General features: G+C 38.7%; 1 long non-coding RNA gene across 1 annotated transcript; it reads right to left on the reverse strand.

Annotated features, from left to right (window-relative positions):
• Positions 1 to 4,369: 4,369 nt before the first annotated feature.
• LOC115978341 lies at positions 4,370 to 8,103 on the reverse strand. The gene is made up of 3 exons (XR_004088683.1): positions 8,026 to 8,103; positions 4,543 to 4,654; positions 4,370 to 4,439 (listed from the first exon to the last, which is right to left on the reverse strand). It is a non-coding gene; the product is annotated as an uncharacterized LOC115978341 (long non-coding RNA).
• Between the last annotated feature and the right edge of the window lie 63,986 nt (positions 8,104 to 72,089).

The raw sequence follows: 72,089 nt of genomic DNA on the forward strand, positions 1-72,089 counted from the left end.
TACAGGGTTACTAAATGCTGAATTACAAGCAAATTTGGCACGGAATAAAGCCAATTAGATGGTTGAATAAATTCAACCTTACAGATGTTAATGCAACTCTAAGGGCTAGACACCTTAAAGCAGCAAAAAGGCTAAAACTTCCAGAATTTCTATAATTTAATGAGAGGCTAAGAGGAAAAGGCTAATGACCAAAAAGCAGAGCATAAGAACAACTGATACCCCAACTTCTGCATGAAGAACAAATTCAAGTAATAATGATTAATTACCTGAGCCACAGAAGTTGCACCATGCCGTTTTGACAGCTTACTCCGATCAGGTGCAATAATTGGGTTCTCAAAGTTACTCACGAGTTCATCTTTTGGAGGTTCATATGGAGGCATGTTTTCAAGTTCTGCTTCAGCAGCAGCAAGATAAAGTTAGCTTTAATGATTCTTTGTTACCGAGATTCTTCTTGCAACCTCACGTGTTCCACTTCTTTATATTTCTTTCTAGTACCCCCTAAGAAAAAATATAAAGAAATGGAAGACCAGAGGAAGCAAGAAGAATCTCGGAAACATAGAATAATTAAAGCTAACTTTATCTTGCTACTGCTAAAGCAGAACTTGAAAACGTGCCTCCATATCAATCTCCAAAAGATGAACTTGTGAGTAATTTTAAGAACCCAATTATTGATTTATGCCTCAGGTCGTGGGTTATGACGTGAACCCACGACCTGAAGCTTTAAGCCCATTTTGATGAAAATACTTTTCAGTAAAAAAAGATTAGAAACCTAGAAATAAGTCATGCCATGGAAAACAACACACCCACGAACCATTTACAAATTTAATTGTATGAAGTAACCAACCTCAGTATTAATCCTTGGTTTGGATATGGCATCATCCTTGAGCAACTTCTTCAATACCTGCACAAAGTTCACTAACCATTAGCATCACAAGTTGAAAATCTCTATACACTGCCAATAACCAAAAAACCTCAAAACATAGTCACTTGCCTTAGGAAATGGAGAAACTATAAATAAATAGAAGAGCTGAGGAAACAAGAAGAATATTGTCAACAAAGAATCATTGATGCAACAAGTTTGCAGCTGCTGCTGAAACAGAACATGAAGCAAGATAGTTAGCTCTCGTTAATGCATGCACACGGAAGCGGGAATTAAACTTCTTTTCATTAAGAACAAGAGAACCATAGATAACCACAAACACATGAATATGTACCTCGAAGATAACAACAACAAGAATTGTATCATTCACAAACACATGAATATCTACCTCCAGCTAATGTCCCAACTGTACTTTTCACCTAGTTCCAATAATGTACATTAAAACCATTTTGGCCACAAAAATAATTTCATGAACTTTTCAACACCAGCTTGAAATGTCCAGTTAAAGGAATAAGGTATCGTTTGAGTTACCTTTTTTGAACCTTACACTTTCTCGTATAATGAGGAGGAGGTCTTGCATGTCCTTCATCAGATGCCTCGGGCCCAGCGTTGTGTCCATGTTTGTGCCCCCTGTCCCACAAGGAGGTGCCTTAGATATACGTTTTGGCCGACCTTCTGCCGCTGCAGCTAACCCAACAGGCTGCTCAGCCTGAACATGGGGTGGGTCGATGTCTAAAGAAGGGCCAATGGACGTACTGTGGGAAGGTGGGTCCTGTTACAAGTCAGGAGGGGTTTGATCAATACCCAGGTCAAAGGATGGAATAGGTGACAGTTTAGGAAATGACCATGGGGTGGGTGGACGAATGTCAGACCCAAGACAGGCATGTGGGGTGGGTGGAGGGATGGTGGGGCTAGAGGACTCATGTGGAGTGGATAAAGGGATGGTGGGGCTAGGGGATGGATGTGAGGTGGGTGAAGGGATGGTGGGGCTAACGGATGGATGTGGGGTGGGTGAAGGGATGGTGGGGCTAAGGGATGGATGTGGGGTGGATGGAGAGGGATCGAGGGTAGGGACAACCTAAGGGGTAGCAACAGGCGGACGAGAGCAACGTCCAGCAAGAGCTATGCTCGTGCTTGGGCTCTCAGTAGTGCTTGGCCTCTGAGTAGGCGCTGCCACAGGAGTAGCTGCCTCCTTGTTCGGGGCCTCAGGTTCCCGAGGTCGTACACGGCCAATCTCATGCACTGCCTCCAACACATTAATAATGTCCTTGTGGTCCTCCGTGCCCACTGGGTGACGGCTCAACATACGGACATATCCTTCAATCTACACATGGAAAAACCAAGTATATTAATAATGCAATATCAAAATGAAGAAAGCCAATCAATAGTAAAATAAAGGTTGGTTCCAAATTGATACGGTAACTAATAATTGCAAATTATAGGGACACCAAGTGTTACATTGGACTAAATTGAAATTAGCTTTTGTATTAAAGATGTAGTTAGCGGATATCGTGTTCTCAAAAATGCAAATTAAAAATTCAAATGAGGAAAAAAATTAAAAATAATAAAAATGGAAAGAAGAATGTATACCATAACTCTAAAGGCTGAAATAGGAGATATGACCTTAGAGCATCCCAAATTAGATTTGTATATGAACAAAGTTCTCTATAAGGTAAATCAACAAGATTGTCTATAAGCAATCTTAAGCAAACAACAATTTAAAAGGGAGGTTTGATGCTAAGCAGACATTGGACCACATAAGAAGAGTTCTCTAAATAGTGGTAAACTAAGTAACAAGTACGGTAAGACGTAGAACACATGGAGAAGTTACCATTAGAATGAATCTAGCACCGGGGATATCGATGAACCTTCGAGTTACCCTTGTGAACCAACCGAAGTACTTGTGTTGTAGAAGCATATCACCAAGCACTGCTTGACAACGCCGTTGAAGGTGATGACCCCACTCCGTGATATGCATAGCATATCTCCGCATCCAATCAACACCGACCTTCCCCCTCAAATCAATGGCATGAAGCACTGTGTCCGTGTTAACATGGCGGGGAATTTCTTGGATCATCCCAAATTGCCAAACAACACGATCCGGTGTATGTATCTCTACTAGATGGAAACATACAAGTGGCACCGTTGCCGTCCACACTGCCCTCCCTGCAACGTACCACGGCGGAAGGTTCTCGTATTCATCTTCATACGGCTGCCACACCACCTACAACAGCCCAAAAACAAATAGGCAACACATTAGGCAACTATCTTTATATTTCAAAGTTCAGCAAATGTATATCTTGTTCTTGAACATGTTGAAAAAAGCATTTTCATACCTAGCTTGGCAACATTAAAGCTATTTGCTCCCGATACCTATCCCTAAAGACCTGGGCAGGCCTATTTTTCTTGTTTGGGACCCACACCCACCTACAATCAAGAACATGGGATCAATATCTACAACTTCCCAAGTAAGATAATATTATGATTAAAACTATAATGTAATCAGATATAAATACTAAAAGAATCTTATAGAAATTTACTCAATTAATAATATCACTAGAGTAAAAAAGTCCTTATAAAAACAGAGCACATACAAGCCATATGACAATGACAAAAGTAGAGTATATTAACGTAATCATATCTATTGAAACTCTATTTAACATTTTTAAATGTTGACATAAATGATTCGTACAACCCTTTTAAATAAAAATAAAAATTTATATTTTAAGTTACATGATTGTAGGCTTAGGTAATGATCACATATTGTAAATGAAGTTACTAAGGTACAGACTTACTTTAGGGACAGTGGACCATGCACTGGAGGACCATAAGTACCCACTGGTGGGCCACGCTCAACTGCCGGGCACAAATAGGGGAACCTGGCCCACGCCCAATATTGGACCAACAATAAACACCCACCAATCTGATTGGCTTTCTTATCGCTTGCCCTGCATAACTCTCGGTACAACCATGCAAGGCAAGCACTTCCCCAACTATACCTTCCTGGGTTGTGAAGGTCTTCCAACTGCTGCACCCACATTAGATGCACCCTATCACCGGATTTGTCCACTAAGATTGTGTCCCCCAATAGCGCTAGGATGTAGCATCGTGCGTACTTATGCACTTCATCGTCTTCAGCATTAGGTGGCAATGGATCGGCAACTTGCTCCAAAAGCCGTTTGATGAGAATCCTCTGGCCAGTAAGTTGCAGATGGTCTTGATTTGTAGGTCGAAAGCCAAGGTACTCATGGCACACATTCTCCCATTATTTTTGTGTGCTCCCTGTTATAGCGTCACCATCAACAGGAAGCCCAAGAAGAACCTCCACATCCTGCAATGTGATGGTGACCTCACCATGCAGCATGTGGAATGTGTGAGTCTCGGGCCGCCATCGCTCCACTAAGGCCGTTATCAGGCCATGATCAATCTCTCTACCCGGAGTCCTGAGAAGTCCCTCCAAACCAAGTGCCTTAATGATGTCAACGAGTTGATCGTCCACCATTGGCTCTCGATTGGAGAACTCTTCACTACGGGTACGACATTTAAGGGACCCTGGATCCTGCACAAAACATAACCATGGATTAATATATGACAGCAAGTGCATGTACATTGTATGAATCAAATGCATATACATTTGTTAAATCTTTAGTGGTGTGTTTTACCTGCCCATTCCAAATAGCTTCTGATCGATGGTTGGGCTGCAACGTCAACACTGACGTGTCAATGGGGCCAGGCTGCGCATGGTTAATCTGTCCAGCATTTGCAGCAGCCATACTGCACAAAAATGATAAGCAATTAGCACATACTAGACATTATTGAAAACAAAAACAAAAACAACCTAAGAAATATTGTCAATAATAATACATAATGAAACAAGGAAAATAGATCGAATGAACTTATTACTATAACATGGATCGAATGAACTTCTAAGAGTTTCTCCTCTCCCTTTATAACACTTGGACTAGAGCCACCAAACCATTTACAATATTCTCTGTACATGAGGGTCCAACTTCTATTCTTCAATCAACAAGAATTATAACATTACGTCTTTGACAAGGAACAAACTTTCCTCCCATATCAACCAAAAAAAAAAAAAAAAACGTAATTAAATCAACCAAGTCAAAATTAGGAATTCAAGCCAATTTTCAAGAGTTCTTTTGGGTTTATTAATTCCTCTACTTTCTTTCTAACAATAGATATCATAATTTAACATTAATGTTACATCAGTAAGAGCATTCTTGTTTTTAACTTTTACTACTTGAAAGCAGCATTACCTGAAAAAATTAAACAAAAACTTAACCTCTAACATTGGTTAAGCAATTAACAGTTAAACCAACACAGAATTGTGCTACATCAACAATCATGCTCATCTGACAAGGCAATACAAATACAAATCAGCGTAATCTTTATGTCCCATATGACTAAGAACGTCTAAGTTGGTTGTACAGTAGGTCAGTGACACTAAGAATGTCAATAAACACATTCTTTTCTAAAGAATTTATTTCACTGTAACACCCATATCTATGAAGATGCTCAAAGCACTCAATTATATGAAAATGTTTTTGCTTCATTTACTTATTAACTTAAAAACTCTTCTTTTACTCAATCAAAAGAAAATCCAAATCAAAGTTATGTAACTTGATCTTAAGCAGGCCATGTCTCTTTATAATTGGAAAGATTGTATGCCAAAGGAATGAATTATGTTCAAAATCTATGAATGAACAGATTTGTCTTCTTTGCCTGTGGCAAAGTAAAACAAAACCAAAAGAGGCCAACAGGACAAAATCATTCACAATTGTATCAGAACATAAGCAGCCAAATTTTCCAGTCAGGGGCATCCCAAAAATTAAGGTAATTCCCTTCCTAGGGGAAGCATTAAAATCAGTTAATAAAGGTATCTATCTTCCTGTGCTTGGAGCCCAAAGAACAATAATGGTTCTTCCTAAAACCAAGTCACACTTTGGTTTTTAATGAATTAAAAGATTTTAGGTTATGGGATGCTCTGAATAAAAGGGAAGGATTTAGAAGATAACAGAGAGAAACATGCCTCTAGGAGACATGCATTCTGGTTTACAGGGTTTGTTTTTCCCCCTTTTTTCGGCTATCAATCTACTGAAAAATCCTTGGATACAAATTTCTTCTTAAATTGAAGACTACTTTCATGGCAAGCATAATTGGGAACTGTTAGGAGAAATATGAATTTTTGTGGCTCAAAGGAGGAAACCGCAGTGATTTGGAACTCTATCTAGATACATTAGGTATTTAGAGATGTCTATATCAATGTTTGAATGATCACCTTCACATGTTTGGACTTGGGTCAATGTGCCATTATTTATAATGGAGTGGCAAGTTAATCATGACCCACCTAGCAAGAAATTTTCCATCATTTATAATGGAGTGGTAAGTTCTATGGGCCAATGAGGCTTGGACCAAAGCTTGAGAAGCAAACCATTATAGTTCCATGCTTGACTGATGACCATATCTATTTCTAATGAGGAACATGAAGACTCAAGAGTACCCAAATTGCATAGAAAAATGAAATAACAAGCCCAATTCTTTTATCCAATGACAAATAATAACATTAGACCAACTAATCAAGATCCTTGAAAGAGTGAGTCCATGAGCTTAACCTTAAAAAAAAGGGAATAAGAAGTGGAAATTTTCCTGCATCTCTATTTTGAGATGGTAAAAGAAATATATAAAATGAAATGAGTTAAACTGGAAAGACTGGAATGAAATTCATGCTGCCTATCCCCAGAAAAATTAAGGTTTTGGACCATGTGATTTTACAATGTTGTGAGCAGTCCACTGGATTGCAACCATTTCTACTAAAACAAGACTGGCCCACAATTAGTGCACAAGGATTCTTGTTCTATAAACAGAAAGAATGTCAAGTCATTTGTGACTATAGCACATACCATATTCCATCAATCATTTCAGAAGCTCATATCTAATAACTTGAGGACTTTGTCAATTGGAAAGGTAAGATACGGAGTCCGATACATGGAATGCTCCTTCATGTCAACAATTGGCATGATAAATAGTCATGAAGGTGAAGTACTGTATATTACAGTAATATACAGTTTAGATACCTGCATGCTAGTCACCTATGCATGATATATAAGAAGCAAAATGCGATATCATGTTTTTGGTTTAGGAACTAATTACAAAGTTATAGTTTCTGACATTCTTTATAATTTTATTGTGGTATAACTAGTCATCATGAAATTACTTGTAAAAGTTTTAGTTTTTCAATACAAACAACAGAGGAATTATTACAAAGTTATTGCCGCCTTCTTAGTCTTATGTCACATAATGAAAATAATACTCAGTGCTAGACAATGTACCTAACTTTTAGGAAAAAAACTTGCACACAAACTCACTGAAACGAGTAATTCATTACCTTCACAAACATATCCTTAGCAAATTATATCCCAATCCAGATTTCAAGAGAGCTTCCAATATAGCAAAATGGGTATGTGCAAACTATTGCTTAGTTATAATCAGTTAAGAAAGACACATGGACTTTGGATGTGTAGGAATTCTATGAGATCAATAGCAGAAACAGTGACGAATCAGATGAAAAAAGAATAAAATTGCGTACAACAATCACTGATGAAAAAAGAAAATGTTGAAAATAAAATCTGATATTCCAAAATGGTTTCATAAGTAAAAATAACCACAATTCGTTGACTTCTTAAATGTTCGCAATAAATAGAAAATGGTTAAATTCAGCCAGGATTAACTACCAAACTATCAATTGCCATCAACCATTCAGCAAGAATGACAACATGCTTAAGAAAAGCATATTGTATAAGGAAATTCTAAACCAAAAAACTCCTAAAGTTTATAACACCATCCAACAGGAGGAATTCACAAGGGAGTACTCACATACTGAAGATATCATACCACAAACAACAACTTAAAATACCAATTTATAGCAAGTGGAGTACACAGTTTTTTTTTTTTTTTTTGCTGGATATGTAGTTAATTAGGTAATCAGTACAACAACCATTAAAAACTAATGGTAAAACAAGAATATTTTACCTCTATTAGAAATTTAGTACAGAAACCAAAATAGAAAAAAAAAATAAAAAAAAATAAAAATGAACTGATTACATTGCAAAATGCATAAAGGGACTCACCTTTTTTTCTTCTTTTTCTTTCAGATACCGCGTAGACTGGAGACTGAGTGACAGCAGAAGGCGAGTGAGAGAGTAGAGTGGGTGACAGGGACATGCGATAGTGGGTCGATGAGCAAGAGAGTGAGAGGGTGACTGAGACTGGGTCGGTGAGGCTGAGAGGGTGAGTGGGTTGGGGCCGGCGTCGGTGACAGTGACGCTGAGAGAGTGAGAGAAGGAGAGGGTGAGTGAGAGTGGGTCGGTGAGGCTGACACTGAGAGAGGGGTTTGAGAGAATGAGAGGTCAGACCGGTAAGGCTGAGAGGGTCAGTGGGTGAGTGGGTCGGCGTCGGCGACGGTGACGGTGACGCTGAGAGAGTGAGAGAAGGAAAGGGTGAGTGAGAGTGTCGGTGAGGCTGAGACTGAGAGAGGGGTTTGACTGATGAGGGAGAGTGAGTGGGTGACTGAGATTGGAGAGAGCGTTAAATTCAAAAAAATCCTATTAGAAATTGACTGTCATAGACTTGGTTTCTAGGTGGCTTCCACGTGGGTCCACGTCAGTCCACGTCAATGGCATGTCACACCAAAATGGAAATCGAGTCCCTGATAGTCGATTTTCAGATGGCTGCCACCTGGCAATAACGCCACATCAGATGTCACCGACCATCAAAACCGACTTTGTAAGACTCGATTTACACCCCCAAAATCGAGTCTCTTAAACTCGAGATGTTAGTAACCAAATTTCTTTCAAAACCGGACCTATTAACTAGATAGTTGGGAAATTATGCCTAATTTCCCATTTCGTATTCGTAGCCCCTAGCCTGAAGCCGCTTTAGACTTCTCTCACTCTTTTTTCTTTGGCCGAGCCTGAGCTTCACCTTCACGCTGGTCTCTCCTCTCTTCTCTCTATGACTTAAAATCTTTCAGTAAAGTCTTGAGATCGGCGACGAGTGGGATTTCTAAGTTTATTGGTTTTATGGGTTCTAGATTGTTGGGTATTTTGGCGATGACATGGTGATGGTGGGTTGTTAGGGTTGGGTTCAATGATTTGTGGCTTTAGGTTAAGATAGGGTTGTGGGTTGAGAACGAGCTGTAGTGGTGGCTAGCAATGGGTGGTTCGATCTGGTGGGTTTTGCATTCATGGGTGGTCAGATCTATGGGTTTTCGATTTTTTTGGTGGTTTTTTGGTTTTTACCGACAGTGATTGATGAAATTTGGGTGGTTTGATCTAGTTTTTTTAGGGTATATTCGTATGGGTTTGTGTTTGATATGGGATATAGGTTTGGTGGTTGTCATGGTGGTGCCATGATGGTGGTTGATTTTGGGTCATAGTTTGGTGGTTGTGGGTTAAAAAGATGGAAAATATAGCGAAATAGAGAAGAAGAGAGGGTGGTGGATTTGGTGGCTGTGGGATGGAGAAGATAGAGAGACAGAGAAGAAGAGAGAGAAAATAAAAAATAAATAGTGTTTAATTATGTGGTGAAAAATAAGAGCATTAATGTAGAGTGAATGGTGAAATAGTAAGTCAAAATAGATAATTTAGTTTTTTAGCACTATTATTGTGGATGTTCGTAGTAAAAAAAAGTGATGGGTTTATGTGAAAGTGACAGACAACCAATGACAATCTGACACAGGATAACTGTGGTAAAAGAAGTTTTTTTTTATGTGGTACTAGAATTACTCATGCATGTTCTCATTTTTTAACTTTTGTAACAAATTCATAGTTTGTTAAAAATCATATATAAATTTAAAAATTACTATTATCATTGAAATTGAATAATAAAAATAAGAACAATAGTACACCTTAAGATATATTGTAAAAACACATCACATTGAATTAAGGCCTTTTAAAGTTGCATTAAATATATTAAAATACCCTTACTTTTTTAAGAGATGAGAAAAAGAGTAGTCAATGCATGTATGTGTCATAAAATTTAAAGAATAGTGATTGCAACATGTGGATAAAGGGGGGAGAGTCGCTAGCTAGTTTTTGTAATGGTCTAGTAATTATATATATAACATCCTCTCAGGGAAGGACCTTTGATCTTACTACCAGAGCATGTGTTTGTAGTTTAGGTATGTTATTGGGAAGGTGTTAGGCACCAAAGATTGCTCAATCCTAAGGTTGGTCAAGGACCCTAACCCCAAAACACGAAATAAAAAACAAAGCACAGACAAAAAACCCTAATTTTAACTATCTAGCATGCTTAGAATACAACAAAACTATAAAACTAACCTAAGCAAACATATAAAAACCAAAACTATGCAAAGAAACATGATTAAAACTAAAAAGAAAAACAGAAAATGAAAAAGGAAGCAAGAAAGAATACCTTAAAGCAAAAGCTCCTAAGCTTGATTTTTGAACTTTTCCCTCAGCTAGATCTATCACAATTCAATAAAATAGTGATTAGAAACTTTAAACTCAAAGGATGTGGCTAGAAAAGGTCCCAATCAAATAAAAATGAATTAAGGGTGTTTTGTGAAAAACTCCATTTTGATTCACTATTTTCTAGTGAATCTTAGGTTTTCTTCGTGGGATTTCTCTGTGTTTTGAAAATGTACCATGTAAGACTTTTTATAGTTGAAAAATAGGGGTTCGGAATGACTCTTAGACGATATGGGATTCATTCCAAATTTTAGCCATTATTGCAGAAAACTTGCATTTTCCATGCTTCTGAAACCCTAGTTACGTACATAGGAGTGTGCTTGGAGATGCATGCTTTGGCCTGCATACATAGGCTACTGCCCAAGGACGTGGATCGAGGGCCACTTTGGTCATTTATTTTCAAAAATAGATTTTTGAGCATTTAAAAAGTGATATTTTCCATTTTAACACTTTTCAAGTCAATTTGGTATCGATTGGGCTCTAAACTGGCCTTGGGCCTTAGAGTTCAAGCATCACTGGGGAATGGAGGCTTGATTTGTAAATGATACAAAATACGATGTCTATAGATGCCCTTCTTTTGATTCATGAGCTTTATTAATAGAATCAAAAGAATAAGAGACAACATTTTGTTTTGACATACTGTTGGGGCCCAACCCACGCACATGACACATATCATTCATGCATGTGGCGAGGTGCAACTTCAAAGAGTTGCGTGGGATTCATTTTTCTGAAGTTCCACCTTTATTTCTTAGGAAACGAGCAACGACAGCTTCACTATCCCAGAACCTATTTTGCTACTTGCAAGCAAATGATGAGTGACTCACTATCCTAGAGTCACTTAAAAATAAAAAATAAAACAAATAAGGGTGCTTTTACGAGCTAACCCAACAAACAACAAAAGGATATAGTCTCTATGGTGTCCATCCAGGGCTTTTGCATCAAACTTCTCCAGGTGACTTGTTCCTTTTGTCTTCTTCACTTCTTTCTCTACCTTTTCTGGTAAGGCTCTTGCCTTGAGTTTACCTTGGTCTCTTTCTCTATCACTATCTCTACCCTTTCTTATCGTGCTTGCATGTTCAACTCCTAGAGGATATGTGAATAAGTAGTCTTGATTGTTGGATTCACTAGGGATGGTGAAAACTTGCTGAGGAGTAGATGTGCATGGGGAGGAATCTTCTTCTTCTCATGACTTGCTTGGGAATGAGAAACTCACTAAGAAGTAGTATGGATGGACTCGCTGAGGAGTAGTGTAGATGTGTGATCCACCAGGGAAGAATCTTCTATTTCCTTTATGGTTTGCTAAGGACTTTGAGGAATAATCTTCTACTTCCTCGTTAGGGATTTTTTTTTTTTTTTTTTTTTGGGTGTATTGGACTCACCAGGGAAGAATCTTCTGCTTTCTCACTGGAGATTGTTTAAAGGTGCTTAGGTTCATCATGGAATAATCTTCTGCCTCCTCCATGGGGATGATATTCATTAGGGAAGAATATTCTGCTTTCTTACTGGGGATGATGCTTGATGTGTTTTGATCAATTGGGGAAGAATCTTCTGCTTCCTCCATGGGGATAGTTTTCTTGATATGCTTGATCTGCTTGATCTGCTGGGAAAGAATCTTCTCCATCTTTACTGAGGATAGTGTTTTTGATCTTGTGTGATCTAATAGGGAAGAATCTTTTGCTTCCATACTGAGGACAGTGTTCTTGATATGCTTGATCCGTTGGGGGGTGGTTTTGGGATGTACATGCTTCATTAGGGGAAGAGTCTTTTACTACCTTTACTACTCACTAGGGAGTCCCTTGATTCCTAATTGGGGCAAGCCTGAGATGTCCCTCCTTCTTTGAAAGAAAGAATTTTTAATTTTTTTTTTTTTTAACTATTCAAGACTAAATTATACGTAGTTAAGTGGTGAGGCCTAAACTACCATAGTTTAGCCATCAGGTGTGTTCCTGCCTTTTCATTTTTCACAATGATTACTAACCATTTCTTTTTCTTCTTCATTCTTTTCATCTCTCTCATCTCTTCATATTCTCCATAACTCTTTTTTTTTCTTTCTCTCTCTCTACAAAAACCTCCCTCTCCTCTTTCTTTTCCTCACTTCTTAACTCTCTCATTCTTTCATTTTCTCCCATTCTCTCATCATCTTCTCCAATGGCACCTAAGGCCAAGAAGTTCTCCTATGTCCTCTCTTCTGATGCATTCCATCTCAACCGTTAGAGTGGGGCAACAAGGTTGATGGGGTCTCCACCATTGACATACTGGCCAGAGAATTACATTCCCATGGCTAAATCTATAAATTTTTAAACTTTTTCTCATTTTCAAAGTTTCTCTCTGATCTTTTTTTTTTTTTTTTTTTTTTTTAATGTGTTTTTGGCCATGTAAATGCTTGGGCTTTATTGTGTGATGGGTTTAGATGAAAACCTAACATCTTAGGAGGGGTAGGAACATGTTTAGGATTGATTTTGGATGATGTACACTTGAAAATGTTGAAGAACTACTTCCGTCTGTGTTCCTACATGTGTGGACTCGAGCCTTCATATGCATTCCATCTCAATCTCTAGAGTGGGGCAACGAGGTTGATGGGATCTCCACCATTGACATACCGGCCAGAGAATCACATTCACATGGCTGAATCTGTAAATTTTTAAACTTTTTCTCATTTTCAAAGTTTCTCTCTAATCTTTTGTTTTAATGTGTTTCTGGCCATGTAAATGCTTAAGCTTTATTGTGGGATAGGTTTAGATGAAAATCTGACATCTTAGGAGGGGTAGGAACATGTTTAGGATTGATATTGGATGACGCACGCTTGAAAATGTCAAAGAACTACGTCCGTCTGTATTCCTACGTGTGTGGACTCGAGCCTTCATACGCAGCTTGGAATCATACGTACGCAGGTCTGTTCTTGCATATGCAGGTCTATTCTTGAGGTTCTACGTTTGTGGGAGTATGTGCAACACCTGGCAGAAGCCCTAATCTACCCATTTTCACTCATTTTTCATCTGTTTCATTTCCATGTGCAATCCTAACACACCTTTTTGTCATTTTTACACCCGAATATCACTATATCGTTCTCTTTATCTTCATTCTTGCATCAAAACATCATTTTTCCTACATTTTGCTTGAATCAGGAATCTAATGTCATCTTCTTTTTTTGTAGTCATCATCCCCTTATGCTAGTTTTTTTGGGGGGGGGGGGGCACTAACAAGGTGATGGAGTGGTACAATCTTCTTGTCCCCGAAAACAGGGCCTACATCTGAGAGGCGGGCTTCGAGCATATCATTAGTCTTCTTCTAGAGAAGTCTCTGAGTGCTACCTTGGTGTAGTGCCTCATTAAGAGGTGGTGGGATGCTACCCACACTTTTCATATTGCTCAGCGAGAGATGACGGTGACTCCCTACGACTTCTACTGCATGACCGGCCTTAGCTTCGAAGGGGCCAACATTAGTTTGGATGAGGTGTTGGGCATCCAGCTAGATCTTGACATGTTGGGGAGGAAGTACACCACTAAGACCATTCGCTACTGATAGGCCACAAACTGAATGACCCCTTGTGATAGAAATTAATTAATTAATTAGTCAAGTTATTAATTAATCAATTTATCATGCAAACGCTTGGTAGTACAAAAAAATCACTAATAAACTAAATATGCAGTGGAAAATAAATAATACAGTGATTTGTTTACGAATGGGGAAAACCTAATGGCAAAAACCCCATCGGGTGATTTTCAGGTCACCACTCCCAAAACTCCATTATTATCACAACAAGCGGTTACAAGTAAAGGAATCCAAGTACCTTACCAACCTACAATTGAACCCTTACCTTAATATCTAATTGGAATTGTTCTGTAGCGACAGTTCCCCTTTCGATGCACGACTCCCAAGTATGTGACTAACCAAATGTGCGGATCCCAATACGCGACTTCAATCACCAACTAAGAAGGTTATTGGTTCCAAAGTTCTTCAGTTCATCCACATGATGAAAATCAAGAAGATGCTTGGTCACAAAACCCTACAGTGCACATACACAGCAACTTCTTTAAGAGAAAGAGATGAACTAGGGCAAGAACTTTGTCTTCGGTCACAATTTGCTTGAATAGAGGGTAAAAGTGTCAAGTAGACATCTCATCGGTAGAGCTAGCATCTTCATCAGCATCATCTGAAGCATCATCGTTATCACCATCATCATCATCCTCATCCTCAGAATCAGAAGCCACGGGAGAAGGTGGTGAAGGAGTAGCCTCAGGAGCAAAACCACCCATGGACGCCTGTCGCCGTGCAATACGACCGACATAAACGTTCACCTAATACAACTCCGTAGAGATAGTATCTAGGTGAGCATCCATGTGCTGTAGCTGCGCCATGATGTCTCCTAAAGTCACATCGCCCGAAGAAGAGGGAGGAGCGGATGTGGATGGAGCAGAACAGGAGGGAGGAGCAGTTGGATCCGACTGCCGCAACCGAAGCTGGGCCTCGCTACGTTTAATGGTAGCGTAATCTATGGCACACATGAAGGTAAAATGGTTGGAAGAGGGAAAAGGAATGGAAAAATGGCGTAAGATCCTCGTGATAGCGGAAGGAAAGAGAAGCTTATCATGGGACGCCGAATCTAGATGAACATCTGTAATAGACAAAATGAAATGAGAAGGAAAGTATGTGGTAAGATGCTCAAGAAGTGATAACAAAAATCGAGCACGAGGATCTGTGATGGAGTTATAATGAGAGAGTGGATGTAAAACAAAAGTCATCACCATGTTCATGAATCTAGAACCTTTAGCAAAAGGTCGACATGGTGTGAAAAGATGCTCACCCTAAGCAGAAGGGTGCTTACAAAAAGCAGACATGAGCTCATCCCTGGACACAGTCCTCAGATGCTCACAACTAGGATAATCAGGAATCTCTATCCTAGGGACCCGAAGCACATCCACAACAAGCTGCGGTGTGATAGGAATGCGCGTACCTCGAACGCGAGTGAAGAAAAGAAGTACTGAACGATCAATCTTGTGCATGTTGGAGTAAAACTCCTGGATAAGCACGAGAGGACAGGTGACTGGGACATCACACAGTGACTCCCATCCCCTACTGTGAATGACAGAGGGAAGGTCGGTGTCGGCAAAGTCCGACAGAACGACAGAACCAGATATGAGATAGAGTAGGATCAGACGATGAAGAAGCACCAGAATGAAGAGGGTTTCGGGCTGGAGTGGATTTATGCTTAGGTGCCATAGACACGACTAACGTAAACTAACAAAGAGGGAGAGAAAGAATGACAATCAGAAAAGTCCCAAGTAGCTTCAAATATATCAAGTATATTGAAAAGAAGTACTTATGGATGGGAAATGCATGAACATGTGACATGCAAAAGAAATTACATCATGGGCTCAGCCCAATCCAAACCTATCAGCACATAAACATATAGCACACATCTAAATGCATGACAATATCATTATAATCCTAATGTGATGCAATGTATGAGGTTTTAAACTCATTTAAGTGAAAACCCATCCCAAAATTTTAATAAAAACTCATCAATTTTGAAAAACCCCAAAATTTTTCAAAAATCCCAAAACCTAGGTTTCAAAACATGAAATGCATGAATGAGAAAGGATTAGAAGCTTACCAAGTAAAAAAAAAAAACTTGAAAAATCTTGAAGAATCCTTGAGGAACCAAGATTGGAGTGAGATTTGAATGTTTTGGGAGAGAAAATGGAGAAGTATCGAGAGAGAGATCGAAGAAAATGATTTCCAGATCGCACAGGGGACTTATATAGTGCAGCCAGTAAATCTCAACAAATGCAGGTATCGAGGTATCTGTCGAGGAGGTGTCAAGAAAATGCTCGTCGACAGTTGAGGTGTCGAGGAGGTATTAAGGAACAACACATCAGAATCAAGAACAGAAGTTCGATCGATCCACCAGGTGTCGAGAAGTTATCGAGGATACAGACCCAATCTCGATCGATCCACCAGGTACAAGGTGTAGGCGAGATTTCGATAAGAAAAATTTTAGGAAGCTCGACAGATAGCTAGCTATCGAGGAGGTGTCGAGCCAGCTTTTAAAAGCAATTTTTTGAGATGTGAAAAACACAAACATGAATGCAATCCAACATGCAACTTAACCAATGATCCAATCAACATATTAAGCTCTCAAAATCATCTCTCAAATAAAATTTAAGCACATGGATCTTCAAAAACACACACACACACACTAAACAAGTCTAACCAATTTTATATTTCAAAAACAAGTCAAGACAGTTTAGTGAGCATACATTAATACATGTAAAATCTCGTGATGACCAAATTACATTATACTTACACATGTATCAAGAATAGCAAAGAATATTGCGTGTTGTGTGTGAAAAACATCACAAGATTGCATAAGTGTATGCATGTTATGACGATTTGAGATATGAGAAAATCATTTTAACTCACACACAATCATAACTGCTTGATGGGGACTATCACTTTTGAGATATATCCTATAATTCCCACATCTCCTAGAATACACACTTGCAATCATATTTAAAACATTTTTGATCTTTTTGCTTTTGATTTTACTTTGCATATTTTTCTTTTAAACATATCATGCATGGGCATATTAGAGAGAGAAAAGAAATACCCAATGTTATTTGACATTCTAATTTTGCTATGCCTAAGCACACAAATGTCATTGACACTGCACTTTTGCTATGCTGAAGCATATGGGTGTCATTATGATTAGCGGGCAACAGTGGTGAGATGATTATTTATACCTTTCTCTCAGGATTTTTTAGTCCTTCCTGTCAAAAAAAGTGATATGAGTGTTAAGTTTAAGAGACAACTAAATCATACTCATCACAAACACGAGCCACAAAACTCACTTACTTAGTTGTGTATAGAGATGCTCATCTAAGTTACAAATGATACAAAATTTAGAAGATTTTGTTTCAATGGCCATCTAAGGTACACAAGTACCAAAGTACACAAAACACACACTGTTTTTGTTTTTTTTTTTTTTTTTTTTTTTTTTTTTTTTTTTTTTATTTTTATATAAAAAAATAAAGCAAAAACTGAAAAAAAAAAAAAAAAAAAAAAAAACATGTTAAACAACCAAAGAATAAAAACTAGACTGACTCAAAACATGAAAGAAAAACACATAAGTAATGCACACACAAAAACAAGAAGAGAGAGAGAAAAGTGACAGAATCACTTGGAGCCCTTTTCCTTTCACACCTTGGAAGAACCTTTCCGTCTAGCAAACCCTTGAACCGACGGTGAAGGGGAAGAATTAAAACCATTCAAGTTCAAAAGGAACATGAGGGCTTTGAGAAGATCTCCAAGGGGAGCAAGAGAGGATTGAGGCTGATTCTGGTTCCCAGATGCTATCAAGCCGTTGCTTTGTTGAGTGGCAAGCCACTTGTAGCAATTTGGTCGAGTATGACCGGCAACTCCACAATGATGACAAAGATGCTGCTTCTTTTGTTTAGGCTTTTGAGAGTTAGCCTTCTTAGCCCTAGGGTTTTTAACATCTTTCTTCTCAAGCTTAGGGGGTGCTCCTAAGATAGATTTACCCTTGTCTATGTTCTCACTAGCTAATTCAGTTTTAATCTCATTGTTCTTAATTTTAACATTATTAGCAGGAGGAACAAAAACAGTAGTACTAGAAGAAGCAGTATTAGAGGAAGAAAGTTCATACCCTAAACTTGTTCGATCTGAAGCAGATTTCTGAATGTTTAGCATCTCATCTAGCTTAGCGCTTGAAGTCCTTTCCAGTTGAGCTCTGACTTGACATAGCTCTACTTCAAGCTTCTCAGTCTTTTCAGCCAATAAATTGTTCTCAAACCTTAGCGCCCCAATAGTCTGATTAGCCTCATCAAACTTTGTGGAAAGCTCCTCACGATCCAGTTCCACATCACTGAACTTCTTGGTGGTTAGCCTATATAGTTTCTCATGCTTCTTAGAAAGCTTGTATAGTTTCTCATAAGCTGTATAAATGACATCTTGATTATCTATCTTCTCAAATTTGGATTCCACCAATTCCTCTTCTTCAACCACATTTTCAACAATCCCATCAGTAGGATTGACAATGGCCGTGAAGGCATTTAATATTTCGTCATCCTCATTGTCGGAATCATCCTCAGGCTCAGTGTCGCTCAAGGTAACAGCAAGTGCCTTGCTCTTCCCAATGCTCTTGAGGTATGTAGGACACTCATGCTTCATGTGACCGAAGCCTTGACACCCAAAGCACTTAGGTCCTGAGGGAACAGTGTATTGACCACCTTCCTTAGCATCCTTCTTCCCTTTGTCTTGGCCTTTAAACTGAGAAGAGCTGGATTGCCTGCGGTCCTTGTCATAACCCTTTCCGTTGGCGTTCTTCATAAACTTCTTGAACTTCCTGGTAATGTAGGACTTCATCTTGGAATCTTCATCATCAGAAGATTCGTCTGTTTAACTGCTCTTGGCCTTCAGTGCCATACTCTTGCTTTTACCCGACTTGCCTATTCTTGTCAACCCCAGCTCGTAGGTCTGTAGGTTTCCAACCAGCTCAGTTAGAGGAATCTTGTTAATATCCTTTGATTCCTCTATTGCCGTAATCTTGGCATGGAATCTCTCGAGCAAAGATCTGAGCACTTTCCTCACAATCTTGGGTTCAGGAATGATTTCCCCAAGATTGAAGGCTGAGTTCACTATATCCTCTAGCTTGGCATAGAACTCATTGAAAGACTCATCCTCCTCCATTTTTATCTCTTCAAAGCTTGTAGTGAGCATCTGAAGCTTTGAGTCCTTGACAGCCTTAGTACCCTCATAGGTTGTCTAGAGAATGGTCCAAGCCTCCTTGGTAGTTTTAGTTGAGGATATCTTCTTGAACTCCTCATTGGTGACTACACTGAACAATGCATTCAATGCTCTGTTGTTGAAGTTTGCCGCCTTAATCTTGGCATCATCCCAGTCGGCTGGCGCTTCTGTAGGCTTAGTCCAGCCTATCTCCACAGCTTGCCACACTTTCTCATCTAAAGACTGCAAGAAAGCTCTCATGCGTACTTTCTAGTATGCATAGTTAGTGCCATCAAATAAAGGAGGTATGATTAATGACTGTCCTCTATCCATAACAAACAAGGGTCAATGGATCAACACAGCAAAGATTAAACCCTAATCAGAGTGTGCCCGCTCTGATACCACTTGATAGGCCACAAACTGAATAATCCCTTGTGATAGAAATTAATTAATTAATTAGCCAAGTTATTAATTAATCAATTTATCATGCAAACGTGTGGTAGCACAAACAAATCACCAATAAACTAAATATGCAGCGGAAAATAAATAACACGGTGATTTGTTTACGAATGGGGAAAACCTAACGGCAAAAACCCCACCGGGTAATTTTCAGGTCACCACTCCCAAAACTCCACTATTATCATAACAAGTGGTTACAAGTAAAGGAATCCAAGTATCTTACCAACCTACAGTTGAACCCTTACCCCAATACTCAATTGGACTTGTTTTATAGCGACAGTTCCCCTTTTGATGCACAACTTCCAAGTACGTGACTAACCAAATGCGCGAATCCCAGTATGCGACTTCAATCACCAACTAAGAAGGTTGTTGGTTGCAAAGTTCTTCAGTTCATCCACATGATGAAGATCAAGAAGATGCTTGGTCACAAAACCCTACGGTGCACATACACAGCAACTTCTTCAAGAGAAAGAGATGAACTGGGGTAAGAACTTTGTCTCCGATCACAATTTGTTTGAACAGAGTTTGCTCAAATCTTGTGCAACTTATGAACACTTTGATGGCCTTTAAACTGATCATTTTATATGTCTAGGGTTAAGAGAAAAGAAAGCCCAAAGCACATTCACGGATCCCAAGAAAATCAGATTGAAATTCTGAAAATCTTAAACCTCGACAGATAGTAGGTGTTGAGCAAATGTCGAGCACACCGAATGTAGAACAGCTTCCCTAAGCTCGATAGATGCAGCTGTCGAGCTTTAATGATTTTGCACTCTGAACTTATTTTCTTAAACAGACTTGAAGGTTTCAATACTTGATCTTGAAACATGGTTTCTTGAAGTATTTAAACACATCCTAAATCTACCCAAATACAAGTAAAGTGCGTTTTGTCAAAGGATAAGCCAATTACATAAAATCATGACATATATTCTTAACATGTGAAACACATATGTCCTAACAGCTACTTTGACTTGGTGTCGGATTATATGTTTCTCCTACAAAGGCCTATGGAGGAGTGTGTTTGTATGGGTAGGGCTTACCTTCTTCACTTGTTAGGGGTCTACTTCTTTGCCAATGGTGGGCAAACGGTGTCTTTGAAGTGGCTGACCCTTTTTTAGGACTTTGGAGAGGCACAGAGGGCCAATTAGGGGCAGGTATGTCTTGCCTATCTTTGCTTCACTCTTGACACTCTCAACCAGGGCACCTTGCAGCAACTTGTTGGGCCTTGGAAGCTCCTTGAGGTTAGTTCACTTTCCATTTCTTGTATTTTCATTTGTAGCTTATAGTCTTGCAAACTGTATTATCTTGCAAATTGTAGCTTGTAGTTTTGCAAACTGTATTATCTTGCAAATTGTCATCTTGCAAACCGTCATCTTACATCTCCTATGGCTTATGCTTCTTTTTGCAATGGTGGGTTGTTAGGTATGGCCTCATAACCCCAGGCACCGATCTAGTTTTGAAGGAGTTTCCGTGACTGAGGACCCATCTTGCTAGTTTAATTTCGGATGAGGTAAGTTTAAGAGTTCTAATTGTTCATGCTTCTTCATGCATTTTCTTTAGAATACTCTTCTTCTAACCTTGTGCCATTATAGGTTAACTGGGCCCCATAGGCTGACTAGTCCCTTCTTGCTACTTAAGACTTGGAGCCTACCGCTCTCATCGCTTTAGAGATCACCCGACCCTTTGAAGGAGTAGGCTTGAGGGTGCTATACTTGGCAGAGAGGGTGTGATGCCAATTGGTGGGTAGGGATGACCCACATATTTTGATGGACCTTCCTAAGTTCATGCTTGCCCCAAACTCCATGACTAATTCAAAGTACAACTTGTGGGGGAGTGGCGTTTCCTATGCCAAACGGCTTCTTGAGGGGTTGGACTACGAGGAGCTCAACATCACTTGCCTCATGCCCTCCCTTACAAAGTATATGCTTAATCTCTTTTTCTTCTCTTTTTTTCCCTCTTCCTTGCTTGTCATGACTTCTAATGTAGGAAATTGTAATAGGGGGGACCTATTGTCAGTGAGACCATTGACCCTCCACATCTCCCATAAATGGTCTATGTTTATGGCCCTGATGGCTTTACTTGGGAGCGTGTTGTGCCCTGTAATCTAATGTCATGACCTATCCTTTCCCTCTCAACACTCGGGCGGTAAGTTCTTTCTCCTTTTGTCCTTCTCTTTTTGCCATTCTTCTCTTTCTATTTCAGTCACTAACCCTTCTTTCTTTGAATTGCAGCCCACTATCCAAGAGCATGAGAAGTTGGTATAGCCGACCGAGAATCTCAAGTTTGAGGTGACCAATTATTCGAGGGAGCTATATGGTCTTGGAGGAGTAGCTCACCTAGGTGGTGGTGATGATGATGATGATGATGATGGAGGATTAGGAGGTGACTCCTAGCTACTAACCAAGGAAGAGGCAGCGCCATTGATTACCTTCAGTTCAAGACATATTAGCATACAACACACAACTTTTTTTTTTTATGTTTTTATTTTTTATATATTTTTATTATTCCCCTTAGCAAATATTTGGATTTGGTTTGAGACAAAGGATTGTATTTAAGAACATCTTTTTATGCTTTTGATTGGGACTTAGCACTTAATTTACAAGATATGTGATGAATTGTATGTTTCTATACAACTTTGCTTCTTTAATGCTTGAAATCTTGTGCTCGGAATGTGTCTTGGATGAAAGATATTATGCATTATGCATAAGATCACTATCATATCATTAACATACACCTCTACCTCATTATGCATCATATCATGTAGCAAGGCTATAGCCATCCTTCGGTAGGTTGCCCTAGCATTCTTAAGGCAAAACAGCATCACCATGTAACAATAGATTCCCGCCATGTTATCCATTAAGACAGGAATGTGAGGGAGAGGAAAGTCATCCTTAGGGCATGCCTTGTTCAAGTCCCTAAAATCCACACACATCCTCACTTTCCAATCCTTCGTAGGTATGGGCACGACATTGGCTATCCATTCAACTTGGTGTACGAGTTTGATGAACCCTACTTTTAATTGCTTAGTGACTTCCTCCTTGATTTTTTAAAAGACATTCGGTCCTTATTCTTCTCAACTTTTGCTTGATGGGCACCATGTGATGTTGAGCTATCTTGGGGTCAATTCCAGGCATATCTTCATAAGACCATGCAAACACCTCTTGAAATTCCATGAGGAGTTCTTGAAGATCTTTTCTTTCTTTTTCATTTAGAGTTGAGCCAATTTTAATTAAGTGTGGATTGCCCAATTAATAGTTTCTAGATTTGGTTCCATAGGTTCAATTTTCTTTTCCAATTGTTTATTAATTTTATTTTCAAATTCATTTGAATCATTTAAGTGCAAAATTTCAATGTTATGAGACACATTAAAGTAAGCCAAATAAGAATTCATCTTATTGAAAAGTAAATTGGAACTTGCATTATAAAACTCTTTCTCCATGTTTTCAGAAAACCCAACCCAGGTCCAATTATTAATGGGCCCTACAATAGGCATGATGAACATGGAAGGATCACTTGGCTCTTCATTGGTGATGGCGAATAGGTCCCCACTTGTCTTCATCGTGGTCTTCATTGCATCAGCATCCATGTAGTTCACTTAATCGACTTCTTCTTGTATCTCTTTGATCACCATGGTAGGCTTCTCCTTAAAGGTGAGCTTTTCAAAATGCTTGTTCCTTTCATATTCCACTTTGTCCTTTCCGTCCCATTCTTTTTCTTCCTCCTCATCATCATGGATTTCCAAATGTGGAGGCTTCTTGAGCTTAGATTCCTTCAACCTGGTGAGACACCCTTCCATTCTCTTAAGGGCCTCTCCATGTTCATCCAAAGCCTTAATGATCTTTTATGCCATTGGGTCTTCCATGGAGGTAGTCATTGTTTCTTGGGGGGTCTCTTCTTCTTGGTGTGTGTCCTCAATCTTGATCAAGCATCTTTCTTTCTCTCAAATCCAAATGGGAGTGCAGACCTGTTTTCTTGACTTTGATGGTGCAATAATGCCTCAAAAGAAGCCCCGTTTTCATTAAGTCCATGTCCCAATTAAAGGTTACTTTTAAACTTTAGATGTTCTTAGAAAATTTTTAAGTTCATATTAATGAAGGCCTAATTACAATGTCGCTCCCTTCTCTCTCATGGATTTTTGCCCTTTGTTTCATTGGGCTTTGATCCATTTACAGTAAAGCTCTCATCTTACTCTCATGGGATTTCATTAGAATGCACTTAGAATTTTTCAACCCTTTGTCTCAAACATGGGCTTACAATGCTTCCATCACCTTTGGGCTTTTCATTTTTATTCATCATTTTATCATTTTTTTTTTCTTGAAATAGCCCTCTAGCTAGAATACATTGTAGCTTTCCTCTCAAAGTCAATGAAATTCTCATTATTTTGGGCCTAGGCATGTAACAAAGAGACCCAAGATTAGGGAGTTTCATTTTTGGCTTTGAAGGATGTTGGATGCTAAGTCCATACCGTATTTGTTACCTTAGGCCCAAAGTCTTCTTTTTCAAAAGGGCCTTTTCCACTTGGGCCTATGATAGCAATTAAGCTATGGCTTTAAATTTATTCAACTAATGACTAATTTATTCATCACTTATGTAATAATATTTAACAAGCTAACTAAATAAATCAAACTAGCATGTGTTTATAACATATACATTCAAATTACTTAAATTCAAAAGTGATAATATATTACAAATGACCCAAAAATAATAATTTATTTTCATCATATTCATCAAATTGCCTAATCAACCCCATCTAAGTCAACGCTATCATCGTGCTTATAATTTTGCAAATTTATTTCTTCATTAAAATTTTCTTCATTGTTTATTCATCATTAACATTTACTCTCTGTAGTTTTGACAAAATGCACTTTACTTGTAATTGGGTAGATCTAGGTTGGGTTTATGACTTCAAGAAACATGTTGTTTAAGTCAAGTGTTAAAGCCATGGAGATTTGACCAAGAAACAAGTGAAGAAGAGATGTTCATTAAAGCTTGCTAGAAACAGTATCTATCGAGATTTAAGAATAAAGCTCGATAGAAACTTGACATAAGCTGAATTTGTCGAGATCTATGAAATCAAAATTTCCAGATCTGATTTATGAGCCATGCTAAAATATTTGTATAGGGTTTCTTTTCTCACAACCCTAGATATATATAAGGATTATTTTAAAGGCCGTCACAGACTTTTTGAGTGACTGAATGCAAAAAGTGCAAAAGTTCATTATTCTCTCTGAAGAAGCTACCACATCTTTGTGCCATAGGGTTTTGTAACCAAGGAGCTTCCTGATCTTCATTGTTGATGAACTGAAGAACTTTGTAGTCAACATCTTTTTCAAGTTGCCAGTGTTAATCATGTACTTGGATCCGTGCATCATTGGTTAGTCATGTACTAGGATTTAAACGGAGAGATTGCCGCTACAATAAAGTCCAATTGGGTATTGGGGGTAAGGGTTCAACTGTGGCCAAAAGGTTTATTAAGATTCCTTATACTTGTAACCGCTTGTGATTAATAATAGTGGATTCTCAGGAGTGGTGACCTTAAATTCACTCGATGAGGTTTTGCCTTGGTTGTTTTTCCCATTCGTAAACAAATTACCTGTCTCAAATTTAATTTCTACTGTATTTAGTTTTTTGGTGATTTGTTTATGCTACTACACTATTGCATGTAATTTGACTAATTAATTAACTTGGGTAATTAATTAATTTGCAAGGTGTCAATTCATTTTAACCCAATAAGGTATCAAAGCGGGCACACTCTGATTAGATTTTAATCTTTGCTGTATGATCCATTGACCACTGTTTGTCATAGATGGAGGACAATCTCTTATTATACCTCCTTTATTTGATGACACTAACTATGCATACTGGAAAGTACGCATGGGAGCTTTCTTGCAATCTTTAGATGAGAAAGTGTGGCAAGCTATGGAGATTGGCTGGACTAATTCAAAGGAAGCGCCGATTGATTGTGATGATTCAAACATCAAAGTGGCAAACTTCAACAGTAGAGCATTGAAGGCCATATTCAGTGCAGTCACGAATGAGGAATTTAAGAAAGTATCCTCGATTGAAACTGCAAAGGAAGCATGGTCCATTCTCCAAACGACCTATGAAGGAACTAAGGCCGTTAAAGATTCCAAGCTTTAAAGGCTTACTACAAGCTTTGAGGATATCAAGATGGAGGAGGATGAGTCATTCGATGAGTTCTATGCCAAACTCAAGGACATAGTCAACTCAGCCTTTAATCTTAGGGAAACTATTCTTGAACCCAAGGTTGTGAGAAAGGTGCTAAGGTCTCTGTCTGAAAGATTCCATGCCAAGATCACTACCATTGAAGAATCAAAGGATATTGACTCTATTCCTTTGACAAAATTGATTGGAAACTTGCAAACCTATGAATTGGGTTTGGTTAGACTTAGGAAAGAAACCAGAAGTTAGAGTATGGCATCGAAGGCCAAAAGTAATGAGACTGATGAGTCTTCAAATGATGATGATTCCAAGATGAAGTCCTACATCACTGGGCAGTTTAAGAAGTTCATGAAGAATGCCAATGTGAAAATTTTTGACAAGGACTGTAAGTAATCCAGTTCTTCTCAATTCAAAAGTCAAGACAAGAACAAGGATGTTAAGGATGGCAGTTAGTATACTATTCCCTCCGAACCAAAGTGTTTCAAATGTCAAGGTTTTGGACACAGAAACAAGAATGTCCAACATATCTCAAGTTGATTGGGAAAAGCAAGGCTTTTGTTGCTACCTTGAGTGATATTGAGTCAGATGACGAGGAAATATTGAGTGCTTTCACTGCCACAGTAGATCCTACTGAGGGGATCATAGAAGCAGTGGATAAAGAAGAGTCCTTGGCGAAATCCATATTCAAGAAATGGACGGTCAAGATGACATTCATACAACCTATGCTAAGTTGTGCAAGGTTTCTGAGAAGCATGATAAACTGTATAGGCGAGCCACCAAGAAGTTGAGTGATGTGGAACTAGATCGAGAGAAGCTCTCTACCAAGGTTGATGAAGTCAATCAAATCATTGGAGCACTTCGATTTGAGAACAATTTCTTGGCTAAAAGGACCAAGAAGCTTGGAGTGAAGCTGTTTCAAGTTAGAGCTCAATTGGAGAGAACTTCCAATGGAAAGCTCGATAAGATGCTAAGTTTTCAGAAAGATGCTTCTGACAAATCCAGTTTAGGGTATTACTTCTCTTCTCCTAATATTGCCTCCTCTAGTACAACTGTGTTTGACTCACCTGCTTATATGTTAATTCTGAGAACAATGAATCTAAAACTAAAATAGCTAGTGAGAACTTAGACAATGGCAAATCTATTCTAGGAGCACCCCCAAGGTTAAAAAGAAAGATACTAGAAACCCTAGGAATAAGAAGGACAATAATAAAAAGTCTCAACAAAATAAGCCGCATTTCTGTCATCACTATTGAGCTTCGGGACACACTTGTCCAAATTGCTATAAGTGGTTAGCCACTCAACAGAGCAATAGTGTGTTATCATCTGGTTGTCAAGGTCAGATCTCACCATCTTTGGGTCCTCTTGGAGATCTTCTCAAGGCCCTCATATTTCTTTCGAACTTGAATAATTTTAATTCTTCCCCCTCACCTCTGGAACAAAGGTTCAACTCTAGGAAAGGATCTTCCTCCAAAACGAAAGCTTGGAAAGAAAAAGGTTCAAAGTGATTCAATCACTTTTTCTCTCTCTCCCTCTATGTTCTTGCATAACTTATTTGTTTTACTTTCTAGTTGTTTTTTAGTTAGTCTATTTTTATGCCTTGTTTTGTTCAACATGTTTTTGTTCATTTGTTTTCAGTTTTGTTTTATTTTGTTTTATATAAAAATGTGAAAAATGAAAAATCAGAAAAATAAAAAAACAGTGTGTGTTTGTATATATTGGTACTTGTGTACCTTGGATGACCATTGAAACAAAGTTTTCTAAACTTTGTATCTCTTGCAGCTTAGCTGAGCATCTTAATGCACAACTAAGCAAGTGAGCTCTGTGGCTCGTGTTTGTGATGAGTATGATTAAGTAATCTTTTATACTTAACACTTATATTACTCTTTTTGATGGGAAGGACTAAAAAATCCTAAAAGAAAGGCATAAATAACCATCTCACCACTAAAACCCGCCAATCATGTATAACATCTGTGTGCTTCGGCATAGCAAAATTGTGATATTTTGGTTTACATAATTGGGTATTTCTTTTCTCTCTTATATGCCTATACATGATATGTTCAAAAAGAAAAATATGCAAAGAGCATGAAAAGAAAAAAGATCAAAATGCTTTTAAAAAATGGTTGTAAGCGTGTTTCTAGGAGATGTGGGAGTTATATGATGTACCTCAAAGGAGATAGTCCCCATCAAATGGTTATGATTGTGTGTGAAGTGTATTAGATCACCTCATATCTTGAATCTTTATAATATGAGAAACTTGTGCACTCTTGCTATGTTTTCACACACAACATGCATACTCTTTGCTACTTTTGATACATGTGCAGGTACAATATGATTTGGCCATCACAAAGAATATATGTGTTAATGTATGCTCACTAAACTGTCTTCACTTGTTTCTGAAATATAAAATTGGTTAGACTTGTTTAGTGCGTGTGTGTGTTTTGGATCTACGGATGCTTAGTGTTTATGTTGAGAGATGTTTTGAGAGCTTATCTTAATGATTGGATCTTTGTTTGAGTAGCTTGCTTGTTGCATTCATCTCTTTGTGTTTTTCCCTTCTTAAAAAAACATTTTCTTCAAGCTCGATAGCTTCTCGACAGATCCTTGATGAATTCTCTTTCTATCGAGCCTTCTTTCTCTTTTCTTGATAGATCTTGACAGATTCTCAATCCATCGAGATTTCTGGGTTTCTTCTCGATAGATTCTTGACAGCTTCTTCAATCCATCGAGCCATATTTTTGATCATTCGATAGCTTCTTGACAGATTCTCAATCCATCGAGGTGGGTTTTTGCCATTGACAAATCCTCAATAGCACCTTGACAAATTCATTTATGTTGGGATTTAGTGCTCGATAGATGCTCGATCCATCGAGCTGCGTTTTTTCTATATATAGCTAAGGCACGATCCGTTTTTCATTTCTTCACTTCTCTCTTGACCCAAACCTCTTTCTCACTCTCAAATCTCTTCACCCACTCATGTTTTAGCCTTTTTCAAGCTTAATCACTTAGTAAGTGTTCTCAATCCCTTCATTTTCATGCATTCATGCATTTTAGACCTAGGTTTTGGGTTTTTGAAAATTTTTGGGGTTTTTGAGATTTTTGTGGTGGGTTGGGTTATGTCGATTTGGTAATGTATGCTCACGCATTGCTTTCTCATTGCATTATAACAATGTTTCATGCATTTTAGATGTGTGATTGATTATTGTTAATTGTGTGCTGGTAGGTTTGGATTAGGTTCTACCCGTGATGTTAAATTTTGCATGTCACATGTTCATGCATTTTTCATGCATACGTTCACTCTTTTCTTTCCTTTTCTAAGTTGTGTTGTGTTGTGTTGTATTCTCTCTCTCTCTCTCACTCTCCCTCTCTCTCTCTCTCTTTCTTTCACAGATAGACTGTGTTGTGGCACCTAAACTGTACAAATCCACTCCGGCTCAGAACCCTCTTCATGGTTCTATGTCATCCTCTTCTAATCGTCATATTTCCATCTCATACCTGGTTCCGTGATGAGAAGGCTAAGACAAAATTCTCTGAGAACTTTCAAGACCGTGGTGTTCATCCGGAACGCCAAGTCATCCTATTGGATTTCTCCGGCATTGCTTTACTTGAAGTCATTCAGACTTGGGGATGGGAGTCCCTCTATGGGAAACCTGAGAGGTGTTCGTTCATTTTCATTTAGGAATTTTACTCCAACATGCACGCCATTGATACCTCTGTGCCTTAGTTTACTACTACATTCAAAGGTACATGTATCATGGTTACTCCAGATCTTATATTTGAGGTACTACATTTTCCCAGGTTAGCGCATCCTGACCACCCTGGTTGTGAGTGTCTCAAGATGGTGTCTTGAGACAAGCTTATCTCTAACTTTTGTGAGAGACCTTCCTTTTGGGTTGGTTTTCTAAACACCCCTTGTTCGTGCTTTGCAAAAAGTCTGTGATATTTGAACATGGTGATGACCTTCACTCTCACTCCACAATCACTATAACTCCATCACTGAGCCTCATTCTCGTTTTCTTCTTTCCTTGATGGAGGATCTTTCTATTAACTTTCACTCTCACTTCATCACATCTATTATAGATGTGTATCAGGATATCGCTACCCATGATAAGCTCATTTTTCCTTTGGCTATCATGTGGATCCTTCGACATTTCTCCATTCCTATTCCTCTCTCTCCTCTTTTCACCATTATGGGTGCCATCAGTACTGGTTCTTTCCAGTAAAGTGAGGCTCAACTTCAACCGAATTAGCCAAACGTGGAGTCTACCAATTCTGCAGCTTTTGTTGTTCCATTTTCTTCTGCTCCTTCTACCTCTGTAGTTGGTGGTGTGACCCTTAAGGCCATCATGGAGCAGCTTCAGTGGATGCAGGCTGACTTTGGTGGTCGTCTTGACTATGTCACTAATAAGATGTGTCAGATGAATACCCGAGTAAGCCGCATTGCCCACTAGTAGGCTTGCATGGCTGGTCTTACTCCTTCTCCCTCTCCTTCTCCTAAGGCCTTGGCTAATGAGGATGATGATACTGGTGCTGATGAGGATGATGCTAGCTCTTCCAATGATGACGAGATGATGACCTCTCAGTGACTTGCCCTTTGTCATCGTGACAAAAAGGGGGAGTAGTTTTGGGTTTGAGAGTAGTCATGTTTTTAAGGGGAGAGTTAGTATAGGGCATTTTTAATAGGGGGATTGTATATAGTTTTGAGGGATGTAGTGAGGTTTATATGTACTTTTCTCACTTTTTTAGTTACATTAGCCTACTGTATACCGGTCTTGTGACCATTTTTTTAATGACATACATTGTATTTTATGTTCACATATATGATGATAATGTATGTTTTTCTTCACATATCTCTACATGTGTTGTTTCTTTTCTCTCTTTACACACATGTTTCTTTATGTATGCAATCTTTATTTATGTTTCATGCGTGATGCCTTGATGAGTCTTTTTCAAGTGTTTCAGAAAGATAGGTTGTGAAAGTCTATCATGCCATGAACTCTCTTCTTGCAAAGTTTTTTAAGAGTTTGTAGTAGGGATAGATTCCTTTTGTAATACAACAAGTGGTTATGAGTTTAGTGATTTAAGACTTCTCTCATGATTATTTGTTTATTGTGGATTTGTCACGGATTGACAAAGGGGGAGATTGTTATAGACATATTTTATGTAATTGACTAATCCTTTGACAAAATGCACTTCACTTGTAATTGGGTAGATCTAGGTTGGGTTTAATACTTCAAGAAACATGTTTAAGTCAAGTGTTAAAGCCATGAAGATTTGACTAAGAAAAAAGTGAGGAAGAGCTGTTCATTAAAGCTCAACAGATACCTTAAAAAAATAGTATCTATGGAGATTTAAGAAAAAGGATCGACAGAAGTAAAAATATGTCGAGATCTATGAAATCAGAGTTTCCAGATCTGATTTTTAGGTTGATGATGCGAAAAATCAACAATTAAGCTCCTTGTCATAGCGAATGGACAATGCTGTGAATGGGGTCGTCTCTGTAGATGGAAAACCAACAAAATGAATTGAGTGGAAGAGTAACATGCTGGTGTGGCATTAGCCAAACCACCTCTGATGATTAATTTAGTAAGGGAGGGAGATTCTTGAGAGGAAAAGAGTGGAGAATGATTTCATAGAGAATTTGTGTGTACCTTTAACTTCTGTTACCTTCTCTTTTATAGTTGTGTGTCTCATTAATGTATAATGAATCACTGTATTTATACTTAATGGCTAATGTGTTACAGAATGTTTGAAGTTCATAGCTCATTCTGTGACCGTTGCTCCATCCGTTACGTTTTGTCATGATAGTAATAAATAAGTAACGTCTTCTCTGGGTAAATGACAATCTTCGCATAGTGACGACCATAAATTTTGACTCATCAGCTGTCCCCTTGTTCGAATTGTCGTCTGTTAGACAAGATAGGAACAAATTCGTCTATCGCTTCGTATTTCATGTATTGTGCATTTATGACGATTTTGATGTTTGAGCAATTGGGTGCCACATGTATGGCCAGGATGCGTTTGACGTGCAGATGTTTCTCGGTTTTACCGCGCATGTTTTGGCCACTTATTTCACATTTTTCCCTCTTGTTTCCTTTCTTCTGTGTTTTTTCCTTGTTCAATTTTCATCCTAGGGTTTGTCTCTCCTTCAAGCTCCCTTTCTTTGTCCTATGTTCCCTAGTAAGTTCTTCGTGCTCCTGCTTCTTTTCTTGTTCTTCCATGGTAGATGATTCTTCTGTTAGGTTAGATTTTCCTTCTATAGCTTTTCTTTTTGCTCGTCTAGGTTGTTTACTTAAGTCTGTGGAGGAAGGGTGTCTTGATTGGGTTAGTCTCTTCGTGAGGGAGGATTATCCATACGAGCCCATTCTTTCTTCATAATTCTTCTTTTCTTGTTCTTCCATGGTAGATGATTCTTCTGTTAGGTTAGATTGTCCTTCTATAGCTTTTCTTTTTGCTCGTTTAGGTTGTTTACTTAAGTCTGTGGAGGAAGGGTATCTTGATTGGGTTAGTCTCTTCGTGAGGGAGGATTATCCATACGAGCCCATTCTTTCTTCATAATTCCCTTTAGTTTCCCACTCCGCTAAGGTAGCTAGGCCCATAAAAATGTCTAAGGTTAGGTCTAGTGACCTAGAGATGGGGTTATCCTCATCTGATGATCACGTGATTTCGAGGGCTACTTCTCCTTCAACCCCTTATAAAGCCTAGAACATCTCGTGTTCCCTTACAGGAAAGGACGAGCAATGGATCAGGGGTAGGTTTCAGTTCCCTAATTTGGTAAAGATTAGGATCCCGAGTGACGAGGAGAGAGCCTATCACTCCTATGTTGATGAAGTTTATTTTTATGAGGCCAATTTTACTAGTGGTTTCGCTTCCCTGTTCATCCCTTTGTTAGGGAATTTTTTCTTATTTGCACCTTGCTTCGGCCCAATTACTGCCCAACTCTTGGCGAATCATCGTCTCTTGCATGGTGGTGTGAATGTCTGCCAATGGTGGTGATGTCATCAAGAGGGACGAATTCCTCCATTTTTATTTTCTGAGGAAATCAAAGGACCTCAAGTTTTTTATGAGTTTAAGCTGTAGGATAGGGCTTCTAGGTTAATACTCAATTACCCATTGTCTCTCCGAAATTGGAAGCAAAACTTCTTTTTTGTTTCATGAAGTGGTTGGGAGTTCGTTCCTAGTGAGGACTTAGGCGAAACCCTCAAGTTTTTTTGTAGTTAGGGAGTTCTCGTGTCTAGTGCATCTTTCTCGTTTTTCTGTTATTTTTCTTTTCTTTTATGAGTGATGATATTATGTGATGTACTTGTGTTTTTGTTTGCAGTTTCCCAATGTCCTTGTCTAAAGAAGAGGTATCAGCGTCATGCTGAAAAAGTTAAGGAATATTTGGAGTCTGTTAAGGATTTTGATGAGCTTGTCTCTCCCCAATCTTTATTTCTTCATTTTTTTTGGGTCCAAAACCATCTACTAAGGTTTGGAAGAATTTGGAAGTTGTGAAAAAGAGTAAGCTCTCTTCTCCGTTTCTTGAAATCTCGAGCTTCTGTTTTCTTCTCTTTTTCCTTCTCTTTTTTTTAAAATTTTTTTTTTTATGTTGTCTTTTTCCTTCTAGGAATGATGACTAGGTTTAGTAAACAGAAATTAGCTGAGGCCCAAGAGAAAAAGGCCAAGGGTGGCACTGTCAGTGGCCTTCTGTCCAAGAAAAAGATAGGTGACATTTCTAAGAAAGAACCTGTGGTAACTCCTTCTCCTACCCACTTGCCTGCCAAGCACCCTACCTCTCCCACTTCGTCTCTGAAGGTAATTGCCTCTACTGGAAAGGAGGCTAGGAAGAAGAAGAAAGTTGGTGATAAATCTTTTCTTCCTACCTTTTGGGACGATGCTGAAGTGGTTGCTCTAAAGGCTCATAAGGCGCTCTCCATGGATGACCTAAGCCCTCTGTTGGCTAAGTCATCCAACGAGGTGATGTCGTCTTATATTAAAAAACTTGTGCAGGTATGTGTTGTAGGTTGCATTTACTTCTTCTTTTCCTTTTCTTTATTTCTACTAAGGGAGATTTTTTGTAGGCTTTGGGGGAGTCTTTGTTCGTCTCTAGAAAACTCTTGAACTTGGAGAAGAAGGTCGCCACGTCTGAGCCTGTGATCAAGTCTATATCTGCTGTGAATAAGACATTCAAGAACAAGGTTGCCATTCTCACTATTGAAGTTGAAAATGACAAGGAGCATGTGGCAGTCTTGGAGAAGATCCTACAGGTGGAGAAAAACTTCTGCAAGCTAAAGGACAAGCAGATTGGTGATCTAGAGTTGAAGTTGCAGAAGGCTGAGGCCACGGCGGTGAAGGAGTTCAAGGACTTTGATGAGTACTCTAATGAGCAGTGTGGGTACTATGTGGAGGGCTTTAACCTTCTCAAGATGTGGATGGAAAAGCATGACCCTGACTTTGATCTTTCTAGTCTAGTTATAGGTGAGGTTGAGAAGGAGCTTGAAAATTCAATTAGTGTGTAAAACACTAATGAATGTTTAGGTAAACCACTCTAAACCATAATTAATCACAAACACATCAGCAATTAAAAGGTAAAGAGTAAGGGAAGAGAGATGCAAATACAAAGATAACACCAGCACATGTTATCGAAGTGGAAACCGAAGAACTCGGCGAAAAACCTCTCCACTGCCTACTAAGCGGTCAAATGATCTACTAAAGAATACAATTAGGATACATGAATAGTAGAAGACCCTCCAAGCCTAATCTACCCTATGCACCTAAGCCGTCCAACCTTCTTGCTCCAACAGGGTTACACATAACCTTATCTTCTTTAGCTTCTCAGATCCCGCAATAAGCCCATTGCATCAACCAAGTAAATTGGTCATCTCTAAACTACTTCCCAAGCACTAAAATACCTCCTCACAGATATAGGTATGGTGAGATAAGGATTTGGCAAAATGTACCTCTCAAGGATATGTTAATAGAGAGGGTAAGAGTAGAGGAATTTGGAGAATCAAATGATGAAGATTGTGGATGAGTCAATCTTGTTTTTCTCTAGGGTTTCTCTCTTAAAATTCTCATTGGAAGCTCTCTACATTTCATGGGTATAAGGGTATTTATAGTAGTGTATGTGAGGAATGTGAAAAGTCAGGTTTCATCCAAACAGGGCATTCTAGCGACTCAGCCATGTGATTAGAACGAGTTGTGAGTTTGAATCGAGAGCTAACGGCTTGGCCAGATTGTATATTTTTTGAAAGTTCAAAAACGTGTATAAAACACCTTTGAACGTTTAGACCCCCAAATAATAACTTAATCAATTCAAAGTCAAACAACTAGTGTGCGGAAACTTAACATATGCTATCATACGAAATTGATTAAATACTATCTAAGCCATAACAAAATAAAATCCACAGCAGATAATTTAAAGGCAAAGATAGAGGAAGGAAGATGCAAACACAAAGACAACACGCGATGTGTTATCGAAGAGGAAACCGAAGTCCTCGGCGAAAAACCTCTCCGCCGCCCTCCAAGCGGTAATCAATCCACTAGAAAATATAGTTGGGATACAAGGACAGCAATAGACCCTCCAAGCCTAATCTACCCAGTGCACCTAAGCCCTCCAAGCTTCTTGCTCCAACGAGGTTGCGCCGAACCTTTTTCTTTTCTAGCTTTCCGGATTCCGCTACTAGACCATAGCATCAACCAATGAAGATTGGTTCCTTCCTAACTGCTTCCCAGAAATCCAAACAGCAGACTCACAATGATGATAATGGTGAGAACCTGGTTTGGTATAAAGCCTCTCAAGGATTTAACAATGGAGAGGAAGAGAGTTGAGGAATTTGAAGAGATTCTAAGGTAGAGATTGTGGGTGAAACAATCTGATTTTTCTTTAGGGTTTCTCTCTCAAAATTCTCTCTGGAAGCTCTCTTTCAATCGTGGGTAATAGGGGTATTTATACTGGAGTGGAGAGGAATGTGAAACGTCAGAATTCTACAAAACAGGGGTGGCTCGCGGCTTGACCTCGCGGCTTGACTAAGTCGCGAGATCCAGTCGCGAGATAACCGTATGGCCAGTTGTTCTGTTTTGTCCTGTAGTGCTCCAGCTAGCAGACTGTTCACCTTCCAGCATGCTTGGCACGTGAGGTTGCTTCTGGCGGCTTGAAGCCGCGAGTCACCCGCGAGACCCAGCCGCGACACTCTGTTTTCTTGCACACTCTTGAGCAAACTTCACTCTATCTCACTCACTACCCTTACATCAAACCCACCTAAATACAGGGTTACTAAATGCTGAATTACAAGCAAATTTGGCACGGAATAAAGCCAATTAGATGGTTGAATAAATTCAACCTTACAATCTCCCCCTTTGGTTATTCCGTGACAAAACCCTAAAACAGACTCTAGACTTAACATGTGAGTTGGGAACAGTTGAACAAAACTCACTCACACCTAACTCTAGAAGCTGTGAAGCACTTGAATCATATGAACATAATACTCCTGAAACACAACAATACACCATGATCATTGTAAGCAGAAAATTATACAATGCATATGAAACAGGCAATATTTGATCTAGCAAAGATGGAGTTATGAAACAAACCATGGCTTGATCAACCAAGTGAACACCACAAGGTAGTGATCACAGTGCTCATTCACACTTGGAATGAACACAAGAACATACAAGTTAACAAGCACAAGGCAAGACACTTATATGCACAACACTCAACCAATGCATATCACACAAGGCATATGCATCTAGGAACAATCCTACACGGGCACAAGAGTGACAGTACATAAACCAAAATGCATAACATTTAGATTAAAGTACTGATTTCAACATAGCATAAAGGCTGCACTAGGCAAGGTACATACCATAAAGCCTACAAACATGCAAAAGACATAAACCCTAAAAGCTTACATAAGCACATGGGTACAAACTTAAAACATCCTGAATAACAGTTTACAAAACACAATATATCAACTTAAAGAGAAGAAGAATGTAAAGACACTCCCCCTTAGATAAAGACACTCCCCCTTTGAGACACTCCCCCTTTGATCATGCCTATCTCTCCCCCTTTTTGTCATGGAATAGGCTAGTCATCCTCTTCCAGCTTTCTCTGAATTTGATCCAGTTGAGTTTGAAGAGAAGTAAACTTCATATCCCACCGAGTGTTTTGATGGTGTAGAGAAGCTGTGAGTCCAGACACCTTTGTATTCAACTCGTGGACAGAGGAGACAATGCGATCAAGTTTCTCATCCAGGGAGAGAGTGCTAAATTGAGAGTCATTGTGAGATGCAGAAGTTTCTGGTTTGGCTCTCTTCCGACTATGTCCAATGCTTGCATTGAATGTACGCATGTTGATTGGACTTGGTTTGGACATAGGGGATTCATCAGCCATTGGATAAATTCCCTTGAGCTTCAAAATCCGGGAAATGAGACTGCAAAAAGGAACGCATATCCGAGACTCATGTCGAAGAACTGTTTTGCGCAGAACATGAAAGATATGAGCACAGATGTCTATTTCCACATCAGAGATCAGATCATGAAGAAACAAAGCCCGTCCGAGGTTCATATACCCAGTGCTTGACAAAGGGTACAAATTGTGAAACATTACAATTGTAAGCACTCTCAGCTTTGGAGAGAGAGATGAAACACTGATGGATTTGCCATTGGGCGAGAACTCCAAATCTTGACCAAGACTTTCTTTAATAAGCTCCTCATCAGGACAGAGATCATCGTAAACCGGTGAATGTCGGAAAATGGGTCTGTTGATGTGAAGAATTTCTGCCAGATATGCAGGAGAGACAGAAAAGCTCTTTTTCCGAACCCAGCACTTAAGTTCATCTCCTTCCACGATTGCGTTGGCATAAAATTCTTTTACCAACTCTTCATATGCGTCATCCGGATCAGAGAGAAGGTAATTCCAATCCTTGTGAGCAAACCATTTCGGAATGTCAGTGTCATGAAGTGATGGCTGATCCAAAGCTCTCTCTAGTAATGGTTTGGCATGAAGAAAGAAATTCTCATAAGACTGATAGGCTGCATATGATCGGAACTTGTCGGGATCGAATCTCTTTGATGAAGAGCGAGTCCCTTTTGGTGGAGGTGAGAAATCATCAACATCTATTACTGGTTCCTTCCCTTTGGAACTACCTCCTTTTACAGCAGCCTTTTTGAATGGTGACATGTCTAGTCTGCATTATGAACAAGGGAAATGACAGGACACGATCCAACAAACTTTATTAGCAGTGGGTTAGTGGAAATATAGGGACAATGAAGAAACCCTAATAGCTGGATGAAAATGGTCAGAAAATAGCAATGAGGGACACAAAAGTCTCAAATTGAACTACACAGAAGAGGGAGTCCAAATGGAACCACATAATTAGCTGAAAAAGGACCCACATTCAACAACACATCAACAGGATACCCACAGGATCATAGTGAAACACGACATCAACAGCAGATCAGACAAAATATTAGCTAACCCTAGCTGAGCACATGATGAAGAACAAAATCACTCAAAATAAACTAACTCAAAAACAGAAACACAAGCTACCAAAGGCTAAACAAGGACAAGGAGTAAAAGTTGAGCTAAAACCCATCACAAAATCACAATAAAATGTGAAAAATCCAGAGGGAAAACCATCACACCAAGTGAAATAGAGTTCAAGACAGAACAAACATACCTGTTAGTCGACGATTTTGAGCAGACAAGAGGCAAACAAAGGAGATCGAAAATGCAGGCACGGTGAGAAAGGATAAGAGCAAATGAGAAAGACAATGAACAGTCACAAAAGTTCGAGGGAAAACTGAAAAAGGTTTAAAAACTGCTCCTGTTTCTGCAAAACACGCGTTTTTCGCGACTGGAATAAGTCGCCACACAGTCGCCAGCTCAAGCCGCCAAAACACACAAGACCAAAAATTTGAAAAATTTTTCTAAGTGTTTTTCGCGACTGGAAGGTCTACCCGCAAGTGAGTCGCGAGCTGAGCCGCGAAAATCTCTGAGTAACCTCGCGACTGGACCTTCCACTCGCGAACAAGTCGCCAGAAATTACCAGCGAAGGTGCGACTAAGGCTCGCGACTTGACATACCCGCGACTGAGCCGCCAAAACAGAGCAAAACAGGATTTTTGAAATTTTCAGATTTTTCAAGCAAAATACTTTCCAAAAACACCTAAAATACTCAAAAATCTTTTTAAGCTTGAATTAACAAAGATTGAGCATGTGAAAACACATTTCATCAAGTACAATCACACAAATGAAAATGGCATTTATTGAACATAAACTTGTGTGTTGTGTGTGGATATCAACAATGAGATAGTCCTTCGTCTAATGTGAAGCTTCAATGATCAATTCAACCAAGGCATACACAATTAGCACTAGATCATGTGACCCATCTCAATTATAGAAATATGTATATATGACCTCCCACATAAACTTGATAACATGATTTGGAGCTTTACATTTGACTCCACTTTCAATCATAACATTTGATCTTTTTGATCTTTTGAGTCAATCACCTCTCATTGTGAGAGTGATATAGGATATTTCACTTTAATGAACAAGCCTTTGGCTTTTTGAATGAACAATCACTTCAATATAAGGTCGCTTACCCTTTTTCCTAGTCAAATACTAGAGTGTGCGACAGGCTTTTGCAGCTCAATATCTCTTTTCATTTGGAGATTTACATTTGGTGAGCTCTTTTTAGCAAAAACAAAAATAAAGAGTGGGAAGATATATAGACACAAGTCTATGCAAGTCTCAAGATCAACAAAACCATTCACTAATCATTCATGACAAGTTTGAAGATCTATTTACAACAATCACAAAGATTTCAAGATATCTCCCACATAGATATAAGTGCAAAGAAACAAGCAATGCTCGAAAATGCACAAAGCCATTAGCACAAAGGTACAAGGCAAAACAAGTTTAGAGACAAAAGCTCAACAAAGTCAATCAAGCTTTTTGATTTTCTATTTTTATGTGATTTTTGGATTTTTGACATAAAAGAAGAAAAAAAATTTAACAATCAAAGAAAGAACCAGCAAAATTAACAGAGGGACAAACAAACAATAAACATGTTGCACAAAGGGCTAACAAAGAAGTGTGTGCTACATCACAAGCAAACATATCAAATTATAAATATGTGAAGCACACAACACACAAGAGGATCAAGGAATTGTACCGACACCAATGGTCTTACGGAGTGATTCAAACCGTGGACCATCGAGGGGCTTGGTGAAGATGTCCGCCTTTTGATTGTCGGTGTGTATGAACTCAAGACACACAACTCTGTCCTCTACCAAATCCCGAATGAAATGATAGCGTATCTCTATGTGTTTAGATTTTGAATGCTGGACAGGATTCTTGGAAAGATTGATGGCACTGGTGTTGTCACAGAAGACACACATCGTTTCTTGAGGAATTCCATAGTCATGAAGTAATTTCTTCATCCAAAGAAGCTGAGTGCAGCAACTTCCAACAGCGATGTATTCTGCTTCTGCAGTAGATAGAGACACTGAATTCTGCTTCTTGCTCATCCACGAGACAAGGTTGTTACCAAGATAAAAACAGCCGCCTGAAGTGCTTTTCCGATCGTCTACACTGCCAGCCCAATCAGCATCCGAATACCCAGCAAGACAATCATTTGAGTCTTTTGAATACCACAGACCATAGTTTGCAGTACCATTCACATATCGAATGATTCTCTTGGCAGCAGTCAGATGAGATTCTTTCGGATTAGCTTGGTACCTGGCACATACGCCCACACTGAAAGCAATGTCCGGTCTACTGGTTGTAAGGTAGAGCAAACTTCCTATGATGCTCCTATACAATGTAGGACTTACTTCAACTCCCGACGAATCCACATTCAGTTTAGTGGAAGAGCTCATGGGGGTGGAGGCGTGTTTTTTGGAGTCTAGTCCAAACTTCTTGACAATGTTTCTGGCATACTTTTCTTGAGATACAAAAATACCCTCCTTCTGTTGTTTGACTTGAAGACCCAAGAAAAATGTGAGCTCCCCCACCATACTCATCTCAAACTCCTTCTTCATCTCTTCAGAAAATTCAGTAGCACGATCTTCGATGGTTGCCCCAAACACTATGTCATCAACATAGACTTGTGCCACAAGGAGATAATCTTCATCATTTTTTACAAACAGAGTTCGATCTGCATACCCTCTCTTGAAACCTCTGTCTAGAAGATAATGTGTAAGACGATCGTACCAGGCTCTAGGTGCTTGTTTTAAGCCATAAAGGGCTTTCTTCAATCTTAGTACATGATCTGGAAAATGAGGATCTTCAAATCCTTTTGGTTGCTCAACAAATACTTCTTCATTTAGATATCCATTCAGGAACGCGCACTTTACATCCATTTGATAAAGTTTGAAATTCAAGGTGCACGCAATGGACATGAGGATGCGAATGGATTCGAGTCTTGCCACCGGAGCAAAAGATTCATCAAAATCCACTCCTTCAACTTGGGTGTATCCTTGGGCTACTAACCGAGATTTGTTTCGAATTATTTCTCCATCTTCATCAGTTTTGTTTTTAAAAATCCATTTTGTGCCTATAACATGAACGTTCTCGGGCCGTGGAGCAAGTTCTCACACATCATTCCTCACAAACTGATTCAGCTCTTCATGCATTGACTCGACCCAATTCTCATCTTGAAGAGCCTCTTCAATCCTTTTTGGTTCAAATTGTGCAAGATAACAGTGATATGTTACATGATTGGCTAGCAGAACGTTTCCTTTCCTGAGGCGAAGACCGTCATCAAGAGATCCTATGATATTACTTTCCGGATGATTCTTGATAACTCTTGAAGATGGCCTTTTTGAAGTGGAAACTTCATCACTACGAGAGATAGGAGGATGGACTTCCGGAGGAGTAAGAGGGCTTGATGTTCTAGACATCGATCTCGTTTCCATTCTTGGGTTGATGGGAGTCGATTCTACTTCTGGTATAGGTTCTTCACCTTCTATATCCAAAGCTTCTACCTCAACATCGGCCTCTTTGGTGCTCGACCCTTCTACATCATCAATCATTTCCACCTTAGGTAAGGCATCATCAATCTTGACATTTATGGACTCCATCACAGTTTTTGTTCTCTTGTTAAACACTCTATACGCTCGACTTGTAGTAGAGTAGCCAAGAAAAATACCCTCATCACTTCTCGCATCAAACTTCCCAAGATTCTCTCGATCATTTAGGATATAGCATTTACTTCCAAACACCCGAAAATACTTCACTTTTGGCTTCTTCCCATTCCATATCTCATAGGCAGTCTTCTTTGTACCAACTCGAAAGAAAATCCTATTGCCAATGTGACACGAGGTGTTGACAGCTTCTCCCCAAAAACTTTGAGGTATTTGCTTGTTAAGCAACATGACTCTTGCCATCTCTTGAATCACACGATTTTTTCTCTCTACCACTCCGTTTTGCTGTGGAGTTTTGGGAGCTGAAAATTCTCTTTTAATTCCATTCTTCTCACAGAAGGACTCGAATCTCGCATTCTCAAATTCCCTCCCATGATCACTTCTAACTTTGGCTATTGGAATCCCTTTTTCGTTTTGTAGTTTCTTGCACAGAATCTCCAACCTCTCACAAGCCTCTGATTTTTCTCTAAGGAAATCAACCCAAGTGTATCTTGAGTAGTCGTCCACAACAACCATAATGTATCTCTTACCCCCTAGGCTTTCTGTTCTGGTAGGCCCCATAAGATCAACATGAAGTAACTCCAAACACCGAGAGGTGGCTATCACATTCACCTTGTGATGACTTGCCTTAGTTTGCTTCCCCATTTGACACGCACCACAAACGGTCTTCTTCACTTTTCCAAACTTAGGAAGTCCCTCGACTGCTTCAAGTTTTGAAACTTTCGCTACTTGTTTGAAGTTGGCATGCCCAAATCTGTGATGCCATAACTCCAACGTATCCACACGAGCACTTCTACACGATATTGGTGCCGTGGGAACAATTCCATAAGAGTTATCAGTAGTCCGATTTCCTTCCAAAACCTGAATCCCCTCTTCATTGATGATCAAACATCCCTTCTTAGAGAATTGAACCAGAAAATCATCATCACAAATTTGAGTGATGCTCAGCAAATTCGCCTTCAGTCCTTTTATGTACAGCACATCTTTCAACAGCGGCAAACCAGGTATCTCAATGGTTCCTTTGCCTAGGACTTGAGCATGACTTCCATCACCAAAGGTTACATAGTCACCGACCTTTTCTTTGAGTGTCTTGAACAGAGACTTATCCCCTGTCATATGGCGAGAACACCCACTGTCAAGATACCACAAACACGCATTAAACACCTTCAATGAGGTATGCACAAATAGGTTCACATGTGATAGACATTCTTGACCTTCAAACACAAATTCATCATCTGTTTTCATGCTTCTTTCAGTCTGATTCTTCATTTTCAGATTCTCAATCATCTCACACAACATTCTATTCTTTCTTTTATATTTCTTAATCAATGATTTAGATTCAGATATGCTACTGTGTAAGACATAATTCTAATTTTCAAGACATTCCAGCATGTGAACAAAATCTCTAACATGTTTCTTAGTTTTTAACAACTCTACAAACACATCAGTAAGACACCTTTCAGACATATGCACAGAGTCATTTTCACAAACACTTAAGCTACAATTCAGCATGGTATATTCCAAAACAATCAAACACAACACAGGGGTCTAGGATCACACTTAGGTAATAAAACCACAACAAGTGTACCTGCTCTGATACCAATTGAAAGTTCAAAAACGTGTATAAAACACCTTTGAACGTTTAGACCCCCAAATAATAACTTAATCAATTCAAGCAATATGTCAAACAACTAGTGTGCGGAAACTTAACATATGCTATCATACGAAATTGATTAAATACTATCTAAGCCATAACAAAATAAAATCCACAGCAGATAATTTAAAGGCAAAGATAGAGGAAGGAAGATGCAAACACAAAGACAACACGCGATGTGTTATCGAAGAGGAAACCGAAGTCCTCGGCGAAAAACCTCTCCGCCGCCCTCCAAGCGGTAATCAATCCACTAGAAAATATAGTTGGGATACAAGGACAGCAATAGACCCTCCAAGCCTAATCTACCCAGTGCACCTAAGCCCTCCAAGCTTCTTGCTCCAAAGAGGTTGCGCCGAACCTTTTTCTTTTCTAGCTTTCCGGATTCCGCTACTAGACCATAGCATCAACCAATGAAGATTGGTTCCTTCCTAACTGCTTCCCAGAAATCCAAACAGCAGACTCACAATGATGATAATGGTGAGAACCTGGTTTGGTATAAAGCCTCTCAAGGATTTAACAATGGAGAGGAAGAGAGTTGAGGAATTTGAAGAGATTCTAAGGTAGAGATTGTGGGTGAAACAATCTGATTTTTCTTTAGGGTTTCTCTCTCAAAATTCTCTCTGGAAGCTCTCTTTCAATCGTGGGTAATAGGGGTATTTATACTGGAGTGGAGAGGAATGTGAAACGTCAGAATTCTACAAAACAGGGGTGGCTCGCGGCTTGACCTCGCGGCTTGACTAAGTCGCGAGATCCAGTCGCGAGATAACCGTATGGCCAGTTGTCCTGTTTTGTCCTGTAGTGCTCCAGCTAGCAGACTGTTCACCTTCCGGCATGCTTGGCACGTGAGGTTGCTTCTGGCGGCTTGAAGCCGCGAGTCACCCGCGAGACCCAGCCGCGACACTCTGTTTTCTTGCACACTCTTGAGCAAACTTCACTCTATCTCACTCACTACCCTTACATCAAACCCACCTAAATACAGGGTTACTAAATGCTGAATTACAAGCAAATTTGGCACGGAATAAAGCCAATTAGATGGTTGAATAAATTCAACCTTACATTTTTGTCCTGTAATGCTCCAGTTGTTGTGACGCTTCAGTTCCCTACATGCTTCACACGTGTGCCACTTTGGCGACGTCGTGAGTCAATTGCAAGATCTAATCGCGAGACTCCTTTGATATGCACACATCTTGAGTTTTCTTCACACTCTCTCACACACAAGCCTTACATGATTCACACCTAAATATAGGGTATCTAATTGCTAAAATATAAGCAAATTTGGCACAGAATAAAGCCAACACATGATTGAATAAATTTAACCTTGCAATCTCCCCCTTGGCTATTCGGTGACAAAACCCTAAAACAGACCCTGGACTTAAAATGTGAGTTGAGAACAGTTACCAAAACTCACTTACACCTAACTCTAGAAACTGTGTAGCTCTTGAACCAAACAGACAAGTTTTTCTTGAAAATAGTAACACAAGATGATCATTGTAAGCAGAAATCTTGTAATACATATGGAACAAGAACAATGCGATCAAGCAGTAACGACTATAGTAAAAAAGCATAAAGCATGGCTTAACCAAACATGAACAATCACTATAAATAATTATCACAATGATCATTCACACAAGGAATGAACATCTGAACATGCAAGCAAATAATGCTCAATGCAAAATGTCATTTACATCTCCAACACACAACCGATACAAAAAACACAAAGGTAGTTGCATCAAGGATACAAGATCCAACAAGGGCACAAGTGTCAAGTACTAAAGAAAATGCATAACATTGACTAAAAGTACTAGGCTACAAAATCAAAGGTACATAATTAAAGCATAGTTCAAATACACAACATAAACCCTAATATATGCTAATATAAAGCAAAATATTAAGCGTAGGCCTTTTCTTTCTCTTGCTCTTCAACTTCAACACTCCCCCCTTTGATTAAGCTCTTTCTCCCCCTATCATGAACCATCTCCCCTTTTTTGTCATGGAATAGCTAGTCCTCATATTCTTTTAGCTTTCTTTAGATTTGGTCCAATTGAGTTTGGAGAGAAGTGAACTTCGTATCACAACAGATGTGGTGAGAGTGCATGAGAGATGCAAGTCTAGACATCTTGGTGCTTATGTCTTGGACGGATGCCATAATGTTGTCTAACTTCTCATCATAGGAGTGTGAGCCAGAGCATGAACCACAATGAGGAGCTAGACTCTTTGGTTTAACTCCCTTTCGGCTGTGACCTATACTAGCATTGAGAGTACAAATGTTGATTGGACTTGGCTTAGGGTACGTATACTCATCTTCCAATGGATGAATGCCTTTGAGCTTCAAAATTTTTGAAATGAGGCAGCAGAAAGCAATGCAGTTCCTTGAGGTAGTTCTCTTAGTAGTTTTGCTCAAAATATGGAAGACATGAGCACAAATATCGATCTCTTCATCAGTAATTAGGTCATGAAGGAATAAAGCTCTACCGAGATTCATGTATCCGATGCTTGATAGAGGATAGTGATTGTGGAACATGATTTTTGTAAGCACCCTCAATTCTAGAGATAGTGAGGAAACACTAATTGATTTCCCATTAGGAGAGAATTCCAAGTTATCTCCAAGAGTGTCCCGAAGTAAATCCTCCTCCGGATTCAAATCATCATACACTGGTGGCTTTGGAAACATTGGCGGTTGATGCACAGAATGTTAGCAAGATAGTAAGGTATCACTGTGAAGTTCTGTCCTCTAACCCAACATTTCAGCTCATCCCCTTCAGAAATGGCGTTTGCATAGAATTCCTTCACCATATTTTCATATGGTTCTTCAAAGCTGTTTAGGAGAAAATTCCAATCCTTGGTTGCAAACCATTTTAGAATTTTTGTATCAAGAAGAGATGCTTGCTAAACCACTCTTTCAACCAATATGGGAGCATCCCGGAAATAGTTCTCGTAGGCTTGAGATGTGGCGTATGATCTGAACTTGTAAGCATCATAATATCCTGTCGATGATGGAGTCTTCTTTGACTTAGGAGTGAAGCTATCAAGGTCAATCACTGGTTCTTTTCCTTTTCTACTACTTCCTTTCACAGCTAATTTCTTGAATGAAGACATTATCAGGCTGTATCTAATTAAATCAAAAAGCAAGATGAAATGCAAAGGGCAGCAAACTTGATTAGCAACAAGTTATTGCCAGCACAATGGACATAAAAATAGAATCATGACATTAAGCACTCAATCATGTCAAAGAGTGTGTGTGTGTGTGCATCAAAAGCAAAATGTGTGCAAATTAGGGTTAAGTGTAAAAACACATAATCATACGATGTTTCAAAATCAAAGAAACATGATTATCCCTACAACCATTGTATTCCATGGAATCCAAAGAACCACAAGAAAATGTCTATGAAACATGTTATCATGGACATGGTATGCACAACATAACACAAACATGGTATAATGCTCAAAAATAAGAAACAAACATGAAAAACATGTATATTAGGCATTATACTACCAAAGCCAACAAAACCCATACATCAATCTTAACAAAATATCAACAAACCATATTCTACCATCGTATTTTCAAATCTCAACAAAAACACAAAATCCAAGAAAATCAAGGGCTAGAAACATGAAATACTTTGAGAAAAAGAGAAAACCCATACCTATTCTTGAAGATTGGTGAAGGATTGATGAGAAAATGGAGGTTTTGTGAGTGAAAATGGTGGTTTTGGAAGAGGGAGAGGTGGACAAGATAGTGAAACAGCACGTGATGCGAAGGAAAATTGAAAGGTTTTCAAAACTATCTTGGATTTAACCCTATTTATGCAAAACACACATCTTTCGCAACTAGAATGAGTCACGAGCAAGTCTCCAGATCAAGTTACCAAAAACCTGTGTGACAAATTTTTCAAAATTTGTCTAAGTGTTGTTCGCAACTGGAAGGTCCACTCGAGAGTGAGTCACGAAGAGAGTCGCGAAACATTCTAAGTAAACTCACGATTGGAGCTTCCACTCATGAACCAGTCGCCAAAGTGAGTTGTGAAAATGCTAAAAACCCAGAAATTTGAAATTTTTCTAAGTCTTTTTCGCAACAAGGGGCTTGACTCGCCAGGGAGTCGCGAAAGCTTTTGAGTAAGCTCGCGACTGGATTGACCCGCGAGAATGAGTCGCCAAAACAGAGATGCATAGTTTTTGAAATTTTCCAAAACAAAAAAAACTTTCCAAAAACAATTAAAATACTCAAAAATCTTTTTGTGTTTGATCAGCATATGATTGAGTAAGTGCAACACATTTAATCAAGTACAATCACACGAATGAATAAGGCCTTCAATGAACATAGACATGTGTGATGTGTATGGGTATCAAAGATGAGATAGTCCCTAGTCTAATGTGAAGCTTCAATAATCAATTCAACCAAGACATACACAACTAGCACGAGGAAGAGTAACCAATCTCAATTATAGAAGTATGCATATATGACCTCCCACAAAACTTGAATACATCATTTTGAAGCTTTTCATTTGACTTCTTATATTTCATATCATTTGATCATTCTTGAACAATACATCTCATTTTGAGATCGATGCATGAAATTTTTGATATTTCAATTTGATGAATAAGCTTTTGGCTTTATGCACCATAAATTTTCATAAAAGTCACTTTCCCTTTTTCCTAGTCAAATACTAGTATGTGCGACGGTTTTTGTAGCTCATTATCTCTTTTCATTTTGAGATTTACATTGGTTGAGCTCTTTAAGAAAAAAAATAAAAGAGTGGGAAGATATATAGGCACAAGTCCATGTAAGTCTCAAGATTAACAAAACCATTGGCTAATCATTCATGACAAGTTTAAAGATCTATTTACAACAATCACATAGATGTCAAGATTTTTCCCACAATGATTAAAGAACAAGCTACGCTCGTAAATGCACAAAGCCATTTGTACAAAGGTACAAGGCAAAACATGCGTGTGACAAAACACAATAATGCCGATCAAACTTTTTGGGATTTTCTACTTTTTATGTGTTTTTGGATTTTTGACACAAAAGAAAGTAAAGATTGATCAAAAAGAAATCATTCAAAGCTCTTAAAAACAAAAACAAATTTGTCAAAACATGCTAGAATGATTACTAGGAAAACAGCCAAGCAAAGTCACAACATATAGAAAGAATTGATACATGGACATGTTCTAATGCTTATGCATGTATACCCTTCTTCACCCACATGGCACATGCATTTAGGGTGATATCCTTAGAGGATTGGGTACTTAAGTTATAATTCTCAAACCTTAGGGTGAAGGTTTCCAAACAAGAAGTTATGGTGTCTATCATCTTCATCACATCACCAATATTAGACTCAACTTCTCCCCCTTTCGATGGCTTAAGGTTCCCTTTACCATTTCTTTGTCCTCTTGGACTTTGAGAGCTACCATTCTTTAATGCCAGAAGCTCTTGGCAATTAGGTGTAGTATGTACTTGAATTCCACAATGATGGCAAAAGTGTTAAGTTTGTGGTCCTCTTTGTGACTTTGGAAGAGATTTTCCTTTCGCTTTGAATTTAGCCACAACTAGGTTTGGAGGCTTTGTTAAAACCCGTTGAGCAACCACCTTTGATTTCTTCTCAGACTTCCCTTTCTCAACAGTTGGAGTTGCTACCACCGGTTCCTTTGCTTTAACAAACTTCATCCCCTTAGACACATTGGCGTTTGAGCTACTCTCTCCAGTGTATCCTAAGCCACTTTTGTCAGAAAAGGGCTTTTGATGTGGAAGCACTTCGTCAAGCTTTTTAGAGGCGACTTGCTCCACTTCAGCATTAGCCTAAATCACTTCAAGCTCAAGAAACTTGATCTTGGAATAGGCTTCAGTTAGTTCTCCATTTAGTGTCTTAACTTCACATTAGAAGACTTTTATAATCTTGCTCTGCTCTCTTCATCTTTCTTATAGCTGCCTTAGCCACTCTTGAAATCCCTTTGTTCCTTCATGGACACATTCTTCTCCTTCATCATTAGATTCCTCCCCAACTCCCATTAACTCCACTTCAGTATGCTTACAGAGCTTTTCCACTAATGCATTTAAACTTTTTGAAGAGTCCACAGGTGCAATGGTCATAACTGAAGAGTAGTTTCCTTCTCCATCACCACTTTCTTCTGAATCTGAATTTGAACTATTTGAGTCACTAAGGGTAGTGGCAAATACTTTACCCTTTGTCTTCAAATAAGTGGGCATTCATTCTTTACATGCCCATGCCTTTTGCACTCAAAGCACGCGACCATTTTAGATGGGGGGAAATCTTTTGAATCCTTCTTCTTGAAGTCTTTCTTGTCCTTCTTAAAATTTGAGAATTTTCCCTTCTCAAAGGACTTCCCATATCTCTTGAACTTCAAGAACTTACGGAAGTTCTTAGCAAGGTACGCCACTTCATTTTCAACCTCATCCTCATCCAAGGAGTCTTGAGCTTCCACTCTCTCATTGATTGTCTTTAGAGTAAGAGATTTGCTCTTCCTTTGTGATGGTAGAGATAGCTCATAGGTTTGAAGAGAACCGATGAGTTCTTGAATTTTAATCTCATCAAGGTCTTTGCTCTCTTTGATGGCAGTAACCTTTGCACGAAAGCTCTCCAGCAATGATCGTAGGATCTTCCTCAGAATCTTGGAGTCCTCCGTCTTTTCTCCCAAGTAGAATTTCCTAATCACCACGTCATTTAGCTTCCCATAAAATGAGTCGAATGACTCGTCTTCACTCATCTTTAGCTCCTCGAAGTTTGTGGTTAGCATTTGCAACTTGGTGTCCTTCACCTTTTTAGTGCCTTCATAGGTCATCTCCAAGATTTGCCATGCCTCTTTGGCAATTGTAACATGAGAAATCATGTGAAACTCATCAGGAGAAACACCACAGAAAATCGCATTTAAAGCCTTGCTATTAGCGTTAGGTGCTGCAAGGGATACCTTATCCCATGTGGATTTGGCGGCCTCCGGCCTAGTCCATCCTATCTCTACAGCATCCCAAACACTTTCATCAATGGAACATAGAAATGCCCTCATATAGACTTTCCAAAATGCATAGTTGCTCCCATCAAAATGTGGTGGAGCATTAAGCGATTGAGATCTATGCATCTCAACAAGGGTCTAGGATCGCACTTAGGTAATGAAACCACAGCAATTGAAAATTCAATTAGTGTGTAAAACACTAATGATTTTTTAGACCCCTAATTTTACCGATACCAACCCAAGCTTATACACAAACAATATATGTGCAGAATGATGTATATAAGCTATGACCAAATAGGTAAACCACTCTAAACCATAATTAATCACAAACGCAATAGTAAAATTCTCTCTGGAAGTTCTCTACATTTCCTGGGTATAAGGGTATTTATAATAGTGTATGTGAGGAATGTGAAAAGTTAGGTTTCATCCAAACAAGGCATTTTGGCAACTCAGCCTCACGACTGAATCGAGTCGTGAGTTTGAGTTGTGAGCTAACTGCCTAGCCAGACTGTATATTTTTGTCCTGTAGTGCTCCAGCTATCGTGACCCTTCAGTTCCCTGCATGCTTTACACATATGCCACTTTGGCGACTTACCACTCGCGAGTCAATCGCGAGATCCAGTCACGAGACTCCTTTGATTTGCACACATCTTGAGTTTTCTTCACACTCTCTTACACACAACCCTTACATGATTCCTACCTAAATTGTAACACCCGTCTCTCTTATATTTAATTTAATTGCTTCTAAAGTAGAGTTGATGAATTATTTAATTTATTTTGGAAGTGATATTATTTTATATTATGATATTCCTAAAAGCAAAAAAAAGGGATAACTTGAATAGTTATTTTGTGGTTTAAGCATATTTAACTTTTAGTCTCCTTGTCAGTTAAGGAAAAGATAAGAGATTAAAACCTTTTTGGGTTAGGAGTTTAAGTGTTATTGGAATTCTTTAGAGTTCTAGCCTTTCTAAACAACCTTAATATGAGTTTAGTGGGAATTAAAGTCCTGGAAGCTTATTCAAGTTTTTTTTTTTAGTGGGCTTTAAATGTCAGCCCAAGTGGAATCAGTTTTAACGTGTAAGTAAGTTAAGGGTTCCCTGCTGGAAAAAAAAAAAAAAAAAAAAATCAGTGGTTAGCATATAAAAGATTAAGAGTAGAGAATTAGGGTTCTCAAAATTGAAAGGATAGAAGACCATGGCACTACTAGGGGCAGACAGCAAATTTGTTGTATTGAGGTAAACATCTATTTATGCAAGCCTTATTGATATCGTTGGACACATAGTTGGTTAAGGAACCTTCGTCTCTAGGCTACTTAAAAATATTATAATTATAATAATAGTTGCATTGGAATAGAAGTTATCATGGAAGTGTATTTTAGACTTGCATTATTTTATTTGATTTTGAAACTGATCCTCATTTATGTACGTGGAGTAGCATCACATCCTACATAGGTTAAACACTTGTAGATGTCCTAGGGTGGTGTTTAGATGGTCTATGTGCATGTATATATAGGTATAACAGGTTTTAGTTTTGGGGAATACTTTGCATTTATATAAAATCTAGAATAGGTATGATGTATTTTAGAAAGATAAGTTAAATTTTATATTGCCAAATCTTCATAGTGGCTAAGGAATTGTTTTATCAGAGGACTTTCGGGTTATTCAAAACCTGCCCTTATTGAGTTATTTAATCCTTATTTAGGTTCTAGTTGACATCGTTTTGGACAATTGAAGTGAAGTTTGGTTTAGCAACTAGAGGTAAGAGGACTTCAAATCATGACGTCTCTCAAGACGTGTATATATATATATATATATTTGCTAAAACTATATTTATATATACATGATTGCAGAAGTGAAGTTTCCAAAAACTTATACCATTGGCAATGCTTTATACATACTTGAATTTAATTATCTCTTGTATATTACTTTGAAATTGTATAAGTTAAGAATGACTCAAAATTATATTTTTGAGAAAGTATTTGTTATATGGTATATGATTAGCAATATTGTAATAAGGTAAGAATGTATTTAAATGGTTAGCTAGATAGTCTACAACCTTTGCCAACACAGGGTTAAGTGTTGGTCTTCAGCCGATGTAGTGTTATTGTTGTGTGGTGCAATGTTATCGTTTGCTCTTTGGAGCCAGTGTTGCCTCCTTGAGGTTAGTGCTATTGTTCCCAATGGGAATCATCCACCAAGTGTTTAGTAGTTTATGTCTTTGTCTAGCTAATATCTAATGTTTAACATATCCAACTATGGTTTTATTGTTATTGATCTTATAAGTGGAAAAAATTGTTTATTGTCATAATATATTTTTTCTACCCATTTAATGTATTTTGACTAACTAAAGTGGTTATTATTTTATTTAATGATTATAGTGTTATAGTTAAATGTTTTATTCTTGACAGTTTTATAGAATATATTACATTACTATTAAAACTATTTGTAAATGTTTTGTAAAGACTATATTTTTTCAATGTTACTAATGTTTTGTTTTGAAAGACATCCTCATGTATGTAGTCTCTTATTGGGCTTCTAGCTCACCCCCCCTTTCTCCACACTTTCAGATTAGAGCAATGGAATATCTTTTGGTGGTAGATCATTGGAGCAATAGATTGAAGATTTCATTTGGAGCAATGTTAATTGATGGACTGTTTTAGTATACATTCTTAGGATAGTGAGTTTGTTATTTGTGGAACTCTTTGAGATTGTACTTAGAGACTTTATTGTTAAAGTGTTTGTTTTATGGATTTCATAGGAAAGATTTTGGTGGGTTGAAGTTTATTTGTGGATATTTAATTACACTCTGTTCCATTATATTAGTGATGATTATTTATAAGACAGGATATGCATCTGAATCCTTGGTATGGGTTTGGGGTGTTACATAAATACAGGGCATCTAATTACTAAAATACAAGAAAATTTGGCATGGAAGAAAGCCAACACATGATTGAATAAATTCAACCTTACACAGCTCTTGGCTGATTGTCCCTCCGAGGCTACGGCAGAGAATGTGACGAAGGAAGCCACAGACATTGCTGAGATAATGTAAGAGGCCGCAATTACAAAACTTGCAGACCTTGTCCCTGATGAGTAGTAATTTTTATGTTTTTTCTTTCTTTTCTTCCCTTTTTTTTTTTTTTTTTTTTTTTTTTTTTTTTTTTTTGTGAGAATAATATTTCTCTTTGAGCCCGTTGTTATGGGAAATTGAATTGTTTCTTTGGGCCCATTGTTTTGGGCAACTAAACAAAATCTTTGGCAATGATAGATAGGAGTAGGGTCCTCATGCTTTTAGTTGCAGTAAACAACTCTTTTTATGCTTGGTTATGTTTAGACAACCTTTTATGACAATGTGTTTATACTTAGCTTGTGTTTGAAAAGCTCTAGTTGTGTTGGAGCAATCATGTTTGAATGATAATTCTAATTTGTGTTTGAACAACTTAGTATTTTAGCTGTGTTTGAGCAGCTTTCTATTGAGTCATGTTTGGATGACGACCTTAGTTGTGTTTGAAGAACTGAATATCTTTTAGTTGTGTTTAAACAGCTTTCTATTGAGCCACGTTTGAATGACGATCTTAGTTGTGTTTGAACAACTTAGTATTTTTTAGCTGTGTTTGAACAGCTTTTTATTGAGTCATGTTTGGATGACGACCATAGTTGTGTTTGAACAACTGAATATCTTTTAGTTGTCCTTAAATAGCTTTCTATTGAGCCATGTTTGAATGACGATCTTAGTTGTGTTTGAACAACTGAGTATTTTTTAGCTATGTTTGAACAACTTTTTATTGAGTCATGTTTGGATGACGACCTTAGTTGTGTTTGAACAACTAAATATCTTTTAGTTGTGTTTAAATAGCTTTCTATTGAGCCATGTTTGAATGACGATCTTAGTTGTGTTTGAACAACTTAGTATTTTTTAGCTGTGTTTGCGCCATACTCGTGACTTAGAGCCGTGGTATTGAAGCGTCTTTAGGTTAACCATTTTTTGTCTATTTGTGCTCGAATGTCAATCATATTGGTTGTGTTTAAACAACTTTGATTAGTCAACTTTGATGGCTGTGTGTGAACAGCTTTTGATTTAGAATTTTAATGGCGAAGGTCCTTGAGACGTCTCCCAAGGATGGCTTCTTAGTGTTGTACATATTTTGTTGACCAATAACTCATGAATTATCATTGATAAATACGCATGGATCATGCTTTCATGTATTATTGATCTATGAATGATGGAAGTAATAACTACCATACATACTAATATGAAGATTAGGCAACTTGAAATGTAAAGCATTCCTTACTGGTAGTATTTCTTCAAGTGCTCTATGTTCCATGGTCAAGGCAATTCTTGGCCATCTAGAAGACTTCAGCTAGTAGGAGCCTTCTCTAGAATGACAGATTACTTCGTAGGGGCTTTCCCAGGGTGGTCCCAGTTTTCCTTGAGATGGGTCCTTTGTTGCCTATAATACCTTTCTAAGGACGAGGCCTCCTATGTTGAACCTTCTTACCTTAACCTTTCTGTTATAGTATTTGGCCATTGCTTCCTTGTGTTTGGCCATTTGCTTCCTAGCTTCTTCTTTGACTTCATCAATTAGGTCCAGATTGCTGTTAAGCTACTGCTGGTTCTTCTGGTCCTCATAAGTTTTGACTCAAAAGCTTGTCAGTCTAAATGGTGCTTCTCCTGTTGGAACCCTTATGGTCGTCCTATATGTCTAAAGGACATTTTGTAGTTCTTCAGGCCATGCTCCTTTTGCCCACTCAAGCCTAGTTTTGATAATTTTGAGCAAGCTTCTATTCATCACTTTTGTCTGGCCATTGGCCTAAGGGTGCCTTGGAGAAGAGTAGTGATTCTTCACTCCAAAGTCTTGGCAAAATTTTCGAAAATTGGGATTGTCAAACTACTTTCCATTGTCTCATATTATGACATGTAGGACTCTAATCCTATAGATGATGTTTTTCAACACAAAGCTTGTGACTTTAGCCTCTGTTATCATCACCATTGGTTCTGCTTCTACCCATTTTGTGAAGTAATCGATTGCAACGATCAGAAATCTAAGTTGCTTTTTCCCTAGAGGGAATGGACCTATAATGTCAATTCCCCATTGGGTGAAGGGCCATGGTGAGGATATTGGCGTCATCATCTCTCTTGGTCTCGTCTGGACATTTGCAAATCGTTGACACTTATTGCATGCTCTAACAATGTTGTATGCCTCTTTCTGTAGGGTTGGCCAATAATATCCTACTCTGAGTGCCTTTCCTGCTAAGGATCTTGCCCCAGCGTGATTTCTATAGATTCCCTAGTGTATCTTGCGGAGCACATAATCTGCTTCTTCTGAGCTAGCACATCTTAGATATGGGAGTGAATATCCTCGTCTGTATAGCATGTCGTCAACAAGGACGAAGCGAGCTGCTCTGATTTGCATCTTCCTTACTTTTGTCTTATCTTCAAGGAGCTATCTTTCTTTCAAATAACGGACGATTAGAGTCATCCATTCATCTTGCTCTTTTTATCTTCAAAACTTGCTCACCTTCTGTGCTTGGCTACCCCCTTATCTCTATACATAGTTCGGAGGTTGCATTGTAGTTGTCTAACAAGGCCAATCTTGCTAGGAAGTCAACTTTTGCATTTTTGGCTCTTGGGATTTGCACGAAGTCTAAGCTGTCAAAGTGCTATGAGAGTAGTTGGACAATCTTTAAGTACTTCTGCATCCTTTCTTCTTTGGCTTCATAATCTCCCTTCAATTGTCCTATTATTAGTTGAGAATTAGCTTGGATGATAAGACTCTTTGTTCCTAGAGCTTTTGTGAGACTTAGCCCTGTTAGCAATGCTTCATACTCTGCCTCGTTATTCGTCGCTGGGAATTGGAATCTAACTGCATACTTTAATATTTCTTTTTCTGGTGAGATGAGCACTACTCCTGCTCTTCCCACTCTCTTCATGGCTGACCTATCTATTTGGACCGTCCATGTTTCCATAGGAGGTTCTTCTTCCTTATAGGGGTAAGTGAATTCTGCGATGAAGTCCACTATCAATTGGGCTTTAATTATTGTTTGGGGCTGATATTCGATGTCAAACTAGCCCAATTCAATCCCCCATTGAATGAGTCGTCCTACTGCATCTATCTTGTTTATCATATTTCTTATGGGCTGGTCTGTCATGACGACGATGGGGTGTGCTTGGAAATAAGGGCGGAGCTTTCTAGAAGTGACCAATAATGCGAAAGCTATCTTTTCCATCCTTGGATAACTTTCCTCTACTCCTTGGAATGAATGGCTGGTGTAATAAACTGGCTTCTAGACATTCCCTTCTTCTTTGATTAGTGCTGAACTTACTGTAGTGTTGGATACTATTAAGTAGAGGAACAACTTCTCTCCCATCACTGAAGGGCTTAATAGAGGTGGCTTCATCAAGTACTTCTTTAACTTGGCAAGGGCTTCCTCGCATTTGTCATTCCACTAAAAGGCTTTTTTCAATACCTTGAAGAATTGCATGCACTTGTCTATTACCCTAGATACGAATCTGTTTAGGATTGCAACTTTTCCTATTAAGCTCTACACCTCTTTCACTGTTTTTGGTGATTTGACCTCGATTTTTGCTTTTACTTTTTCTGGATTTGCCTTTATTCCTCATTAGGACACCATGAATCCTAAGAATTTTCCTGAAGCAATAGCAAAAACACACTTTGCAGGGTTTAATTTCATATTGTACTTACGTACTGTGCTGAAGGTTTCTTTGAGATCATCCAAGTGGTTGGCTTCGTCCTTGCTTTTTACCAGCATATCATCTACGTACACCTCCACATTCCTTCCAATTTGGTGAGAGAACATGCGGTTCACCAATCTTTGGTAGGTGGCTCCTATGTTCTTCAATCCAAAGGGCATAACTTTGTAGCAGTACAACCCTTGGCTGGTAACAAATGAGGTCTTCTCTTAATCATCTTTGTTTATAAGAATGTGGTTGTATCCAGAAAATGCGTCCATGAAACTTAAGAGCTTATGTCCAGTAGTTGAGTCTACTAGCTGATCAATCCTCAGCAAAGGGAAGCTATCCTTTATGCAGGCTTTGTTCAAGTTTGTGAAATCGACGCACATTCTCCACTTGCCATTACTTCTCTTTACCATGACCACGTTTGCTAGCCAATCTAGATAGAAGACCTCCCTGATGAAATCGGCTTCTAAGAGCTTCTCTACTTCTTCAATTACAACTTTATTGCGCTCTAGTGCAAATATTCTCTGTTTCTCTCTAGATGCTAGGGCAGTAGCACTCCTTTGCCAAAACTTGGTCTCCTTTAATTTCTCCTACCCCATGGGCTATTGGAAACTTCACCTTCAAGTAATATGTTGATGTTGTTGCTCTTAGTCTGTTGAGTGTAGGTCTTCCTAAGATGATGTTGTATGTTAAAGGGCAATCGACTATGAGGAAATCAATTTCCTTAGTCACCTGTGCCAGATAAGTTCCTGCAATTACAGTTAGAGTAACGATGCCTCTCGGGACCATTCTATCCCCTTTGAAGCTTACCAAAGGTAAGGTGAAAGGCCTGATCCTTTTCTTATCCAGTTTCATCTACTGAAATGCAGGCAAACAAATGATATCTGCTGAGCTTCCATTATTAATGAGTACCCGGTATATGTTGAACTCTTCTACCCTAAGCATGATTACTGGTGGGTCATCATGAGGGTGCCTGATGCTGCGACCGTCTCTTTCTGAGAAAACAATATCAGGCTCATCATTCTTTGTCATCTTTATCGAAGGGAGCCATGAATGGAAATTGTTTATTTCTTTCTTATAGGCTTTTTTCAGGGATTTCAACGTTCCACCTGTTGTTAGTCCTCTCGAGATCATCTTTATTTCTCTTGTAGGAGGTTCATTATCTCCTGCTCCTTGAGTTCTATCCTGGTTATCCTTCCGTTAGTATCTGTGGGGCTTCGTCTTTCTAATGTATTTTTGTAACATCCCTTGTCAGATTAAAGTCTCCACCTAGTCTATTAAATGCCTACACTCATCGGTGTGATGCCCGTGATCTTGGTGGAACCTATATTACTTGCTCTTGTCTCTTCTTTCTATTGGAGTGCTAATTGGCTTCGGCCATTGTAGGGAGGGGTCGTCTCTTATCTATATAAGAACCTGCTCAATTGGCATTATTAGAGGAGTGAAGTTAGTGAACTTGGGTTTCCTATCTAGAAGTTCCTTCTTTTTCCTTGTGATCTACCTAACACTTCATGTCTCCTACTTCTTATCGCGATTGCTACTTGTTCCTTTGTCTCTCTTCCTTTTTTCTTTCATTTCTTTTGCAAGCACTGTATCTTCTGCATTCATGTACTTCTAAGCTTTATGGAGCAACTCTGCAACTTTTTTTGGTGGACTTTTAGTGATTGAGAAGAAGAAATCTCCTGGCAGCAACCCTGCTTAGAAGGTGATTAAGATGACTTGATCTTCAGCTTCATCTACCTATAGCTGCTCCTTATTGAATAAGGTGACGTACTGTCTTAGTGATTCTCCTTCTACTTGTTAAATGTTCAGAAGATGGCCAGTTGGCTTTTTGTGTCTTTGCCCCCCAATAAAATGACGAATAAAACCCTTGCTGAGTTGTTCAAAACCTGCAATAGTTCCTTAGTGTATCTTGCTAAAGCATACCCTGGCTACTCCTTTCAATGTTGTTGGGAATGCCCTACACATCACCTCGTCTGGGGTCATCTGCAATAATATCAGTGTTTTGAATGATTCGATATGATCCATGGGATCCTTGGAACCGTTATACGATTCCAATTGTGGGAGATAGAATTTTGGTGGGAGGGGACGGTTCAGTAATTCATTAGTGAATGTTGAGTCTATCCTTCGAATCATCCCACCCAGATTCTCTCTGCCTTTGTCCTTTATAGCACTCTTTAGTTCGTCTATCACTTTCCTCATGTTACAAAGTTCATTCTCCACCCTGGTGGAATCTTCTCCTGAGGTCATGTCTCACTTATTGGCTTGAGAGTTTGACTCTTCATTTTATTTTTCACCTATTCGCCAGCGTTTTGTGTTTTGAGATTCCATTGTCTTTCAAAGTTCTTCATTCTAGCATAGCATATGGCTGAAGTGTGGCCTTTTCTTCCATCTCATACTCTGAGAACTCTTTTGTCACTTGGAAAGATGGCTTGAATGATTAGCATTTCCCATAGACGACACCAAACTGATGATGTGAAAATAAATAGTTGAGCTCCTCGTAATAGCGGATGGAAAATGCTGTAAATGGGGTCGTCTCTGTAAATGGAAACCTACAAAATGAATTGGGTGGAAGAGTAACATGCTAGTGTGGCATCAGCCAAACTGCCTCCAATGCTTAATTTAGTAAGGGAGAAATATTCTTGAGAGAAAAAGAGTGGTGAGTGATTTCGTAGAGTATTTGTGTGTACCTTTAATTTCCGTTACCTTATATAGTTGTGTGCCTCATTAATGTATAATGAATCATTGTATTTATGCTCAATGGCTAGTACTGTAAGGTTGAATTTATTCAACCATCTAATTGGCTTTATTCCGTGCCAAATTTTCTTGTAATTCAGCATTTAGTAACCCTGTATTTAGGTGGGTTTGATGTAAGGGTAGTGAGTGAGATAGAGTGAAGATTGCTCAAGAGTGTGCAAGAAAACAAAGACTCGCGGTTGGGACTCGCGGGTGACTCGCGGCTGCAAGCCGCCAGACGCAGCACACGTGCCAAGCATGCTGGAAGGTGAACAGTCATGCAAGCTGGAGCACTATAGGACAAAACAGGACAACTGGCCATACGGTTATCTCGCGACTGGATCTCGCGACTTAGTCAAGCCGCAAGGTCAAGCCGCGAGCCACCCCTGTTTCGTTAAACCTGACGTTTCACATTCCTCTCCCACTCGAGTATAAATACCCCTTTTACCCACGATTGAAAGAGAGCTTCCAGAGAGAATTTTGAGAGAGAAACCCTAAAGAAAAACAAGATTGATTCACCCACAATCTATACCTTAGAGTCTCTCCAAATTCCTCAACTCTCTTCCTCTCCATTGTCAAATCCTTGAGAGGCATTATACCAAACCTGGTTCTCACCTTCATCATCACTATGAGACAGTTGTTTGGATTTCTGGGAAGCAGTTAGGAAGGAACCAATCTTCATTGTTTGATGCTACGGTCTAGTAGCGGAATCCGGGAAGCTAGAAAAGAAAAAGGTTCGGCCCAACCTCGTTGGAGCAAGAAGCTTGGAGGGCTTAGGTGCACTGGGTAGATTAGGCTTGGAGGGTCTATTGCTGTCCATGTATCCCAACTGTATTTTCTAGTGGATTGTTTACTGCTTGGAGGGCGGCGGAGAGGTTTTACGCCGAGGGCTTCGGTTTCCTCTTCGATAACACATCGCGTGTTGTCTTTGTGTTTGCATCTTCCTTCCTCTCTATCTTTGCCTTTTTATTATCTGCTGTGGATTTTATTTTGTGTTGGCTTAGATAGTTTTTAACCAATTTCATATTATAGCATATGTTAAGTTTCTGCACACTAGTTGTTTGACATATTGCTTGAATTGGTTAAGTTGTAATTTGGGGGTCTAAACATTCAAAGGTGTTTATACACGTTTTTGAACTTTCAATTGGTATCAGAGCGGGTACACTGATATTGGTTTCATAACCATTGTGTGATCCTTGACTCCCTTTTGAGATGGATAGGTCTCAATCCCTAAATGCACCTCTATATTTTGATGGTAGTAATTATGCTTTTTGGAAGGTTCGCATGAGAGCTTTTTTGTGTTCTATTGATGAATCTGTATGGGATGCTGTTGAGATTGGTTGGACCAGACCTAAGGCAGCCAAATCCACTTGGGATAAGGCAGCACTTGCTGCATCCAATGCTAACAGTAAAGCACTCAATGCTATTTTCTGTGGTGTGTCTCCAGATGAATTTCACATGATTTCTCACATTACCATTGCCAAAGAAGCATGGGAGATTTTGGAAACCACCTATGAAGGCACGAAGAAAGTGAAAGACACCAAGTTGCAAATGCTGACCACTTGGTTTGAGGAGCTCAAAATGAGTGAGGATGAGTCTTTTGACTCTTTCTATGGGAAGCTAAATGAGGTGGTTGTCAGCAAGTTCAACTTGGGGGAGAAAACGGAGGATTCAAAGATTGTAAGGAAGATCCTTCGATCATTACCGGAAAGTTTTCGTGCTAAAGTGACAGCAATTGAAGAGAGCAAGGACCTTGATGACATCAAAGTACAGGAGCTGGTTGGTTCTCTGCAGACTTATGAGATGTCGCTGCCCAATCAACGGAAGAGTAAATCTCTTGCTCTAAAGACCATTAATGAGAAGGTGGAAGACCAAGACTCATCGGGAGAAGATGTGGTTGACAAAGATGTTGCATACCTTGTCAAAAATTTCAGAAAGTTCTTGAAATTCAAAAATAATGGCAAATTTGATGATAAAAGAAAATTCCAAAGTTCTGGAAGGGAGAAAAGGGAATTCAAAAAGAAAGATGGAAGAGAATCCCAACCCACACAAGGTGTCACTTGTTTCGAATGTAACGGGCATGGACACTTTAAGAAGGAATGTCCGAATTATTTGAAATCGAAAGGTAAAGTGTATGCCACGACTTTGAGTGACTCGGATTCGTCTGACTCAGAATCATAAGAAAGCTGTGATGGAGAGGGGAACTATTCAGCTTTTATGACTATCGCTCATGTTGAGTCTTCGGATGAGTTGAATCTGCTTGTACGAAACTTTGGAGAACATAGTGATGATGAATCACTAGGAATTGTTGAAGAATCAGATGCTGAAGAAGATGAAAGCACAGCAAATCTTCAAGAGAATTATAACTCACTCTTGGAGAAGTCGGGTGAGTACACAAGGGTGGCCAAGGCTGCTGTGAGAAAAATGAAAAAGGCTGAGGAGGACTACAAAAGTCTCCTAATCCGATATAGGGAGGCCAAATGTGAGATAGAGACACTGAATGGTGAGTTGTCCGAAGTTTACACAAAAGTAAGATTTCTTGAGAATGAGATTGTTCAAGCAAATGCTAAAGTAGAGAGGGTCACCACCAAGAAGCTAGATGATATTATCTCATCTCAAAAGAGCTTTTCAAACAAATCCGGATTGGGATATACTGGAGGAAGTAGTTCATCTGGAAATGTCACTAAAGAAGTGAAGTTTGTAAAGGCCAAAGATCCAGTTGTAGCTGATCTTACTGGTGAGAAGCTCGAGGTGGAGGAGAAGAAGAATGTGGTGAACCAACGGATGCTGAATCCACGTAATCAATCTGTGGGCAGGTCTGAATCTCGTGCCAAGTCACGCCCACGACCACAAAGAGGTCCTAGAGCAACTTATGTATGTCATTATTGCGGACTTCAAGGGCATACTCGACCAAATTGCCAAAAGCTGAGAGCAAAGAATAGTGCAACTCCCCAAAGGTCAGGAGGACCTAGAAATGATAGAAGAATTTGGGGAAGTGATCAATCTAGAGATCAGAATGGTGATCCCGGAATGATGAACGTGATGAAGATGATTGGTGCATTTACCAACTGCTTGGAAAGCTTCTCACGAAGGTTCGAAAGCCCTAACTTCCGTACCCAATCCTATAAGGAAATCACCCCAAACGCAAGTGACGTGTGGGTGAAAAAGGGTACTCATGCATAAGCATTACAACATGTCTATGCATTAATACTTCCTATGTTTTGTGACAATGTTTGTTTGTTTTGCTTGCTGTTTTTGCTGTTGGTTGTTTTCTTGTCTACTTGTGCATATTTTTTTTGTCTTATCAATCTTTTTGTTTCTTGTGTCAAAAATCCCAAAATCACATAAAAATTAGAAAATCTAAAAGCTTGATTGACTTTGTTGAGTTTTTGTCTCAAAACTTGTTTTGCCTTGTACCTTTGTGCTAATGGCTTTGTGCATTTTCGAGCATTGCTTGTTTTCATGCACTCATATCACTGTGGGAAAAATCTTGAAATCTAGGTGATTGTTGTAAATAGATCTTCAAACTTGTCATGAATGATTAGTGAATGGTTATGTTGATCTTGAGACATGCATAGACTTGTGTCTATATATCTTCCCACTCTTTATTTTGTTTTGCTAAAAAGAGCTCACCAAATGTAAATCTCCAAATGAAAAGAGATATTGAGCTGCAAAAGCCTGTCGCACATTCTAGTATTTGACTAGGAAAAAGGGTAAGCGACCTTATATTAAAGTGAATGTTTATTCAAAAAGCCAAAGGCTTGTTCTTGAAAGTGAAATGTTATATATCACTCTCACAATGAGAGATGATTGCCTCAAAAGATCAAAAAGATCAAATGTTATGATTGAAAGTGGAGTCAAATGTTAAGCTCCAAGTTATGTTATCAAGTTATGTGGGAGGTCATATATACATATTTCTATAATTGAGATGGGTCACATGATCTAGTGCTAATTGTGTATGTCTTGGTTGAATTGATCATTGAAGCTTTACATTAGTCTAAGGACTATCTCATTGTTGATATCCACACACAACACACAAGTTTATGTTCAATAAATGCCATATTCATTTGTGTGATTGTACTTGATAAAATGTGTTTTCACATGCTCGGTCTTTGTTAAATCAAGCACAAAAAGATTTTTGAGTGTTTTAGGTGTTTTTGGAAAGTATTTTGTTTGAAAAATCTGAAAAATTTCAAAAATCCAGTTTTGCCCTGTTTTGGCGGCTCAGTCGCGGGTATGTCAAGTCGCGTGCCTTAGTCGCGTCTTCGTGGGTCATTTTTGGCGACTTGTTCGCGAGTGGAAGGTCTAGTCGCGAGGTTCACTCAGAGATTTTCGCGGCTTAGCTCGCGACTCACTCGCGGGTAGACCTTCCAGTCGCGAAAAACACTTAGAAGAATTTTTCAAATTTTTGTCCTTGAGTGTTTTGGCGATTTGAACTGACGACTGTGTGGCGACTTAATCAAGTCGCAAAAAACGCGTGTTTGGCAGAAACAAGAGCAGTTTTTAAATCTTTTTTAGTTTTTCCCTCCAACATTTGTGACTATTCATCTTCTCTCTAAACTATCTCCCTCCCAGACACTCCGTGCTCCCATCTCCAATCTCCATTGCTGCATATTTTCTGCTCAAATTCTTCAAGTCTCAGGTATGGGTTTTCAGTTTTGAACTCATTTCTACTTGATTTTGTGTTTTTCCTTGTGATTTTTCGCATCTGTTTGTGTTTTAGTGATGGGTTTGTGTTTCGGATATGGCTCTTTGTTCATACTTAGCCTGCAGATACTGTTGCTAGAAATTGATTTAGTCTCAGTTATTTTCCTTTTTGCTCTTCATCCTGTGCTTTACTAAGTATTTCTTTTAATTATTTGAACTTGAGTTGTTGAGCTGTTTCAAATTGTTCAGTTTGAGGTTGTGAGTTTTACTGTGCTGAATGTGCATGCTCTATTATGTAAATCCATTGGGTGCATTTGTTAGTTTCACAATGCTGTTTATGAGCCATATCATTTTTCATTATCTGTCTCATTGACATATATCTGCCTTTAGGATAGTTTCTATATCTGATGATTTTGTATGTGTTTCCTATCTTAGGCTTGTTTATCCATGTGATTGATCTAAGTAGCTTATGTTTAAATGTTCCAAGTTCATTAGTATGGATGAAATATCTTTGTTAATAACATGGTACTGACTAGTTCTGCACATATATTGTTCTATGCTGTTGTGGCCTCTTCTGATTGTTCACAGATGGCTCCCTCACCTCCGAAGAAGAAAACTCCTGCAAAGAAGGCTGACAAAAGATTGAAAATGGATCCTAAACTGTTTAGGTCAGTTCATCACTTTAAGAGATACAAGGATAACTTTTTGACAAGCAGGAATTATCCAAGAAAGATTTGTAGATTTGGAGGACTTAAGACAAACCTTTATCCCCAGCTGTTTTGAAGGAAGAGGATGGGAAAAACTTCTGAGTGATTTCCCTGTAGTGTGTGAACCCCTGATTAGGGAATTTTACTCAAATGCTGTGATAAAGGAGAATGAGTTAAGTTGCTGGGTTAGAGGTAAAGAATTCATTTTGGATGCACATGTCATAGATGATGTACTAGGACTTGAGGGATTAGAAGATGAGGAATTTATCAATTACAAGGATAGGAGTGTTTCTATTGAAACAGTTCAACAAAGGATAGGTGGGCAGAGGGAAGGGAAATGTTTGAATACCACTGCCTTTCCAGTGGACATGAGGTGTTTAACAATAATCATGATGTTTAACTTCTATCCCATTAAGAAGTTGACTACAATCAACTGGCCATACGGTTATCTCGCGACTGGATCTCGCGACTTAGTCAAGCCGCGAGGTCAAGCCGCGAGCCACCCCTGTTTCGTTAAACCTGACGTTTCACATTCCTCTCCCACTCGAGTATAAATACCCCTTTTACCCACGATTGAAAGAGAGCTTCCAGAGAGAATTTTGAGAGAGAAACCCTAAAGAAAAACAAGATTGATTCACCCACAATCTATACCTTAGAGTCTCTCCAAATTCCTCAATTCTCTTCCTCTCCATTGTCAAATCCTTGAGAGGCATTATACCAAACCTGGTTCTCACCATCATCATCACTGTGAGACAGTTGTTTGGATTTCTGGGAAGCAGTTAGGAAGAAACCAATCTTCATTGGTTGATGCTACGGTCTAGTAGCGGAATCCGGGAAGCTAGAAAAGAAAAAGGTTCGGCGCAACCTCGTTGGAGCAAGAAGCTTGGAGGGCTTAGGTGCACTGGGTAGATTAGGCTTGGAGGGTCTATTGCTGTCCATGTATCCCAACTGTATTTTCTAGTGGATTGTTTACCACTTGGAGGGCGGCGGAGAGATTTTACGCCGAGGGCTTCGGTTTCCTCTTCGATAATACATCGCATGTTGTCTTTGTGTTTGCATCTTCCTTCCTCTCTATCTTTGCCTTTTTATTATCTGCTGTGGATTTTATTTTGTGTTGGCTTAGATAGTTTTTAACCAATTTCATATTATAGCATATGTTAAGTTTCCGCACACTAGTTGTTTGACATATTGCTTGAATTGGTTAAGTTGTAATTTGGGGGTCTAAACGTTCAAAGGTGTTTAGAACTTTCAAGTACGTTACAGAATCTTTATCTGAAGTTCACAGCTCATTTTGTGACCGTTTCTCCATCCGTTACGTTTCGTCATCAATGATCGTAATAAGTGCACAACGTCTTCTCTGGGTAAAAGACAATTTTTGCATAGTGACGACCATAAATTTCTAACTCATCATAGGCCATGCTGAAATATTTGTATAGGGTTTCTTTTCTCACAACCCTAGACATATATAAGGATTATTTTAAAGGCCATCACAGACTTTTTGAGTGATTAAATGCAAAAAGTGCAAAAGTTCATTATTCTCTCTAAAGAAGCTATTGCGTTTTTATGCCACAGGGTTTCATAACCAAGGAGCTTCCTGATCTTCATTGTTGATGAACTGAAGAAATTTGCAGTCAACATCTTCTTCATGTTGTTGGTGTTAGTTACGTACTTGGATCTGTACATCATTGGTTAGTCACGTATTGAGATTTGTGCATTGAACAGAGAGATTGTCACTACAATACAAGTCCAATTGGGTATTGGGGTAAGGGTTCAACTATAGGTTGGTATTTCAGGATAGGCCAAAGGGTTTAGGAAAATTCTTTATACTTGTAACCGCTTGTGGTTGATAATAGTGGATTCTCAGGAGTGGTGACCTTAAATTCCCTCGATGGGGTTTTGACTCGGTGGTTTTTCCCATTCGTAAAAAAATCACCTGTGTCAAATTTAATTTCCATTGCATTTAGTTTTTTGGTGATTTGTTTGTACTACCATGCTATTGCATGTAATTTGACTAATTAATTAACTTGGGTAATTAATTAATTTGCAAGGGGTCAATTCATTTTAACCCAACACTATCTCTTCTTGTTCTTTTTATTTTAATAAATTTTTTATAATTTTTTTTTGGCATTCTAGTTTCTTGGACTTATAACAATAATGATAAAAAAATTAAAATAAATTTTTAAATATTAAAGTGAAAGGTAAGTGTGTGCTGTGTAGTCCAACTATAGGAGAGGGGAAAAAAACTTATGAATGTGTTATTTTAGTAGGCTAAATTAAGTAAACTAATATATTTTTTTTTGCTAAAAACAAGTTTAACAACTTATTTAGATTCAAATAAAAGTACAAATTTTAACAAAAAATCTCATTTTAAAGTATTTGTCTATATTGTACAATACGTACGATTTTACGATACGATACGATTCATACAATATGCACACTATATCGTACGATTTATGAGCACTTACGGTACGCCAATACAATATTGAACTTTTTTCACATGATACGATATGTATCGTACGATACATATTGCGTATCGTACGATACTGACAACTATGCCCATAACATCTTAGGGTATACTATAACTTTAGGCCATCCCTACCATTTTTAATATCTTTTATTTGTCCTTTAGAATTAGGTGAACACATGGTATATGGTTGAACAGATAAGAGAAATATAAACGGTATCCTTTGTGATAGGGTTTAGGATCTCTCTAGTGTAGGTAGGCTCCCTAAGGCTAAAGGGATAGATAAGTGGGTCACTCACAACTAGGTGGGCTATGATTCCAACTGAGGGCCAAAGTGGACCCTATAGTGGATTGGTAGCAAACTTTTAATGTACTCAAAGCCCATTATAGGTGATGGCACCGATTGTGAGTTGGTGGGGTGAACTTCAAAAAATTTGGGCTCGAATGGAGCCTTCCATTTTCTCATTCATCACAACCAAGGTTAACGGCCAAAAGAGAACAAGTGATGTGTGTGCAAACAAGTATTGAGATCATTTTTATTATGGTTAAGAACAAGACACATAGGAATTAAACTCATTATCCCCAATGGAGTCGCCATTATGGACACAAGGGGGGAAGTTGCCACCTAGTTTTTGCAATGGTCTAAGAACCATATATATAGTGTCCTCTTGAGGAAGGATCTTTGATTTTACTATCAGAATATGGGTTCAAAGTTTAGGTACACTCTTGGGAAGGTGTTAGGCACTCAAGATTGCCTAACCCTAAGGTTGGTCTCCAATCATCGTGTCTTATGTCTTAACCCAATTAAAAACTAATTCAATACTTGTACTCCAAATTGACACACACACACTAATCCTGCATCTAACACACAACATGACATCTTTATCCCTAAACAAGCACACTTATCTATGAACAGAGCAAAAGAAAGCCAAACACACATAAGAAACCCTAGCATTCATCTAACATGGCAAATACCTTATCATACATCTAAACAAGGCAACAGCCCCAAACATGACAGCAAGCGTATCATCAAGCTAGCAACACATATTCTAAAAAAGGCATTAACTTCATACACATATATCAAAAGGGGGTTTTAAACAAACAACATGCATGTTCATGTGAATGCATGACTTACCTTACCTACCTTGCAGCATCTTAGCACCTATGGCATCATGAATGAACATGTGAATGTATGTTCATGGTATCAAAGCAAGAAACAAACATAAAAACCCTAATCTAGGAATGTTAAAGACAATAAGCATACAAAACAGTGGCACAAACACGTATGAACATATGAAAAGGCTTTAAAAAGGGACAAAGCATGTGAAGCAAACCAAACAAACAACATAAGGAATCTAGATTAGGGTTTTTGGGCAAGTGCCTGTGTACGCAGCCAGAGGCCTATATTCACAGGATTTAACTTGCGTATGCATGCTCATCACATGCATGCGTGGGACTTGTTCAAGAACCCTAATCCAAAATCTTGAAATAGAAAACAAAGCACAAACAAAAAACCCTAATTCTAACTATTTAGCATGCTTAAAACACAACAGAACTATAAAACTAACCTAAGCAAACATATAAAAACCTAAACTACGCAAAGAAACGGGATTAAAACAAAAAAGAAAGACAAAAGGAAAAAGGAAGCAAGAAAGAATACCTTAAAGCAAAAGCTCCTAGGCTGGATTTTTGACCATTCCCCTTAGTCAAATCTATCACAATTCAATAAAATAGTGTTGGGTTTAAGACTTTAGGTTTAAATGTATTAGAACTTCATTTTGTAATGTTGGCAAACCATGATCAAAATGTTTAGTCTTGTTTTAGACTTGCTCAAAGTATATTTATGTGTAAAGTTGGAATCGAGTGTACTGCAGGATTTACTATGTAAATTTACCTGGCTCAATCGATCAAGAATTAGACTCTATCAATCAAAGCACGTGTAGATTATTTTTCTGTAGAATTTTCCAACCCAACCAAACCCGTTTGATGTGTAGGGTTTTATGTTTTGCTTTAAGTATAAAAGGAATAACCCTAACCATGTTTTGTTGTTGTTGTTTACATTGTGTATGTGAAATGATAGTTTTTAGACCCCTTAAAACAATTGATTTAACCTAGGTAATTAGCCAAGTTGTTACTTAGTCCAATTAAACAAGTCTAGGTTATCACAATAACAAAGATCAAATCATGAAAAGCAGCGGAAAATAAATAACACAAGATATGATCACCTAGGAAACCAAACCGGTAAAAACCTGGGGAGGATTTGACCTAACTATCCTCAAGGTAAACTTGAATCTACTATCTTGAAAGAATCGAAGTTCATACAATAAGACTTACAAGCCCCCACGCTCGACTTCTTATTGCTACCAACCAGTAGAACTTACTGACACGACCACATGCAAGCTCCAAATCCACGGACTCCTTTCTTGGATTCACCACCAAATACAAGCACACCCGCTTATGTTTTCTTTAAGCTTCAATGGCAGCAACTAAATTGATCATCAATGTGTAAATAAATCTTCTCCTTGAAAACCCTAAGTTTGTGTAAAGGAAAGCTCCTCTAGATCTCACAAAAGATTTACACAAACTGCAATGTGAGCAACACTAAAACGTGGCTAAGGTTTGCCTTTTATACCTAGGACAAATAAGAAACCCTAAAAACGTTTTAAAACACCTAGGGCTGAGTTGGAAAATTCTGCAGAAAAAACATTCTGCCCGAGCTTCGATCGATCGAGCCAGGCCGAAAGGCATGATGCTTTCCTACATTAACTCGATTCCAACTTTACATAAATGTACAACTTTGAACTAGAAAAAAACACTTCTAAACACATTGTTTTGATTATGTTTGCCAACAATACAAATTAGAGTTCTAAATACATAAAATCCTAAGTCTTTAGAACCTAACAAACTCCCCCTTTGGCAATCCGTGACAAAACACAACTAGATGCTCAAAGTTGCAACATAAAAAGCCCTTTACAAAAATAATGCTCATAAAACAAATTCAATCCTAACTACTATCCATCAGTTACAAGTGTAGACAGCAGCTCAATTGAATCAACCTATATATTTCCTGAAATACTAAACAAATTGCATAACCGCATGTGTGGAAATAGTACAAGTAAACAAAATAACTTCTTGATTTCAAACAATATACAATAAAGACATATATCAATGAATAACTTATAAATGTAAATCAATAAACAGTTTGAAACAAGAAACAAATAAAGTACCAAAAAAAAAAAAAAAACACTCCCCCTAACATGAATATCCCATCAAAAACATGGCAAGAGCTAAAAAGGTAAAGTACAAAGTGAAGCACCTAGATACAATCTAAACTCCACAAGCTCCAACCAAAATAAATATACTCCCCCTGAAAGCAAAAACTCTACAAAGTACTCCCATTTTTTGTGACGGAATACAAAAGGGCAAACAAAACACCATCATCAAAAGGGAGGTGGTCTAAACTGTGCCAAATCTACACGCAAGGCACGGATCTCATCGAGCATGTCCACCAAAATCTATCCATGAGCCGCCTGAATAGTCAAGACATGATCCAATGTACGTTGAATGTCTGAATCATCCGAAGCAGTCGGTGGAGGAACATCAACACCAGCAGCAACAGCACCAGACGTCTTTGCATCATCAGCACCTGTAGAAGAGGGAGGAGGGGGAACAGCACTAGATGACGCACCTCTAGGACGTGAAGGAGCAACTCTCAAGTGAGCAGCCCTCTGTCTAAGAAAGGTGGCACCTATGGGAGCAACAACATGCAGAGGCTCACCAGACGGAAAACCATCTAGACCTAAAAAGAGCAAAATCCTATGAATGAAAATAGGATGAATAAGTGCATGCCCTACGGCAGAACTCCTATGAACCTCATTCAAAGAACGAAGGAACAAATGAGGAAAACTAATAGACGCTCCAGAAATGAACGCATACAAAAACACACATCGCTCTAGAAGGATGGTGTGGAAGTGAGAAATAGGCCACAACGAATGACAGCTATCCTAAAGAAAAGATAGGCAGTCTCGGTAAGCTTAGCGGATGTGATCCAAGGATCAGAACCCCACTGGATAGATGACCCAGTGATGTATGACGTGACAACATCTAATAAGGGTGACTCATTGTAGGGATAGTCAGGCTCCCGAACAACTGGAACCCCAAGAGCCTCAGCCACTACCCGAGGGGTAATGGTGAATTCAACACCTTGTATCCAACTCCTAAGAAGGGTGTTGGAATCATAGACGCGGTAAGAGAGGTTCAAGAAGAACTCTCTAATCAGGGTGGTCGGGGGTGGATGATCTATCTCTAAGAGAGGCAAC

The sequence above is a fragment of the Quercus lobata genome, chromosome 2, assembly GCF_001633185.2.
Source record: "Quercus lobata isolate SW786 chromosome 2, ValleyOak3.0 Primary Assembly, whole genome shotgun sequence".
Taxonomy (NCBI): Eukaryota; Viridiplantae; Streptophyta; class Magnoliopsida; order Fagales; family Fagaceae; genus Quercus; species Quercus lobata.